The following is a 50716-nucleotide window of genomic DNA, read 5'->3' on the forward strand; positions in this document are numbered from 1 at the left end:
TAAAATATACAGGTCCGTGTGCTTGTTTTGGAAATATATGCCAATGATTAAAGACATCTGCACATTTCGTGTTGATTTTTTAAACAACAACATGCACATGTCCTCTTTATTTTGGTGATATACAAAGTTTCATCTAATTTAGATGGAAACTGTAGGAGGAATTGAGTACACAATTTTCTCAATGTTCTGATGAAGTTGTAACTTTTTCTGTCCTTAAAAGGTTTTCTACTCCAAATGAAAGTCCTGATAATATGTTTGTGACCACTTTATGCTGACAATGTATACAAAGTTTTATTTAAACTGAATACTAACTTCTACACAAGAAACTGTGCTAGATGGACTGACTGGAGGATGAACTGGCTGACATTTTAAAATTATTATGACTCACCTGGCATAAAACAGTTTTATAAAATATTCTAGTTTTTAAAAAATTGAAAATGACTTTAACTGAATTTTATTTATGGAAAAAGGTGTATTGGATCTGACTTATTATTTTATAAACCCCTCCCCCTCCCCCAAAAAAAAAAATCATTATTTTACATTTTTTTCAGACAAACTTCATAAACATGTTCACCATTATGAGGTTATGGGGACCATCAAGTTTCAGACAGATGGCCCAAGTAACACCAGAGTTATGCCCTTAGAAGTTTCTAGTGTTAACTATATAGGGTACTATAGATATGGCAATTTCTGCATTATAACTTTTGACATATTTGACCTTGAACTATGAAACTTTAACAGAATTTAGAGCACTATAATGTGGTTGTGCGCACACAATTTTATATGGATTTCTTTTGTAACTTCAGAGTTATTGCCCTTTAATTGTCTAAAAATCCACATATTTATACGTAACAAACTTACCATTTGGCAGAATTTCATTAAATTTCTTTCATTCTTTTCTGTGAACATTTATTATAAACATGTGAAGTTACGCACCCACACCTGGTCACCCACTTGCCTTGGTCACACTCCCTCCCCCCCCCCCCCCCCCCACCCCCCCCCCCCCCCCCAAAAAAAAAAGATTTTTTTTTTTCATTTCTTATTTTAGATTTTTTTTCAAACCTTCCATGATTATTTATGCAAGTTGTACCATTCCCCCACCTCACTCCTCCATACAGACATGCCCACCACTGATCATGCATCCTCTGCCCCCCACCCCCCAAAAAAACAAAAATCCACATATTTGTACATAACGAACTTACCATTCGGCAGAATTTCATTAAATTTCTTTCATTCTTTTCTGTGAACATTTATTATACACATGTAAAGTTGCGCACCCACACCTGGTCACCCACTTGCCTTGGTCACACCCCCTCCCCCTCCCAACCCCTCTTCCCCCCCAAAAAAAACTAATTATTTTTTTTTTCATTTCTTATTATTATTTAGATTTTTTTCAAACCTTCCATGATTATTTATCAACATGCAAGTTCCCCCACCTCACTCCTCCTTACAGTCATGCCCACCACTGATCATGCATCCTCTGCCCACCCCCACCCCAACTTCACCCTTTTACCCTTCTTTTTTTTCACTTTTTATTTTCCATCAATATTTATAATTAACATGTGAAATTTTGTTTCCTCTCCTGTTCCCCCGCACCCCCACCCCCTAAAAAAATAAATATATACATATATGTATTTCCATTCCTTTTTTTTTTTTTTTTTTTTTTTTTTTTTTTTTTCAAAGTTTCAAGTTCAAATCTTCAACATGTTAAGTTGTGACTGCACAGACCTTGCCCTCAGCCATGTTCAAGATATCTTACCTGTGTTCTCTTAAGGACATCAGATCTGTTCTTTTAAGTTCAAATGTACATGTTAATCAGCAACACCTGGTGCCAAACCACTCAAAGACAATATTTCGTTCCATTTAAACTTCAAGCTCACATTTCAATTAACTGCATTTAATTTTAAAAGCTAAGCTTATTACAATAAGCATATCCCATTCAAAATAAATTCTTTAGTCAGGATCAAAATATCATACATTTATTATGTACTCTTTAATTAAACATTTGTTTTCTGTTAAATTGATTTTGACTACTGAAATTATTTGCTTCTTGTTAACATCCTCAACTTTTTGACGGATATATTTTTTTGCCATTCCTCACCACAAACCCTTTCGGCGGGGGATACCAATTCATCGAATTTGCTTGTTTAATCAAGATTTTATCTCTTTTAAAAAAAAAATGCTTAAACATTTTGGTTAAAGTTTAGCATAGTATAAGCTCACCAGGTTTCTGAGAAAGTACTGTGCGGAATGCTTACAAACTTCAGGTCTTTTGTATCATTAGATGACTCAGTACGGCAAGTGGAACAACTCTAGCTCTTTTTATGCCCCCAGCATTTACTGATGAGGGAGGCATATAGTGACTGTCCTGTCCGTCAGTTCGTTCGTTCGTTTGTCCGTCCGTACGAGGTTAACCAAATGGGACCGTTTCGTCTAGCATCAATACCCCTTACTAGAATGAATTGATACTAATGCAGATGTAACCTGTAACCATTCCTCATCTTCAGACATCACCTGACCTCAGTTTGACCTTGACCTCAATTTGGACTTAGGTTGCTTCATATGGGCCATCTCTTGGTTAACCAAATGGGACCGTTTCATCTAACATCAATACCCCTTAGAAGAATGAATTGATACTAATACAGATGTAAACTGTGACCATTCCTCATCTTCAAACATCACCTGACCTTAGTTTGACCTTGACCTCGTTTTGGACTTAGGTGCAAAATCTATCGACAAGGCTGCTACTGGGGGCATCAAGCGTTTATTGAACGCAGCTTCTTGTTTTCATACTGGAACAGAAAATGTTTGTCTGAATAATGACCGAGTATGAATTCTGTGTTCTAAAACTTGTCTGAGTACGTTCCGATTAATCCTGAACTATATCTGAACAGGTCTGTATTCTGAAGTGTCAAAATACATTCTGACTATTTCAGAATCAGAATAAAATTTGAATATTTCATTGTTTTGAAAAAGTGTTTGAAAATGTTCTGATTACTTCTAAATGATATCACAACATTTTAGATACTAGTTCAGAATAATTCAGACACTGAAATCTTCTGAATTATTACTGAAACAATGTTTATAATCAGTGCTAGCCCTGGCCATTATAAATTAATAGCCACTTTTTTATCAGGGAAAAAATTAATAGACAAACTTGGCACGTGCGTTATTCACGCAAGCTTTTGCATTTCAATAAAAATCATAAAACAGGGTATTTATAACTATTTAATCTTTAATTTTTTTTTATGAAACACTTTAAAAAAACACACTTTATTTTTCCATTATCATTATTCATGTTTATCATAGGCTTTGAATAATCAAACATTTATGCATATCTTCAGTTCAGTCATAAAACAAACGGTATGTATTTATTAAACAAACAGGAATAATGTTTTGTTGTTGTTGTTTTTTCATTCGAATTCATTGCAAATTTCTTATAGTGCAAATCTGAATACATTTTCAATAAATGTAATTATACATTCATCATATTACTGAACATACTGTTGATACTCGTGTAAAATGCGCAGATTTTTGACCCTTGGGACCAACCCTGAGTCATGAGTGCGTAGTATTCACGGGTAAAGACGATTTTCCAACTTCGAAATAAGTTCATTTGCGATTTTCACCATTTCGGTAAAGGGAAACTACTCTCAGCGCTTACTGTCTACACTAAAATCTAAGATTGCCGTTACATACCGTAAAAGATCGAGTGTTTTTTTTTTGTTTTTGTTTTTTTTTTTTCCTTAATTTTAATTTCATATAAATTTAATATTATTTTGATGAAAGAAATATAAAAAATATAGATATTATGATACTAATTGAAGATTGAGTATTATCTCCAACCGAGATCAAACTGTCAACAACAAAACAGACACGAGGTGTCACGCTAATTGCCGATAATTACTGGCCATTTAATAAACAGTAGACTGTGTTCAATTAAGCGTGTCAAAGTCACCGTTTAGAGGGGGTAGTTATGCCTCTGGGCAAATACACTTCCTGCTACCGACTTCGCACGTTTTTGTTGATAAAACTACATTTGTTCCAGCAGTTTAAGGACAATTGTTTTGCAATATTTTTGTAGCATTTTTATTAATTAATCGCCATTTTCTATCGCCAAAATTGCGTTTTAACCGCCATTTGAATAAAATAATCGCCGTTTGGCGATAATGTCGATTGGCAGCGCGAGCACTGTTATAATTTAAAGGCACTACTGTCTGAAAATGTCTGAAAACAGATGGCTACTTTGACAATGCAATCTTTAGTACCAGTTTACCCATCTCAAAACAGCTCCCAGTACTTAACATATGCCTCTCCAGGAAATCAAGGTTATGACCCTGTGATCCATAAATTTGCACAGGAAAAAAGAATATGTCATAGGTGTAGAATAAATTTCCTAAAAAATGAATTTCAATTTTCACTAATTTATCCAAAGTACTATGACCTAGGATGAAAACGTTTTAAACCACATTATCGTAGATGGCCAACTATAAGAAAATTTGATACATTAATGTCAAGCTGAAAATCATAGGATTTGTGCAAATTCTTTTTTGCATTTAAATTTAGAGAAAGCACTTGATTTTTCATTTTTCTATTTTTCTTTCCAAGAGGTTCAATCATTTAGCTACTTTCTCCTATAAACATTTGTATTTAAAACTTATTTTGTAAATTTGATTTTTTTTAATGTATTTACGTAAAGAAAGAATCCTGTATTTGCACAGTCTCACACCTTGATATTAATTATCATATCAGTTAGCCTCAATTAATTACCCTGTTAGCACCAAATATCAATTAGCCACAATTAATTATTCAATAATTGCTAAAGCCAATAAATCATCTGATAAGTAAATGTGAACAGTAAGTATATAAGTATATACAATTTACATCCCTATTACTGTATTAATTGTATATGTATACATATATATTTATATTAATTGTATTAAAGTCTTATTCTTGCATATACATTAATTTTAAACAACAACCGTAACTGCAAGACCATTGTAAGACAGATTTATAAGATACTCTCAATTGCAAAGTCCATCTATTTTAAAGCTGAATTATAATGAAATCAATAATCATATTTCGAAGTCTGACTTAATGAGTTAAAATTAAAGATTTTTATGACGCTGGTGCTGAAAGACAGAATGCTTATATTGTCTGAATATAAGTGATGCCACTTCCTAGCCTGACTATCTGAAGAATAATCGGAGATATTCTACTTAACTAGGCATGGGCAGCAGAATCTGCATTACACCTTGTTTTAAAGTTTTGCATGCGAGCTCATATTTCAGTAACAATTGCTTTTATTGGATTGAGAATTTACACACCAAACCCCAGGCACTCTTGGATTATGGCCCTTGAACAACTCGAAAAAATGCGAATTTAGCCTTGTCTGCTCTCTTAAGTCGAACCAAAGAGCTATAAAAATAAATGTATTTTATACTTCTTTGGTTGAACAGTTTCATCTGATCTTCACCAAACTTGCCGACAATGTTTGTGCGCATAATATTTCGGCCAAGTTCAATAACCACCCAAATCGCCCCAGGCAATGTTGAATTATGGCCCTTGAATTAGGTCAAGTTCGATGACGGGCATATTTTGTGACAGTCTGACACTTTTGTTATTATTTCCTATTATATCATATTAATTGGATTTTTTTTAATTTAACTGAAACTGTTTAATTGACTTTAAATATATCTGCCCGGGATAAAAAGACAGTAACAATTTTTTTTTGCTAGGTTATGTCTAGAGCAAATAATTTGATTGATATGAAATAGATCCATCCAATCTATTTTAATGACATATGAAAGTTAATGGCAATCTATAAAAACTTATTTTGTTTAATATTGCTATTTATTTTTAATTTTCATTTTCTTTAACTCTAGAAAACTTGGATTATGATGCGTATATAATTATACATGTATATATGAAACTGATTAAAAAAATCATGTTTTACTCAGCATTATTTAGTCAGGAAGAACACACTAGGTGGTAAATAAGATAATGAGCCTCTGAAAAATGCCCAACAGGGGGTATCTCTTATATAATTACACTAGTCTGCAATGAGAGTCTGCAGAAATAGTCTGCAGTTTAGGAAATTAACATTATTTGCCCTATATAATCTTATCTGCATGCAGACTGCAGTCTGCAAAAAAGTCTGCAGTTTAGGGAAAAAATTGCAGACTGCAATCTGCTAAAATGTCTGCAAAATAGGGAGACCCCATCAATAGCGAAGGGAAAATTTTTAACATTTGAAAGATGTTGTAGTGATAGTAGGTTTACAGGCCATTTCTAACAGCCCTGCTGTTGGGTTAACCAAAGTTTAGCGATGTGGTTAGAGTGTCCACCTACAGATCACGAGGTCCGGGGTTTGAGCCCCAGTAGGGACCTTGGTATTTTCTCTCCTAGGGTTTACTTAAATGGTGTCGGAAGTGTTTGACAGACTCATGCGGTGGGCAATAATTGGAGTATCATTTTGGAGAGCTGGCATGCTCTGAAAAGTAATGGTGGAGACATGTAGTGATAGTAAGGTTATAGGCCACTTTTAACAGCCTTGCTGTTGGGTTTACCCTTTAGCGTGTCTGCCTATGGATTACAAGGTCCATGCAGGCGACAGATTACAGTAGGTATCTTGGTATTTTTCTCTCCTAGGGTTTACTTAAATGTTTTATAACCGGGACCAGCTCTCAGTATATATTAAAAGCCTGAAATATATTGACTGACGTTTAATCGGCTGCGCATGTACAGTCTACTCGCGAGTATACTCTTCTACTAGTTCTAGAAACTAGAGTGAGGCAATTACTGAAGAGGTGATGATGATCGAGCATCACTGAAATATTCATACGAATAAGATATGAATCTGATAATTTTCTCTTACATTATATGTGATTCAGCGAACTAGAGAAATAAAATAAAAAATATCTATCTACAGAATATACTGACACTGTCATTATTTCATGATTTACTTGTACTCACCAATACAGTCAGTTTCTGAAAACTTGACATCCGCTTATCACGTGATGTAAACTATCTTTTAACAGGAAGTGACAGGTGCCCGCTGTTGGTTCCTAGCTCAGAAGTTGTATTTTCAGTTTCGCGCTTTCGGTTTCAGTCGGTTGTTGCTACTAAAAAGGTTTTGTATGACACGCACTTCTAGGCAATCATTTCTAGTAATTTTAGGCTATCAAAATCTCTTTGTAATTGTAGATTTATCACAAATACAAAACATGTGCAGAAATTAAATACATGTAGCCAAAGTTTTAAAATGGGGGGAAAGATAATAAATAAAACAAAATGAATAAAAGTCTTCTGAGAAATTATATGATTATACTTCCTTGTGATTTTTAAATTCCAAGAAAGAATACTTTACTTAGTTCCTACAGATCTTGAATTTGTGTTTTAATACTCGAGTAGCCAGTTTTTGTGAGGGTAAGGAAACAGCGCGCAATTTCATAATAATTTAAAAACTCTAAACTATTTTACATTGAAATACAGTGAACTTGCCTATTCCGAACCAGTCTGTAAATTGACTCATTTCCAAGTTTTTAAGCAGCTGTCGCGCATACGTCAAGAAAAACCGTAAGCTATGTTTTGGTTTTATATCTTATACATTAAACTAATAATTAATTGCTGGTAAATATTCAAGTTATTCTTACATAATACATATTTGCAACATTGTCCAAATGCTATATTTTTTCTTATGTGGAAATTTGACGAATGTAAACAAAAATGTCAGATTCAAAGAGCGCTTGCGTTCTAGTTTTTTAATAAAATGAAACGGAAGGGAGATTAAAAAGAAGGAAATTTTATGCTCTTTCTAGTCATATATCCCACATTTAAAACAATTTGACCATTGAGATGCCTAAAGAGGAAATATAGATGGCATACATTGTGCCTATTCCGAATCACACATCTGTTCTGCTGTACGTTGTTTAAAGATTGCAGAAAAAATATTGATTCAATGTGTCCAAAATATTAATTTATGTTATTGTTTTTACCCATGGCCAGATGTTAAAGAAAAAGGCGGATGTATTATTATACAATGTGACTATTTAAATCACATATTGGACAAGACCGCCCACATGACTGTTTTAAAACAGAATATTTCAATAATGCCAAAGAAGGATGTCATGCCTATCGTTTTAGTCATTTAATTGGCCTTAAATGCGATTATTTCTATTCCTGACATAAAATAATTTCAGTTTTCGATTCAAGATGGTCGTTTTATGTTGTTCTGGATAGTAGTAAGAAAACCATTTCAGGTCATTTGTGGTGATTCGAAATAGGCGAGTATGACCCGGATTACGCACAGTACCAGTCTGATCAATTACAGAAATCTGTTACGAACAATGTTTTGTTTCGAATTTCTTTTCACATTATTTTAATCATGATATATTTGTCCAGCATTTAAGATGAAATTTATATTTAAAATATAAACTTGACGAAGTAAAGCGATAAAAAAATTAAAAACTGGTTCGGAAAGGGCAAGTTCGCTGTATTTTAGTGAAATACTTAATTCAGGCACGTGTCCAGGTGGGGGGCCAGGGGGCCCGGGCCCCCCCAGCTGACTGCCTAGTTACGATTTTTATTACTATGGGCCCCTCAATTAACAAATTTATACACCAGCGCAACTGGCTTGATTTGACAGCAATACACAGGCTAAAGAGCCATAAAACCGTGTCCGGTAGTGGAAATTAGCCCCAGGCATGTCACAGGTAAAAGTTTATCTGTGCATGCTTCATTGATTGCTTGATCGGTACATGTACTTGATTGGGTAGTGGAGAAACTATTATGTTTTTTACTCTTTGGAAGTGTTATAAAATGATCAGAACATTGTTGGTTTTGTTAAGTAAATCTTAAAATGAATCTGAAAATTGAAACATTATGATGGTTGAATTTTGTTTCAACATTAAGGCACATTCCCCAAATTTATTAAATTGATAGATATTTATCCTATCTTTTTATTTTACAACAATTATGAATTTGAAACTACTGTATCAATTTTACTCTTTTGGGTCCAATAACCTAACTTAAAAACTCTCATAGTTTTAAAAGTAGTTTCTCAGTAAATCTCACAAAACGCATCTAAAACTCGTTACTTATGAGGGGTTTTATACATAAAAATATCATTTAATATGTGCTGTGATGTGTTTGTACAATCAAAGAAGTATAAAATACACATCTATTTATTTTTATAGATCTTTGGTACAGTTAAGAGTTCATTGTCATTTGAAATCTATGATGTAAATAGTAATTGTCATTATACTTCGTTTGTTTGTTGGAAATCTAAAAACATTTGGCCATTTTGCAAATAGGATACCCTTAATAATTTTGTTTGTTTGTTTTGGGTTTAACGCCGTTTTTCAACAGTATTTCAGTCATGTAACGGCGGGCAGTTAACCTAACCAGTATTCCTGGATTCTGTACCAGTACAAACCTGTTCTCCGCAAGTAACTGCCAACTTCCCCACATGAATCAGAGGTGGAGGACTAATGCCTTAATAATTAGACTAGCCACTAGTTTCTATGATTGTTTTTTCTTTTTTATGTTCATAGAGACAAAAGCCAGTCTATTCTAGAGATTTTCTAAGAGGACTGATGTTAAAATTGTAATATTGGACATAGTATGTAGACTTTTCCTTAAATATATGATACATTCATGCATCCTTAAAGGTGTTTCAGGTAGCAGGAAAATGCATCTATTCATGTGCCATATTAAAAAATTTTCGCAATCGGGAGGGGATACCCCTCCCGAACCCACCCCAGGTTGGGCCCCCCCAGCAAACAAATCCTGCACACGGGCCTGTAATTACCTTGTTTTATCCCAACAATGTCAAAAAGTATTTCATGTTGCTAACTGATTTTAAACATCAAATGGAAATAAAAGGACATAGTCCTGGCATCTTCTGCTGAGCTTAATCATCAAGGAATGAAAATACTGTAGGCCTACCAGTATGCAGAATGATCGATATATGATAATTTTCACCCAATTTGAAAATTTTAATAAAATATGTAAGAAAATCCCATAAGTTACACAAATTCATTCCATATAGGGAGTGTTGCCATGATTAATATGCTGTTTATCTTAATTTATAAATCAAACGAAAAGGATATAATATAATATTAAGATCTCACACTGGCCATAGCTTTATCAGATCAAGTGGTTCCAACGTTGTTTGAGCGGTGAATTTTACGCTGATCAGATGGAGAAATATGGCCGATACTACAAATTTCCGGTATTGTAAGTATGATTTTAAGGATTTTCTACCTGTTTAATAACTAATCAAATGAAAACGATGGGTGCATCTGGAGCGCAAATGTGTCTATGTTTTAGCACATATGTCCACTTAGCTGAGATGTGTGCCGTTTATTCAAACACTTCTGTACAGTCCGGCGGGGGAAGGAGATTTTTGACAGTTTTTGACAATATCGTATCAAATACAGTGTTAATCGGGAATAAGTAACTGATAAAACACTTTTTATGTAAAGGGCTACCTCTTAAAACAGAGTATATGTATTTTCATAGACTTATTCAGCGTTATTTCTGAAAAATTGGCTGAAAACTTAATGCAACGCCGTTTCAAGTGGGTTGCTATGCAATGCAATCAAGTGGATACCATTCTGTGTCTTACTTGCGAAGTATTATCCGTCTTAAAAACAGTCATTCAAGCCTAACAATGAATAAATTTAGTGAGTTTTATAGCATTTTAATATCCTGCCATTTCTGATATATTGTACATCGAACAATATCGTTAAGTAAATAATAGTAATAGTTCGTAAAAACAAGAACCAGTTCACGGATATCTATCTTCTCCGCGAATGGTACTGAACTGCATACCAAAATCGGGTTGACTCTTTAAATCAGTATAGTTAAAGTTGGTTACTTTTTAGTCCCTTAAAACCAATACATTGAGATTTCGTTACTAATTTGTTGTGCATTTAAGCTGTTCATTCAAAATAAATAAACTTTGGTCCTTGATATAAGTATTGATTAGTTGTTTGTACATATTTCATTCATATTGCTGTGGTAGCGTTCATTTATTTTCAGAGAAATAAATCACAGAGAACGTTAAAATTGGCCTGGGAAAAGACAAGATTTTATTAATTTTGTCCTCTATAAAACAGAAACGACGTAATAAATATCTATGGTCGCCCTTCAAAAATGAAAATACAAATGAAATACAGACACCAATGAAAGAAAATAATAGAGATGTACCACAGTTGTACTATTTAACTTTCTCTAACCAAAGAAAAAAAGCCAATGGGTACTAAGTCGATTTGATAAGAGTTAGAAATATTGCAAAATAATGTGTCTTTTGCTTCAGAAAGTTTTCTCAGGACAGCCTTGTCGCTTGCAATGTCTTAAAAATCTGTCTCTTCCTCTGTTAATTCTTCAAACATTTCATCACAGAAAACTCGTTCTTTTAATACCTTATTGTGAACAGGTTTTTTCTTGATATTTTGGAGTTAGCAGTCATTTTGTGTGTGTGTGTGTGTGTGTGTGTGTGTGTTGTTTTCTTTATTCACTTTGACTGAAGACATGGAGAAAATGCTCTTAATCGTTTGCTTGATGACACGTCTCTATCAGTATTGTTGGTCCGTTTATTTTCTTTCATAGGCAGGCCCGGATCCAGGGCCCGGCTGAGGGGCCCGTGCCTCCCTCCCACCCCCCAGTTGGCTGAGAAGTGACTTATACTCATCAAAGATGCACCTCAAAATTTAGACCCAGAAATGCACCAGAGGCCACCATTTCATACCTGTATTTCAAAATTTTCCAGGGAGAGAACCCCCTGACCCCCCCCCCCCCCCCCCCCCCGATCAAGAGGGGAATATTGTCCCCTCCAATATCTCCAAATTTAGACCTAAAATGCACCAGAGGCCGCCATTTTATGCCTATATTTAAAAAATTTCCAGGGGAGTTAACCGTATCCGCCCCTGACCCCCTTAATCCCTACCTAACATGGGCAAAGGCGCCCCCTCTAAAACAATGCGCCTTGGCGTTGATGTCTTTGTTCAAGACTGGTGAACAAAGACTGGTGCCCCACCCCAGTCAAAAATTTCTGGATCCGGCCCTGCATTGGTGTCTGTATTTCATTTGTATTTTCATTTTTGAATGACGACCATAGAGGTTTATTACGTCGTTTCTGTTTTATGGAGGACAAATAAAATCATGTCTTTTCCCTGGCCAGTTTTAATGTTCTCTGTGATTTATCTCTCTGAAAATAAATGAACGCTACACCAACAATATGAATGAAAATATATACAAACAACTGAATAATACTTTTATCATGGATCAACATTTTTAGCTCATCTGATTTTTTGAAAAAAAATGATGAGTTATTGTCATCACTTGAGCGGTTGTCGGCGTCGGCGTCGGCGTCGGCGTTGCCTGGTTAAGTTTTATGTTTAGGTCAGCTTTTCTCCTAAACTATCAAAGCTATTGCTTTGAAACTTGGAATACTTGTTCACCATCATAAGCTGACCCTGTATAGCAAGAAACATAACTCCATCTTGCTTTTTGCAAGATTTATGGCCCCTTTTGTACCTAGAAAATATCAGATTTCTTGGTTAAGTTTTATGTTTAGGTCAACTTTTCTCCTAAACTATCAAAGCTATTGCTTTGAAACTTGGAATACTTGTTTACCATCATAAGCAGACCCTGTACATCAAGAAACATAACTCCATCTTGCTTTTTGCAAGAATTATTGCCCCTTTTGGACTTAGAAAATCAGTTTTCTTGGTTAAGTTTTATGTTTAGGTCAGCTTTTATCCTAAACTATCAAAGCTTTTGCTTTAAAACTTGCAACACTTGTTCACCATCATAAGCTGACCCTGTACATCAAGAAACATAACTCCATCCTGCTTTTTGCACGATTTATGGCCCCTTTTGGACTTAGAAAATATCAGATTTCTTGGTTAAGTTTTATGTTTAGGTGAACTTTTTCTTTTAAACTATCAAAGCTATTGCTTTGAAACTTGCAACACTTGTTCACCATCATAAGCTGACCCTGTACAGCAAGCAACATAACTCCATCCTGCTTTTTGCAATAATTATTGCCCCTTTTGGACTTAGAAAATCATTTTCTTGGTTGAGTATTATGTTTAAGTATACTTTTCTCATAAACTATCAAAGCTATTGCTTTAAAACTTGCAACAGTTTTTCACCATCATAAGTGGACACTGTACATCAAGAAACATAACTCTATCCTGCTTTTTGCAAGAATGATGGCCCTTTTTAGACTTAGAAAATCATGGGTAGGACAATATTTCTATTATACAAAAAAAATCAGATGAGCGTCAGCACCCGCAAGGCGGTGCTCTTGTTTTATTTTGTATGACCAGCTTAAATGCACAGTAAATCAGTAATGAAATCGCAATGTATTGGTTTTAAGGGACTAAAAAGTTACCAACTATCTATACTGATTTAAAGAGTCAACCCGCTTTTGGTATGCAGTTCAGTACCATTCGTGGAGGAGAAAAATATTCGTGAAATGGTTCTTGTTTTTACGAACTATTACTATTGTTTACTTAATGATATTGTTCGATGTTCGTCCTTGCATTATGTTTTTGTGTTGATGTGTTTTGACAATGTCCACAAAAATATGTTAAATGTTAAGCTAACATAAAAATGTAAAAGTACAATATATTAGAAATGGCGGGATATTATAATGCTATAAAACTCACTAAATTTATTCATTGTTGGGCTTGAATGACTGTTTTTGAGATGGATAATACTTCGCAAGTAAGACACAGAACGGTAACCACTTGATCGCGTTGCATAGCGACCCACTCGAAACGGCGTTGCATTAGGTTTTCGGCCAATTTTTCAGAAGTAACCCTAAATAATTCTGTGAAAATACACATAATCTGTTTTAAGAGGTAGCCCTTTACATAAAATGTGTTTTATCAGTTACTTGTTCCCGATTAACACTATACTTGATGCGATATTGTCAAAAACTGTCAAAAATCTCCTACCCCCGCCGAACTGTACAGAAGTGTTTGAATAAACGGCACATATCTCAGCTAAACGGACACATGTGCTAAAACAAAGACACATTTGCGCTCTAGATGCACCCATCGTTTTCATTTGATTAGTTATTAAACAGGTAGAAATTCCTTTAAATCACGCTTACAATATTGGAAACTTGTAGTATCAGCCATATTTCTCCATCTGATCAGCGTAAAATTCACCGCTCAAACAACGTTGGAACCACTTGATCTGATAAAGCTATGGCCAGTGTGGATCTACATAATAAAAATATACATCTAAAGACAATTATATTTCAGATACCTCAGAATGGCAGACCCCACTGGCCTCAGTGATACAGATCCAACATCATTCTCAAATCCAGATAAAGTGGTTGTCACAGACATTGATCTAGATCTTGAGGTGGACTTCAAACGTCATGTTCTAACTGGTGTGGTTAATCTCTCTCTTAAAAAGCTTATTGATGGTGTAGATACAGTGGTGAGTGAGTGCTGTGGCATGCAGAGCTTTCTCTAACTTCCTTTAGTTAAGATTGCAAAGGAATTAAGCAAGCTATTAAACAATGCTGATCAGTGATAAGATGTACACTAAGTAAAATGTGACATTATTCTCTAAAATACAAATTAGAAAAAAGAGAGACAAAAATTAACTCTCAAACCATTTATGAGATGTATTAGTGAGAAAGGAAACAGTTTTTGACATGAAAAGCTGTATCAGTTGTTCATCTTATTTAAAGTAGTGATTTTATGAGCAAATATTTTATGTAGAGCAATTTAGATTAATATAGTGTAGCAGTATCAGTTTTGGGCTGCAATGATTTTCATTTTTGATTTTATTATTCTGTCTTTATATATATTGCAAAATTAGTATTAGGCCTACTAGGTCTATCTTGCTACTTATAGTAGATGCATTATATATAAACGTTAGAAAAAAGTTCATTTCAGTGTCAGTATACATATTAGATTTTAGATACGCGTGATGTGACAGTTCACAGTGTGATAGATAAACAGACAGGTCAACAGCTTGAATTTGTTTTGGGAGAGAAATTGCCAGCTTTTGGATCAAAACTGGAAGTAAGACTACCGACAACAGCTCAAAAAAGGTGGTATGATTTAGATAATTATTTAAACAGAACTATATGTACATATTAAAAAAGTCACTAATTGTACTGGCCAGCTTTGTTCTTTATACTGAAAGAAAGGCTTTGCAATACATAGTGTATAACAGTAATGAATTATAATGTAGGTGATTGTGTGGTTTTCAGTCAGGTCTGTGTGGCTGAGAGATTAAAATCACTTGAACATTTTATAATTTGAGTCTACTAAGGATAGAATATCTTGTATGGAAGCCATCCAGTAAGGTCTTTTTCCATGTGTAATTCTTTAGATTGTATATTTCAATTTTAAAATGAATTGAAAAGATTTGTTTGTTTCCAGTTGTGATATTACCATAAAGTATGAGACTTCACCAGAATGTAGTGCCCTGCAGTGGTTACGTCCAGAACAAACTGCTGGAAAAAGACAGCCATACCTGTTCAGTCAGTGTCAGGTAATGTGTGTCATGAACTATCTGGGGATTCTTTTAACTTCTATAAAATGAATTTGTTTTCTCAGATCTTTACAGGACTTTGCAAAGGTAAATTTGCCACTGTTTTTTTTTCTATTATTTCTTTTTATCAGTTTAGTTCTAACACTGACCTCAGCAGAAAGTATAATGTAATCTTTCTAGACAGGGACACCAGATCTGAAAAGAAGAAAACATAAACATAGTTGTTGTTCCTCTGCAAACATTACTTGTTCCCTGCATTTTTTTTTAAGTTAGACATAGAAATGGACCATGCCCATCTGTGTGGCTCTCACACTTAGTGTCCAGCCCATGTCTCTGCCACCCATCAATGAATCTTAAAATTAATTGGCAAAAATGTTTAAAACCCTGACCTGTAGTTTCTTGTCTCAGGTCAGTAACTTTGCTATGCATTGACGGGTGTTCAACTAGCATGGAACAGTGCCAAAACAAAACAGTTTCACTATGTCTTTGTTATTTCTTACTGAATTTGATTCAAACTTAAAGTAGTTCTTCCACATCCTCATCCTCATCATGTGACTCACAGTCCATAGAATGTTTCTCATTGCAGAGTTGGTGCAGCCGTTCGGCGCATGCGCGGAATTATTATCAAATGGAACGCACGGCAAAAATACTCATTTTTTTGCATGTCTGCATGCATTTAGTGTATAATGTGCATAATATATTGACTAAAGGTTAGGGTCAGAATCACCATGGTTACAAAATATATACATTTAAGGTATTTTTGTTCAAATTTAGTTAATCCGGTATATACCGGAGTCTGTAATATATCACGGGCGCACCAACTCTGTATTTAGTCACAGCCCAGTCCATAACTCTGGTGCAAATATTTCATGAATAATAATGCAAGGTCCATAACTCTTGCCCCAGTATGACTTGTTATGAGTTACGCTGCCTTTTTAATTCTAATTTCAGGTTCAAGTTGTGATGCGCTTTTGTTCTGTCTTAATTGTTACTAAATATATTTTATTCAAACTTTAAACAGTTCGTTCCACATTATTAGCAAATAACTTTGTATTGCCTGGTATTATCTGGCAGTACATTTTGCAATAAATGCCGCTTGGCTGAGGATGTCAGTAACCCAGTTTCTTAGAGGGAGAAAAATCAGCCTTTAGAAAGAGGCACTGTTTACATCTTTAAGAACTCAGATGTCTTCTATTTTTTAAAGGTAAATACAGGGAATGCAGTAACAGCTTCATAATGTTTAATGTGAATGTAATATTTACAGTACTGGTTTAACAAGAGATTTCATTTCAGGCTATACACTGCAGAAGTATGATTCCTTGTCAAGATACACCATATGTTAAATGTCCATACACAGCAAAGGTTTGTTAAAGCTGGAATAGTAATGTATTTCATTAGTATTTTGTTATAGAAAATAATGAGAGGAAGTCAAACTTCTGACAATGACATCATTTGAATAAATGTATATAAAATGTTGTTTGTCTCTATGTTCTTTTAATAGAATACGTAATTTGAAAAATCTTTTAGAATAATAAAAACAAGTGTGCCTTTGAGATTTGAGCAAATTATGTAAAGCAGTATTAGGTAAACTTACTTTGAACTTGATCTTATTTTGTCTTTGATTTTTTTAAACAGATTACAGCTCCCATTGAAATCAAGATTTTAATGAGCGCATTGCTGGAGAAGTCCGAGCCAAGTCCAGATACTGGGAAGACGGTGTACAGTTTCAGACAGAAAACACCAATGCCAAGCTATCTCATTGCCATTGTTGGTGGAGATATTGTCTCCAGGTAATTGCATTGCCACTGTTGCTTGAGATAGTAATCTCATTGCCATTGTTGGTGGAGATATTGTCTCCAGGTAATTGCATTGCCACTGTTGCTTGAGATAGTAATCTCATTGCCATTGTTGGTGGAGATATTGTCTCCAGGTAATTGCATTGCCACTGTTGCTTGAGATAGTAATCTCATTGCCATTGTTGGTGGAGATATTGTCTCCAGGTAATTGCATTGCCACTGTTGCTTGAGATAGTAATCTCATTGCCATTGTTGGTGGAGATATTGTCTCCAGGTAATTGCATTGCCACTGTTGCTTGAGATAGTAATCTCTTTGCCATTGTTGGTGGAGATATTGTCTCCAGGTAATTGCATTGCCACTGTTGCTTGAGATAGTAATCTCATTGCCATTGTTGGTGGAGATATTGTCTCCAGGTAATTGCATTGCCACTGTTGCTTGAGATAGTAATCTCTTTGCTATTGTTGGTGGAGATATTGTCTCCAGGTAATTGCATTGCCACTGTTGCTTGAGATAGTAATCTCATTGCCATTGTTGGTGGAGATACTGTCTCCAGGTAATTGCATTGCCACTGTTGCTTGAGATAGTAATCTCATTGCCATTGTTGGTGGAGATACTGTCTCCAGGTAATTGCATTGCCACTGTTGCTTGAGATAGTAATCTCATTGCCATTGTTGGTGGAGATATTGTCTCCAGGTAATTGCATTGCCACTGTTGCTTGAGATAGTAATCTCTTTGCTATTGTTGGTGGAGATATTGTCTCCAGGTAATTGCATTGCCACTGTTGCTTGAGATAGTAATCTCATTGCCATTGTTGGTGGAGATATTGTCTCCAGGTAATTGCATTGCCACTGTTGCTTGAGATAGTAATCTCTTTGCCATTGTTGGTGGAGATACTGTCTCCAGGTAATTGCATTGCCACTGTTGCTTGAGATAGTAATCTCTTTGCTATTGTTGGTGGAGATACTGTCTCCAGGTAATTGCATTGCCACTGTTGCTTGAGATAGTAACCCTTTGCTATTGTTGGTGGAGATACTGTCTCCAGGTAATTGCATTGCCACTGTTGCTTGAGATAGTAATCTCATTGCCATTGTTGGTGGAGATATTGTCTCCAGGTAATTGCATTGCCACTGTTGCTTGAGATAGTAATCTCTTTGCTATTGTTGGTGGAGATATTGTCTCCAGGTAATTGCATTGCCACTGTTGCTTGAGATAGTAATCTCTTTGCTATTGTTGGTGGAGATATTGTCTCCAGGTAATTGCATTGCCACTGTTGCTTGAGATAGTAATCCTTTGCTATTGTTGGTGGAGATACTGTCTCCAGGTAATTGCATTGCCACTGTTGCTTGAGATAGTAATCTCTTTCCTATTGTTGGTGGAGATATTGTCTCCAGGTAATTGCATTGCCACTGTTGCTTGAGATAGTAATCTCTTTGCTATTGTTGGTGGAGATACTGTCTCCAGGTAATTGCATTGCCACTGTTGCTTGAGATAGTAATCTCTTTGCTATTGTTAATCCCCCGCCGTGGCGAAGGGATTATAGGAATGGTCTGCGTCCGTCCGTCCTTCCGTCTTTCCGTCCTTCCGTCCTTCCGTCCGTCCGTCCTTCCGTCCGTAACAAAATCGTGTCCGGTCCATATCTCCTAAACCCCTTGAAGGATTTTCATGAAACTTGGGTCAAATGATCACCTCATCAAGACGATGTGCAGAACCCATGAGTCAGCCTTGTCAGTTCAAGGTCAAGGTCACAACTCAAGGTCAAAGGTTTGAGCCTGCCATTTTGTGTCCGCTCTATATCTCATAAACCCCTTGAAGGAATTTTATAAAACTTGGGTCAAATGATCACCTCATCAAGACGATGTGCAGAACCCATGAGTCAGCCATGCCGGCTCAAGGTTAAGGTCACAACTTAGGGTCAAAGGTTTTGAGCCTTCCATTTTGTGTCCGCTCTATATCTTCTAAACTCCTTGAAGGATTTTCATGAAACTTGGGTCAAATGATCACCTCATCAAGACGATGTGCAGAACCCATGGGTCAGCCTTGTCTGCTCAAGGTCAAGGTCACAACTCAAGGTCAAAGGTTTGAGCCTTCCATTTTCTGTCCGCTCTATATCTCCTAAACCCCTTGAAGGAATTTTATCAAACTTGGGTCAAATGATCACCTCATCTAGACGATATGCAGAACCCATGAGTCAGTCATGCCGGCTCAAGGTCAAGGTCACAGCTTAGGGTCAAAGGTTTGAGCCCTCCATTTCGTTTCCGCTCTATATCTCCTAAACCCCTTGAAGGAATTTTATAAAACTTGGGTAAAATGATTACCTCATCAGAACGATGTGCAGAAATTATGAGTCAACCATGCCAGCTCAAGGTCAAGGTCACAACTAAGGGTCGAAGGTTTGAGCCTTCCATTTTGTGTCCACTCTGTATCTCCTAAACCCCTTGAAGGATTTTCATCAAACTTAGGTCAAATGATCACCTCATCAAGAACTCATGAGTCAGCCATGTCAACTCAAGGTCAAGGTCACAACTGAAGGTCAAAGGTTTCAGCTCTGTATATCCTAAACCCCTTGAAGGATTTTCATGAAACTTGGGTCAAATGATCACCTCATCAAGACGTTGTGCAGAATTCATGAGTCAGCCATGTCAGTTCAAGGTCAAGGTCACAGCTAAAATCAAAGGTTTACCCTTTCACTATCCATAGCAGTGGCGGGGGATATAGCTGTCTTTCAGACTGCCTTGTTGATGGAGATATTGTCTCTAGGTAACCTCATTGCCACAGTTTATCAAGATATTGCCTCAGGTAATCTCATTGCCATTGTTGTTGTAGATATTGTCTCCAGGAAACCTCATTACCATTTTTGGTTAAGATATTGTCTCCAGGTAACTTCATTACCATTTTTGGTGAAGATATTGTCTCCAGGTAACCCCATTGCGGTTGTTGGTTAAATAAAATGTATAGGTCATTGTCTTATTAGCTCATCTGATTTTTTTGAAAAAAAAAAAGATGACTTATTGTCATCACTTGATCGGCGTCGGCCTTGGTGTTGCCTGGTGAGGTTTTTTATGTTTAGGTCAGCTTTTCTCCTAAACTGTCAAAGCTATTGCTTTGAAACTTGCAACATTTGTACACCATCAATAGCTGACTCTGTACAGCAAGAAACATAACTCCATCGTGCTTTTTTCAAGAATTATGGCCCTTTTTGGACTTAGAATATTAGATTCTTGTTTTGTGTTTAGGTCAGCTTTTCTCTTAAACTATCAAAGCTATTACTTTAAAACTTGCAATACTTGTTCAGCATCAAAAGTTGACTCTGTACAGCAAGAAATGTAACTTCATCCTGCTTTTTGCAAGAATTATTGCCCCTTTTGGACTTAGGTAATATCAGATTTCTAGGTTAATTTTTGCGTTTAGGTCAACTTTCCTCCTTAACGGTGAAAGCTATTGCTTTAAAACTTGGAGCAGTTATTTGCCATTAAAAGCCGCCTCTGCACCTTAAGACCATAACTCTACATTGCTTATTGCAAGAATTATGGCCCCTTTTGGACTTAGAAAATCATGGGTAGGACAATATTTCTATTATACAGAGACAAAAAAATCAGATGAGCGTCTGCACCCGCAAGCAGTGCTCTTGTTTTGTTATGGTTTGGTAGAGAATGGCCATTATACTGTTAACAGGAATTCATGGTGTACGGAGGAAGGAATAATTTTCACACAAGCTTTGTTTAGTGGTTTCATGGTTAGCAACTTTATTTGTGATGTTAAGACTTCACAGAACATGAGTGGTCATGTTTTCGGACATGCTACAGACTGATATTCAGGGATGTCTTGAATTAGCAAGCCAGTTAACAGTATTCAGTCTTTCGGTGCTTGTGGTGAATCCTTAGTAATATACTATGTTAAACTTCATCATCAGCTTTCAAAATTTATATTTTAAGTAAACAGATTGAATTGAAGAGTTTTTGGAAGTTTTTGCATGAAATGGAAAACACCAAAGTTTGTGCTTTTTGCAGGAAACTGGGACCAAGAAGTCACGTATGGTCAGAGCCAGAATTAGTGGAAAGATCAGCATTTGAGTTTGATGAGGTATGGGTTTTTTTAAAGTTGAGCTGTTGATATAATTATGCTGTTTTTGAATGGTTTTAAATGTTACACTGGTGTGTTGATTTTTTCCCCAAAAAGTTAAGTACATCAATTATGTACTGAGGGAGTTGAATGGAAAATTGTGTTGACTCCTATGAATTTTAAGAACAACTGTCAACATACTGTGAAATTGTTTAACTTAGTGATCATTATAAAATCATGTGAAACCAAAATGACAATTTGGGGGAGGGGTGGGGAAAATACTAATTAGTGACTTTCCAATACTAAAGATAAAATGAATGGGAATTATGTCTCCCACCACACAGTGGTGTGGGAGACATATTGATTTACTCCAGTCTGTGTGTCTGTCTGTCACAAAGCTTGTCCGCACTCTAAATCGAACATTTTTCATCCGATCTTTACCAAACTTCAATAAAATGTGTCTGCCAATAAGTGCTCGGCCAAGTTCGATAACTAGCCAAATCGGCCTAGGCACTTCGGAATTATGGCCCTTGATTTACCAGAAACACTCAGATTTCTTGCGCAGTTTTACCCTTAAACCGGCGCCTATACTACTAGTAGTATAGGGGTTCTTTTGGTGTCAAGAAAGCGCGTGCACATGTGGATTAAGCAAACAGTATCTAAAGACTGACTTACTATTTAGATGATTAGACAGTTGTGGGAGACATGCGCTTTTCTCAAAAGCATCTCTAGTTTATTGTGTTTTTGAGGATTTAATTCATGGATTCAAACAAACATGAAAAATAATAATTAGTCTCACACTAATGCAGGGTTTCAGAAATCTCATGTCCGGAGCCTTGGGGCTGCCAGAAAATTTTGTCCGGCTACTAATTTTTTTCAGAGCGTGCAAGCCGGGCTACCTTAAAACTCTATATCGAGTACCCCAGATATCAATTCTCTAGTCATCCTGAAGGCGACATGAAACATAATTTTGACAGTTGTCCATAATCCCCTTGTTTATTGAGTGATACACTCGGGAGACATTAATTATCTTACAACTACCGTTACAATTGGCAAACGATTAGCCTTTTACAAGAACGTGTGCAAGCGAGAGTTTAGACTGATCAATAGCATCAAAGTCATTGATCCGTAGTGGTCAAAACAATATGCAAACCAGCCTTAAAATTGCATCATTTTACCAACACCTGCCAAAGTGTACTTTCGTTTTCGCTGACCTCAATATTTATCAAGTTTTGAGATGATACACATTGGATCAGAGACATTTGATTATGAGGCAGTTTAGTGCTTACACAGACTATATGCTTTTTCTATTTAAATATTTGCACAGCATGCAAAAATCATGTCAGAAACTATAGAGAATTTCAGACAAACAAATTTGGATAAGTAAGAAAGTGAGAGACGTTATTTACTGGGTTTTAGTCCTTTTATTAAACTATTTATTAAAAGATGTTAAGAATCAGGCAGAATTATTTGCCAACTTAAAATGATTTTATAAGATGAATTGCAATTGATACTGCCATAAGGAATTTGCAAGTTTACAAAAATCTATTGACATTCTTTATATGATATTGTCTTGATGCAATAATTAAAGGGAGAAAAATTCCCAGTTTAAATAGTTTTATCTTCTAAAACGAATAAAAGGATAAAAAGTTGGTAATGATTATTGATATTTTAGGTGGAGGAGGTTATCGGGTGAGCCGAAGGCGAACCTGATAACGTCCGGAGCCGAGCCAGATAAACTTTCTCCATCTTAGGCACTAACCTATTATTCTATTCATCTTGTCATTACTTCATTTTCCGATATTTGGCAATTTATCTTACAAAATTAAGTGTGCGACAACCATTTTAATGACGTCATATTCGTAATGACGTCACTTATATAATGACGTAATCACCGACACAGTAATGTGGTTACAATTAAAAATCGCAATAACTTCTTCGTTTTTGAATAAAAACTCATCATTTGACCACTCATTTTCTTAGTTCGGACATTTCCAAAACAATGGTGATGGGTTCAATGCAAAATTTCTTATGACAACAATATCGATCATAAGGTCACATGATCAACTGACCGTATATCACTGGTCACGTGTCAACTGACGGTATATCAAGAAAGATATACGGCACCCTGATATCGGGTCGAAAATACTGCAAGTGACAGGATAAATATTTATTAAGCATTACATCCAACTGTAGTACACAAGCACTTAGCAAATAAACCAAAATGGTCATTGCCAAATAAACTAAAATGTGCTAGCTACCAGAAAAAAGTATTGGTAGCCCAATGGGCTACCAATAAATTTGCAGATTTCTGAAACCCTGCACTAATGATAAGGATTTCAAAGGAATTTTTCATGAAAAATGAAACACACACACAAAGAAAATAACTCTGTTTAAACAAGTAGACTTTGACAATGAGATTTTACTCAAACTTTTCAAATCTGTAAAACAAGAACATACTTTATGAAATATGATATTTTCAGACTGAGAAAATGTTACAAACAGCTGAGGATCTGCTTGGCCCCTATGTTTGGGGTCACTATGATCTTTTGGTACTACCCCCATCTTTCCCATATGGTGGAATGGAAAATCCTTGTCTCACCTTTGTGACTCCAACATTACTGGTAAGTTTTGAGAATAGAAACACTGGAGAAGTGAAGATATGCTCTGATCATGCATTCAGTATAGAGAATTACTCGAACAAATAAATCTGTAAATAGTTTAACCGCACCACAGTCAAAAGTACCTAACTAAATACCAAAGAACAGTTCCTATTTTTGAAATTTAGATGTTCCATTAAAGAAATGGAGCAAAGCCTTTAAGTCTAGAAGAAAGAAATAGGGTTTCCAACCTGTGTACTAAACAACACTTTGAGAGATTAAAAGCAGTTTAGGGTAGGAGCCTAGCTTAAGCCCTGTAGGAGCAATGTTGACGGGTCAGTCACAGCCCTGCAAACATCATTTTTCAAGGATGGCCTCAGGCTATTGACTTTTTGCCGAGGATTATCAGCACAACACAGGCAATAGAGAGTCCGGTGTTCAATACACAACAGCTTCAAGTTCCTGTATAACAACTTGGTAGAGCATGAAGCACCTTAGTCATAGGTCCACCACTGATCCATGTGTTGAAGTTGTCAGTTACTTGCAGAAAGCCAGTTTGTACTGATACTGAATGCCTAAACACTGTTGTTTAGTTTGTACTGATACTGAATGCCTAAACCCTGTCGAATAGTGATACTGAATGCCTAAACACTGTCGAGTAGTTTGTACTGATACTGAATGCCTAAACACTGTCGAGGAGTGATACTGAATGCCTAAACACTGTCGAGTAGTTTGTACTGATACTGAACGCCTAAACACTGTCGAGTAGTGATACTGAATGCCTAAACACTGTCGAGTAGTTTGTACTGATACTGAATGCCTAAACACTGTCGAGTAGTGATACTGAATGCCTAAACACTGTCAAAGTAGTTTGTACTGATACTGAATGCCTAAACACTGTCGAGTAGTGATACTGAATGCCTAAACACTGACGAGTAGTTTGTACTGATACTGAATGCCTAAACACTGTCGAGTAGTTTGTACTGATACTGAATGCCTGAACACTGTCGAGTAGTGATACTGAATGCCTAAACACTGTCGAGTAGTTTGTACTGATACTGAATGCCGAAACACTGTCGAGTAGTTTGTACTGATACTGAATGCCTAAACACTGTCGAGTAGTGATACTGAATGCCTAAACACTGTCGAGTAGTTTGAACTGATACTGAATGCCTAAACACTGTCGAGTAGTTTGTACTGATACTGAATGCCTAAACATTGTCGAGTAGTTTTGTACTGATACTGAATGCCTAAACACTGTCAAGTAGTTTGTACTGATATTGAATGCCTAAACACTGTCGAGTAGTTTTTACTGATACTGAATGCCGAAACACTGTCAAAGTAGTTTGTACTGATATTGAATGCCTAAACACTGTCGAGTAGTTTTTACTGATACTGAATGCCTAAACACTGTCAAGTAGTTTGTACTGATACTGAATGCCTAAACACTGTCGAGTAGTTTTTACTGATACTGAATGCCTGAACACTGTTGAGTAGTTTGTACTGATACTGAATGCCTAAACACAGTCGAGTAGTTTGTACTGATACTGAATGCCTAAACACTGTCAAAATAGTTTGTACCGATACTGAATGCCTAAACATTGTGGAGTAGTATTTACTGATACTGAATGCCTAAACACTGTCAAAGTAGTTTGTACTGATACTGAATGCCTAAATACTGTCGGGTAGTTTGTACTGATACTGAATGCCTAAACACTGTCAAAGTAGTTTGTACTGATACTGAATGCCTAAACACTGTCAAAGTAGTTTGTACTGATACTGAATGCTTAAATACTGTCAAAGTACATATATGTAAAAATGGTGTACTGTTAAGTACAGTGTTAAACCCATATCTTGCTGCAGGCAGGAGATCGTTCTCTGGCAGATGTTGTAGCACACGAGATTTCCCATAGTTGGACTGGCAATCTGGTAACAAATAAAACATGGGACGATTTCTGGTAAGTTTGAAAATTTTAAATGTTAGGTGTATTATGCAGTTTATATAAGTAAACAATAATATGAAAGCCGTAATCAATTTTATATTTTAAACTAATTGAAACATACATTTTAAACTGAAGTCAGAGGTTACTGTGTGGCCCAGTGGTTGAAGTTGTTTGCTTAGAGCCTTTTGCCTCTCACTACAAATGGTTCAAGACTTGCCAGGCATTTTAATTGCTTTATCTTAGGAAGTCATCAAGCTGGTTTTTGGAAGGTTAAAGGTTTAACTTGGTGGTGGGCGGGGCGGGTACTGTTCTTGCCTGAATATACTGTAAAATCATTTAATTTTGTGGGCATAAAATTTCAAATTTCTATCCAAAAATGCAGTTTTGTGGGAACTTAATTTCATGGTGAAACAGATGATGTCATATAGATGATGTCATATAGTGACTTGGTGACCTGAAGACCCCAGATGCCCGTCAAGGTATTATTTCAGGCAGGCACAATGGAGAGATTCAGTATCATTTAGTAAGCCTACTTGCATGGAACCAGCAAGGCTGGACCCTACAGGGATAAATGGCAAGTAATTTGAAGTTAGGGACCTGAACCACTGGGCCACAATCCAGACATGTCTTACATTGCAACATCTATCATGCATTAATGCCATTATGCTGTTGGGCAGTATAAGATTTTGAGGAATAAATTTGATTTGGTGCAATGTTCAGGTTGAATGAAGGCAATACGATGTTTGTTGAGAGAAAAATAGCGGCAAGACTGACTGGTGGTGAACCGTTCCGTCAGTTCAAAGCTCTATGTGGCTGGAATACACTTATTGAAACTGTAAGTTTTTTTGTATACCATGAAAAATATTGTAAACCAAATTGTCTCAGCTGCATTGTGAAGAGTGTCATTTCATATGGAATATATCGGCCTAAACATTTGTACCCTTAATAAAATATTTCATTACATGATTCCTTATATAGATTAGCAGGCCATAGTTTGTGCTGTATGACTGGTATACATTTGGCACAAGCTTGCTGGGGTAAAAATGAAACTTGAAAAAGAAATCGTGAAAATTCATTTTTGATGTCATTTAAAAGCACTTTAATTCTGAAGATGACTTGCCAGTCAGTACTTGGTAACTGTTTGCCCAATGGTCCTCTGGTTAATAGTTTTCACCACTGACTGTCAATCCATTCATAAGTATTTATTTAAATTGCCAGTCCATATCTTTTGCCGTTGACTGGTCTACAGTTCAACACAGTTTTGCTAGGCTCAGAAATCAGAACTTGAAAAAAAAATCTTCAGAATTTATTTCTGATATCATGTAATGTAACAAGATCTCTACACAGTTAAGTTTTTTTTAGTTTGAAAGTACCAGTAGAGATAGAAGGAAAAATTAAATGTAAAATGAATGATGAAATTACAGACATAATTATATTTTCAACTTTCATATCAAAACAAATTTTTATTTGAAAAGAGACACTCATTTTGCATGCTGAAACATGATTTGGGTTACATCATTGCTTTACACAATATTTGGAGAGAAATTCTCAGACTCAGTTATCTGTTGTTTAAATCAGGCTGAATGAAGGAAATACAAAGTTTGTGGAGAGAAAGATTGTAGGAAATCTTAAAGGAGGTGAAAAATTACGACAGTTTCTTGCACACAAAGGCTGGACTATATTGACTGAAACAGTAAGTGTGCTAGTTGAGGCAAAGATTTTGGTGCCTTTCAGCTACAGGGTAGTTGTGTTAAATTATGAAATGAGCTGCACCATGAAAAAACCAACAAAGTACATTTGCGACCAGCATGGATCCTGACAAGCCTGTGCATCTGCTCAGTCTGGTCAGGATCCATGCTGTTCGCTTTCAAAGCCTATTGCAATTAGAGAAATCCTAGTGAATAGCATGGATCCTGACCTGATTGCGCGGATGTCCAGGCTGGTCTGGATCCATGCTGGTTGCAAATGCCCTATGTTGGTTTTCTCATGGTGCAGCTCAAAAAGATATATTGTAGGATACCTCAACAGGCTTTTTGAGCCTCCAACATCAAAAATGTGGGAGTGGGCATGTAGTATTACTCTGTGTGTCAGTCTGCCCTTGCACAAAATCTTGCCCGGCCTATCACATCATTTTGCTATGTTGGATTTTGAAATAACTTACCACAAATGACTATAATAAAACGAAATGACACACTTTTCCCAGTACGTATATAGTAGAAACTTTAAAAACTCTATATTAAAGTCCCAGTAATATGCACATTTCCACTTTATGTTGATGATATATACCAAGTTTCAATTAAATATGATGGAAACTGTATTAGAACTGAGTTATGTACAATATGTAAAGGTACAGTACATGTAATATTTCAAAGTCCAGAAAGGGCCATATCTCCGGACAAAATATCAGCCATAAAAGTCCTGACAGTATGTGTACTATCTGAATTGGATTGACACTGTAGGAGTTGAGTACACAAGAAAGTGTGGGAGATAGAGTGAAAGACTGATGGACAGACATGGGCAGCACAAAAATCTGCAAATACATTATTGAATCATAAACATCTTAATAAAAACTGTCTAAAAACTGTTTTCTAAATTCAAAGCTAGAGGTAAAATTAACTGATCCAAACTCAAAATAGGGTCCTATGTAAACCAGTTAGTTTTCCTGTGGCATTCCTGAGATCCTTAAGTTGACAAATGGTGATTTGAAAGAAGGGACTGGAAAGTTTACATAGAATAGGCTAAATCAACACAAATATTGTTTTAGCGTCTTGGCCAAAAAATATGAAGAAAAAAATTGTTTAACCTTTGGCCTGCTGGCAGCAACAGAATCTGCCTTTGCCATCAGTGCAGACCATGATCAGCCTGCACCTCCATGCAAACTGATCATGGTCTGCACTGTACGTTATTCAGTCAGTAAATTTGCAGTGAACACCCCTTCAAATAAAAAATGGTACTGCCCAAATTGAATGATGGACCAGTCTATTTTAGAAATTTAGCAGGGTAAAGGTTCCATGAAATCCACAAAAAGTAGTCTTCCATGAACATTAACGATTTCACAGTGTTTCACTGATATTGTTTGTTGACAGGTAGATGTACTGGGTGATTTCACTGATATTATTTATTGACAGGTAGATGTACTGGGTGATTTCACAGTGTTTCACTGATATTGTTTGTTGACAGGTAGATGTACTGGGTGATTTCACAGACTGTGACAGTGTTTCACTGATATTGTTTGTTGACAGGTAGATGTACTGGGTGATTTCACAGACTGTGACAGTGTTTCACTGATATTGTTTGTTTACAGGTAGATGTACTGGGTGATTTCACAGTGTTTCACTGATATTGTTTGTTGACAGGTTGATGTACTGGGTAAGGAGCATGCCTATACAAAGTTGGTACAGGACACAAGAGGTGTAGACCCCGATGATTCGTTCTCTTCCATACCTTACGAGAAAGGACACGCCTTTCTGTTTTACCTTGAACAGCTCCTTGGAGGACCAGGTATGTAATCATCCATCAGGATTTCATATGTCTTCAGGCTTAAGGTTGTTAATCACCTACCAATGTTTCACTTGACAGGACTTACGGTTTGTCCCTTGTCTGTCAGTACATCACATAAAATGGAATGGGATCTAGTGATAACATTATAAGTACATACGTCAAGATATTTTTACATGAAACTTGGTACATGGATAAATGGCAATGTGTAGAATATGCACATCCTTTTAATTTTTTTTCCTTTGGCCAAAAATGTGGTTGCTATGGCAACAAATAAAACTATACTGACAAAAAAGTGCAGAGCAGGTTCCTGTGATAACCAAAAAGGTACAAGATACTGTTTCATGAAACTTGATACTGGAAAGATGACAGTATTGAGATTATGCACAGCGGGGTGGATGGTCCGGCATCCACATTTTTACTTAAACATCTTCTCCTATGCAACTACTGGTCAGAATAAGACCAAATTTGGTCTGTAGCATCCTGGTGAGGTCCACTATCAAATTTGTTCAAATGGGGGCACTTGGCTATTTTTAAGGGCTGCTAGAGCTAAAAATAGAAATACGTTTAAACGACTTCTTATCATGAACTGCTTGATGGATCTTCATCAAACTTGGTTGTAGCATCATTATATGGTCCTCTCCCAAGTTTGTTCAAATGGTTGACACTTGGCCCCTTTTAGGGGCACTAGAGCTAAAAATAGAAATACCTTTAAACGACTTTTTCTCATGAACTGCTTGATGGATGTTTATCAAACTTGATCTGGAGCATCATTATATGGTCCTCTCCCGAATTTGTTTAGATTGGCCCACTAAGCCCTTTTTAAGGGCAGCTAGAGCTAAAAATAGAAATACCTTTAAACAACTTCTTCTCATGGACCGTTAGATGGATCTTCATCAAACCTGGTCTGTAGCATAATTATATGGTCCTCTCCCAAGTTGTTCAAATGGGGGCATTTGGCCCCTTTTAGGGGCTACTAGAGCTAAAAATAGCAATACTGTTAAAGGTATTTTTAAATTTAATACTTTGTCACAAGCAATATCTAATTAGGTCAAGGTCTGCCTCAGGTGAGTGACTTAGGCCCATTTGGGTCTATTGTTATTTTGTTGCTATAGAAACAAATGTGGTTTTAGAATATACTGGTAATTTTATTTTGTCACTTTATCCTTCTGTTTGTCTATCTGTCTGTTCATCTGTCAGCCACAAAAGCTAGATTGCTTGTTAACTTTGAAAGTACAAGCAATTTTTTTCATGAAACCTGACTGACAGATGGTATCTTTCTTGAGAATATGCAGGTACTTTATTCAAGTTTTAGTCTAAAAATGTGGTTCATATGGCAGCAGATATGACAAATTCACCTTCCCTGGTAGGGGACTTTTATCAGTATTGCCTGGCAATAGTCTTGTTATTCATGGTACTCACTGATCACAAATCCATATGCCATCCGGGTTAAGGTTGTTATTCATGTTACTCACCAATTAGTAATCCATGTCTTCTCAGTTAAGGTTGTTATTCATGTTACCCACCAATCAGAAACCCATGTATTTGGGTAAAGGTTGTTATTCATTTTTGGTTAACTTGAAGTCATGGCATATTGCCATTTATTTGGATAAAACCTGGATCCAATGGCATAAAGAAGTATAATTCATATCACTAATTGCAACTTGTATCTTTATTGATAAAATGGGCAAAGTAACTATCTTTCTAAAGTAAGTAAAATAACAATAAACATTTCCATGAAATAATTCAAAATTTTCAGATTACGTCAAAATATCTACATCAAACGTGTGGAGTTCTTTATTGATTGATAAGTTTCTCAAATTTTTTCATTTTACAGAAATGAACATTTCTCTTATTTCACCATTAATCTATGTACATAAATGCATTTCAGATGTATTTGAGCCATTTATGAAAGTATATATAGAGAACTTCAAATACAAGTCAATAACAACAGCAGACTGGAAAGATTTTCTTCTCTCGTACTTCTATGAACAGGTACTGGTATCAAGTCTGTGTCATTATCAGTGTACTTCATATAAAATTATGTGACCATCCACATAAACAAGTTTCTTATTTAAAAACAACACAGTTCTTAATTCTTCCCAAGCAGTTTAAACTATCTAAACCCATTAAATGACTTTCTTTATACAACCAGCGGACCCAGCTGTTAAAGTATGGTTCAGATGACTGGGTGCTAAACTTACAGTAGGGCATTTTTGCACTTGCCTTATTAGAATGTTCGTTTGCACTTGTATACAGTCAGTTTTGAGAGTTCACCATCTTAAAACAAATTTTGATCACAGTTTTTTACTAGCCATCATGGTGTTGACATCAAAACTGGAAGCTTTAAACATAGACAAGAACGAAGGTCTGTTTTAGACCTTTCCAAAACATAAAGAGCGTGTCTTTCTAAATTTACCATTCATGAAGAGACCACTTTTTATGCGATCCTTTGTCTGGTCTCTTTATATTATGCTGTTTGTACTTAACGAGTGAATTGATAGTTCAGCGAGGATGGCTTATAAATAGTAATTGTGGCAACTGGTACCCAACAGCCGATTACATACACTAGGTTGCATAATCATTTATCTACTCTTGGAAATGCATAGACAAGTAAAAAAAAAAACTTAGGGTGGAAATATGTAAAGGTTTCAAACCTTTTATTTCACAATTAAGGAAGAATTTACGTAAAAAAGCCACAAAACAATGGAATATTATTATGAGGTCATTGGTTTGAGTTTCAGCCTAGCTGCATGTTTATCTTAAATGTTTTCAGACCAAATTTTAGATATCCACAGTCCAAAATAAACAATAGATTTAAATTTTGTGTTTCAACTTAACATTGACTATTTGGATAAGCTGTTAAGGTCACAGTCATTTAATCTCTTGCCCCTTTAAACTCTGCAGGTTTGAAGAAGCCATCTACCTAGTTAGTAGAAAGTCTGTGGCTCTACCAAGGTGCATGCCCATGCTTTAACCCTTACCATGCTAAATTTCTATAATGAACTTGTCCATCTTCCAATTTAGACAGTACCATTAATTGTTAAAAGGGGTGCTTACCAAAAAGGTACTGGCTGAATAGGGAACAGCGCAGATCATGATCAGACTGCACAGATGTGCAGGCTGATCATGATCTACATTGGTCGCAAAGGCAGAACTAATCGTGTCCAGCATGGTTAGGGTTAAGTAATGTCCAAAGGGGCTCCTGGGGTCTTCCTCTTTTGTTAAAGTTGGAAAGTTGCCATAGGAGTTAAATTGTATCAGTGTGACTTTAAACCCAACAAGTTTTTAAAACACATGATTTACAGGAAGCACAAATTCAACTTGAAAATGTTTAAGTCAGTTTCAAATATATAGAATCAGTAAGTCAAGTTATAACACAAGTAGTTCATCTTATATCTATTACTTATTGCATATTGTGTGATTGCCAGACTGCAGCAGGAGTATTTGACAATGTGGACTGGGACGGTTGGTTGTACGGGGTAGGGATGCCGCCAGTCAGACCTAGGTAAGGAAATTTAGATTTTAAAGCATGACTGGTATGCCCAACCACTTAGGTCACTAGCATTAGTGCAGTTCTACAGATCATAGGGTCTTGAGTTCAGTCCCGGAGTGAGGTGTGTGTTCTCTTTAACGATTGTTAAAAGAAAATTTATCTGAAATCATTTATCCTCTACATCTGATTCATGTGAAGAAGATGGCAGTTACTAACCGAGAACAGGTTAGTACGAGTGCAGAATCCAGGAACAGTGGTAAGGTTTCTTCCCTGCCATTCTGTCAGAATGGTACTAAGATCAGTCAAGAAACCAGCAATAGTGAATATTTTATAGACTCTTGCAATGGAAAGGTGACGAACATAACCAGTCAGTTTGGGTTGAACCTGTCGGCAGTTTTTCTCATATGCAAAAATGGTACTTATGGAAAATGGCACATGGAATTTTTGACTGTTAATCAGCTTCTAAACATGTTCTTGAAGTAAGTCCTGCTGTATATGGGGATATTATGACATTGTTTATCTGTCTATCGTCTGTCTGCCTGTTTATCTGTTCAAAAGTTTGTACGGATTACTCTGAAATTACAGGTGGGATTTCAAAAAATTTCTGTAGAAAGGTTCACTACCAAGGCCAGTAATGAGTTCAGAGTCATGTGCCCTTGATTTATTAAAAATGGCATATTTTTTATTCTTGAGCACCTTCATTTCTTAATGAAGCAATCCAAATTAAAATTACATAGAATATGTGTACTAAATACATTTCTTTCATATTTTGTTTTGGACCAGATCAGATTGGTACATTAAGAGTTATGTTCCCTTGAATTATCAACTATGCTATATTTTACTTTAATTTACTCTCCAGCACCTTCAGTTTTAAACAGGATATGTATACTTGTCATGTCAGTGTTATGTTAGAGAAATGGCAAGGTTATGCTATTGATTGTTTGAATCTTGTGATTCAGTAATAAATTTCCATTTGACGCTTATATGAAGTAGAATTGCAGCATTGATATACCAAATAGCTGAGTAATAATGCAATGTGCTTTTGTTGTAAGACTGGGTTATAATTTTATTTTTCTTACTTTAGATACGACATGACTATGGCTGAGAGTTGCGAGACACTTGCTAGGAGATGGTTAGATAGTAGTGAGGAACAGCTTACAGATTTCACCTACAGTGACATAGAAAAATTCTTACCTGTACAAACTGAACAGTTCCTTGCAACATTCCTAAACCACGTAGGTCTATTATTTATATAGATTATCTATATTATGTCATCATATAATCCCAATCTAGAGTTATCTCCTAAAATTTTCAGATTTTGAATTATAAGAAAAAGATATAAATATTTATGCAAAATTTAAATTTTTTGATTTACCCTGCTAAATTTCTATAATGGACATGTCCATTTACCAATTTGGACAGTACCATTAACTGTTTAAAGGGATGCTTACTAAAAGATACTGACAGAATGGCGAACAGTGCAGATCATGATCAGACTGCACAGATGTGCAGGCTGATCATGACCTACACTGGTTGCAAAGGCAGAACTAATCGTGTCCAGCATGGTAAGGGTTAATAAAAATGAAATTAGTACCCCATAAATATGACATGATTACATTACAGGAATATAAAAATATATATTTAAGGTGTTTGATTATCTCCCCAAAGGTTAATTTTATATTAAAAAGACCATTGTTTCATCTCCAGTTGTTGGTTTGACTGTATAATATACTGGAGAAAAAAGATTATATTTTTTTTGTTCTATATTTTTCAAGTAAAATTTCCACATCGTTTGTTTCAGTTACTTCATCATAAATTTATTTCAAAGAGTAACGAGCCATTAGTATGGATCATGAAGTCTGAAAAGAAGGCTTTAACATTTACCCTGCTAAATTTCTAAAATGGACTGGTCCATAATCCAGTTTGGGCTGCACCACTTAATATTTCACTGAAAATTTACTGAATAGCGAACAGTGCAGACCATGATCAGCCTTGTTGTACGTGCAGGCTGATCTTGGTCTGCACTGGTCGCAAAGGCAAATCCACTTTCCACCAGCAGACTAAAAGTTAAGAAAACTGTTCATTATTTATTTGTAATAAAATAACAACTGTTTGCTTCAAATTTTTGGCCACCTGCCCTTTGGCAAGGAGGAAATTCTTTTCACAACTATGTTGTATCCATTTTCATGTAAATTGTGACAATATATAAACATTTCCTGTTTTGGTGTAATGTCATTTCCAGTACAACCTTTTTACTTTCACCAGACAATGTCACATTTGTTCATGTATTGTTAGTTTACTTGAAAATAGATGTAAAATAGCTGTGAAAGGTATTCCATTCTTGATATAGGCAAAAAGGCCAAAATTTGAAGAAAAGAGCTATTTTATTATGACTTACAGAACTACCCTGTTTTTGGGGACGTTTAGAAGAATATATTCATTGTCTATTTCAGACACCACTGTCACATGCCAAAATTGTCAAAATGAGGGACACATACAAATTCAGTGAAGTTCAAAACTCAGAAATTAAATTCCGGTAAGAACACTGACTTGAGGCAGTCAGTGAATCATCATATGTTATTAATTTATAGTGATATGTTTAATTGTACTGGGCTAGGGATCAAATGTATCTCAATAATATAATATAAATAATAGAAGATGCAGATGTAATAAGAAGATGTTATCATTGATTTGAGGAATATGAAATATTTCTCTCATGAAGTTGTGCAGTATTTCTACAGCAGAACTCATGCATATTTCTCGATACAAAATGAACAACCTTTAACCTTACTGATCATTGAAATATTTTGGCTATATCATTGATCTGATAGGATATTGATGCTAAATAATGTGGATATGTGTCTGTAAATCATGATTTATATGTATTTGTATTAACACAGGTGGTTACGTGTGTGTATTCGAGCGCAATATGAACCTGCAATACAGCCAGCATTACAGTTTGTTACAGAGCAAGGCAGAATGAAATTTGTGAAGCCAATTTACAGGTCACTTTTTAGACATGTCAGTCATTTAATGAAAAGTAAACTTATGCCGTATTCACATACTTTCAGGAAAAATTTAATAACCTGTTACTCAAAACTAATTGAAATATTTTTTTTTTGGAAATACGACAAAACAGGTTTAGAGCATCAGGAATGACTGGAGCAATGCATGTGATCCCTGACCATTTATGTTATATATTCTGTGATTGGATAGGTCAGAACCCTGGATGTTTAGATCATTTTGTTTATCCTTTTGTCACTTTGAGTAGTCAAGTGTTTCACTGTATACATGTTAGCTGATGTCCTTCCTAAAACAGATTGCAGGGCATTAAATTACTAATGATATTGCCTGAAGATCGAAAATTTTACCAGATTTATGAACGAGTAGCTTAAAATAAAATAAATGTGTAATTATGTTTTTACAAGTGGTTTCTTGTTATACCCCCACAAACGAAGTTTAGGGGATATATAGGAGTGGGCTTGTCGCTCAGTCTGTCAATCCTTTGGTTTTTATTGTTTCCAGACAATAACTCATGAACGGCTTGACAGATATAAATGGTACACAGGTGTAACATCATAAAATACAGGTCAAGTTCAACTTTGCCTACAAACCACCATTTTTTGATGTAGTTATGGCCCCTTTCCATCTTAAAAACTCTGTATGATAGAGGTTTCATTTATGATTTGATTTTAATCAAACTAATTATGCACACAACTTGTATCACCATAAGGTCTTGGTTCCATTCTTGAACCAGCCATATCCCACTATGGGTTCCAAAGTTATGGCCCCTGAAAGGGCAAAATTGGCTATTTTGGTCTTGTCTGCACGATAGTGGTTTCATTTGTGATTTGATATTAAACAAATTTGCACACAACTTGTATCACCATAAGATCTCGGTTCCTTTTAAGAACCAGTCATATTTTGTCATGGGTCCAGAGTTACTGCCCCTGTGTGTCCACAAACTTTGTCTGGAGCATTTCTTCTTCATGCATGGAGGGTGTTTTGATGTAACTTGGCACAAATGTCCATCAGGAGATGGAGTGCTGTGTGCAAGAACCAGGTCCCTAGAGCTAAGGTCAAGGTCAAACTTAGAGGTCAAAGGTCAAATTCAAGAATGACTGTCTGGAGCATTTTCCTTCATGCATGGTGGGATTTTGATATAGAACTTGGCACAAATGTTCACCACCATGAGATGGAGTGTCTTGCGCAAGAACCAAGTCCCTATGTCTAAGGTCAAGGTCACACTTGGAGGTCTAAGGTCAGATACAAGAATGATTTTGTCTGGAGCATTTCTTCTTCATGAATGGAGCGATTTTGATGTAACTTGGCACAAATGTTCACCACCATGAGACGGAGTGTCGTGCTCAAGAACCAGGTCCCTAAATCTAAGGTCACAGTCACACTTAGAGGTCAAAGGTCAAATTCAAGAATGACTTTGTCCGGAGCATTTCTTCTTCAGGCATGGAGGGATTTTGATGTTACTTGGCACAAATGTTCACTGACATGAGGCAGATGTGCAAGAACCAGGTCCCTAAGTCTAAGGTCAAGGTCACACTTAAGAGGTCAAAAGTCAAATTCAAGAATGACTTTGTCCGAAGCATTTCTCCTTCATGCATGGAGGGATTTTGAAGTAACTTGGCACAAATGTTCACCACCATGAGGCATCCATGTTTTTAGAATTACTTCCCTTTGTTGTTACTATAAATAGCTTATATTGTAACTTTTTTATTACTGACCATAGGAAAAAATTGAGACCACTTTTCTGTGGTACAACATGCATGTTACATCCAATGTTTAGGTGTATTTTGACCTATCTCTACCTGGTAAGGAGTTTTGTGTGGACTTATATAGTTTTTTAGGATTAACTTCCCTTTGTTGTTACTATAGATAACTTACAACTTTTTGATAATTGGCCAAAAAGACATCCATATGCATATACAGGTGCTGGCTAGTGTAAAGAAATTTGCTATGACAGGCATATTATAATTGTGACATTGTGGCACTTTTGTTCCTCTATATTTATATATCGGAAACTTTAAAAATGTTCTTGTCAGAAACAGCAAGCCAGATTTTAACAATTTTACACAAATGTTTCTTGGCTATTTACGGGTGATATTGGGGTTTGACTGTCTATGGTAATTGTTCAAATTATTGCCCTAGGTTCAAATATAGCCCTGCCCATGTATGTGACATATATATAATATATGCTTATATAAAAGAAACTTTGAGTATCTTCTTCTCTGAATCCACAATAGCTAGAGGCTTGATATTTATATAAATCTAACTCTGTACTTGTACCATAATGTTAATATACAAACACATTTGAAACCTTTTACACAGGTTGGCGCTTTAGGGTCAATGACCCTCTTGTTGCTTAAATCAGTATTTCTTGTTAAGAATGAAGTACATCTTGAACAAAACAAGAGGACCATGATGGTCCTGAATCGCTCACCTCTTCCCACATGACCCAGTTTTGAGTATGACGTCGTTTTTTCTATTATTTGACATAGTGACCTAGTTTTTGAGCTCATGTGACCCAGTTTTGAACTTAACCTAGATATTATCAAGATAAAAATTCTGACCAATTTTCATGAAGATCCATTGAAAAATATGGTCTCTAGAGAGGTCACAAGGTTTTTGTATTATTTGACCTATTGACCTAATTTTCGAAGGTACGTGACCCTCTTTTGAACTTTACCTAGATATCATCAAGGTGAACATTCTCACTAATTTTCATGAAGATCTCATGAAAAATATGGCCTCTAGAGAGGTCACAAGGTTTTTATACGCCCGTTTGAAAAACGGGACGTATTATGGGAACGCCCCTGGCGGGCGGATGGGCGGGCGGGCGGCGTCCACAGACCTTGTCCGGAGCATATCTTCTAACCACATGTAGGGATTTTAGATGAAACTTGGGCAACAGTTGTTTCACCATCATGAGACGAGTGTCCATGCGCAAGAAACAGGTCCCCTAGGTCCCCTAAGGTCAAGGCACACAAGAGTGTCAAAGGTCAAATTCAAGAATGAACTTGTTGGTCCGGAGCATATCTTCTTCGTGCATGGAGGATTTTGATGAAAGTTGCACAAGTGTTCATCATAGAGACGAGTGACCATGCTCAAAAACCAGTGTCCCTAGGTCAAGGTCAAGGCACACTTAGAGGTCAAAGATACAAGAATGAAAAATTACAATAATGACTTTGTCCGAGCATATCTTCTCAATGCACGGAATGATTTTTGATGTATCTTGGCACATTTTTTCATCATAAAGAGAGGTAGTGTCCAAGGGCGCAAGACCAGGTTCCCTAGTCTAAGGTCAAGGTCACATCTTAGAGTCAAAGAAACAAGGACTGAAAACTTTGTCGTAGTCATATCTTTCTTCATGCATGAAAGTACTTTGATTTAGCTTGGCAAAATTGTTCACCACATGAGCACGGATTTCGTGCGAGAACCAGGTCCCCTAGGGGTCAGGTCAAGGTCACACTAGAGGTCAAGGATACAAGAATGAAAACTTTGTCCGAGCATTCTTCTTCAAAGCATTGGAGTATTTTTGATACAACTTGGCACAAATGTTCACAGCATGAGACGGAGTGGCGTGCGCAAGAACCAGGTCCCCTCGTCTAAGGTCAAGTCACCCTTAAAGGTCAAAAGATCAGAACAAAATGACTTTATCCGGAGCATCTTCTCATGCATTGGAGGGATTTTGATGTAACTTGGCTCATATTTACACCATCATGAACGGGAGTGTCATGCCACTGTCCCTTCTTTTTGAATTACTTTCCCTTTGCTGTTACTATAAATAGCTTAAATTTGTAACTATTCATTACAAGTCCGTAGGGAAAATCGAGACCACTTTTTCCATTCCAGTAGTACAACATGCATGTTACATCAATTCTGAGGTTATTTTGAGCTATTCTCTACCTGTAAGGGATTTTTTGTGGAGATTGTAATTTTTTTTTTCGATTTTTTTTATTTTTTTTTTTTTTTTTTTTTTTTCTTTAAAGATTAACTTCCCTTAGTTTGTTACTATAAATAACTTACATTGTAACTTTTTTTATAATTGATCGTAGGGAAAAACCAAGACCACTTTTCTGTGGTACTACATTGATGTTACTTTCAAATTTTGGTGTATTTTAAGGTATCTAGTACTACTGGACGGAATTTTTTATTGTGGACTTAGAAAAATAAAAGAATTACAATAATTTTCTAAAAAAACAACATTGTAAACAACTAGAAAATTAAATTTCATTTGCAAATACATGTGCTAGTGTAAGCCAAAAATTTAGCTGTGACAGGGCGTATATTGGTGACATTCTGCACCCATTTTCTATTTTTTATACCTACTGGCCTAGTTTTGACCCGCACTTGAATCCAGTTTGCGAAACGACCTAGATATCATCGAAGGTGAACATTCAGAAGCAATTCATAAGACCATGAAAAATATGGCCCGCTAGAATCCAAAGATTTTAATAATTTTTAGACCTACTGACCTATTTTTGACCGCAGTTGACCAGTTTTCAAATATTAACCTAGATATCATCAAGATGAACATTCAGACCAACTTTCATACAGATCCCATGAAAAGTATGGCCACAGATAGGTCACAAGTTTTTTTATATTTGACCTACAGACTTAGTTTTTGAAGGCACAAACCCATTTTCAAACTTGACCTAGATATCACCAAGGTGAACATTCTGACCAATTTTTATGAAGATCCAAACAAAAGTATGGCACTACGAGAGGTCACAAATTTTTTCTGTTTAGACCTACTGACCTAGTTTTTGATTGCACATGATCCTGTTTCGATTTGACTAGATTATCATCAAGATGAACATTCAGACCACTTTTCATACAGATCCCATCAAAAAAATGTGGTCTTAGAGAGGTCACAAGGTTTTTCTATTATATGACCTACTGACCTAGTTTCTGAAGGCACGTGACCCACTTTTGAAACTTGCCTAGATATCACATCAAGAAGAAGAAAAAGGGGTGGGGACATTCAGCATACCAACTTCCAACAGATCCCATAAAAATATATGCCTCTAGAGAGTCACAAAAGGTTTTTCTAGTATATGACCTACTGAAACCTAGTTTTTTTAGCAACATGAACCAACTTTTGAAGTTGACCCAGATCATCAAGATGAACATTCTACCAATTTTCAGGAAAATCACATAAGTATATGGCCTCTAAAGGTGATGTCACAGGGTTTTATTCTATTTTTAAGCTCACCTACTGTCACAAAGTGACAATGAAGGCTTTTGGTGATCGCGTGGCGTCCGTCTCCGTCCGTGCGTGCGTCCGTGCGTCCGTAAATAAACTTCTTGTGACCCACTCTAGAGGTCACATTTTTCATGGGATCTTTATGAAAATTGGTCAGAATGTTCATCTTTGATTAATATCTTGGTCAAGTTCGAAACTGGGTCATGTGCGGTTAAAAACTAGGTCATAGGTCTTAAAAAATATAAAAAACCTTGTGACCTCCTTAGAGGCCCATATTTTTTCATGGGATCTTCATGAAAATTGGTCAGAATGCAAAACTTGATGATATCTAGGTCAAGTCGAAACTGGTCAAGTGGGGTCAAAAAACAAGGTCAGTAGGATCTAAAAAAAGAAAAACCTGTGACCTCTCTAGAGTCATATTTTTCTCAATGGATCTGTCATGAAAATGGTCAGGAATGTTCACCTTGATGATAATCTAGGTAAAGATTCGAATACTGGGATCACGTGGGTTTCAAAAAACTAGGTCAGTAGTTCTGAAAATAGAAAACTTGTGACTCTCATCGAGGCCATATTATTCATGAGATCTTCATGTAAATTGGTCAGAATTTTCACGCTTGATGATATCTAGGTCAGGTTCGAAACTGGTCAAGTGGGGACCAAAACAGGTCAGTAGGTCTAAAAATAGAAAACCCGTGTGACCTCTCTAGAGCAATATTACTCAATAGGATCTTCAATGAAAAATTGGTCAGAATGGTTCATCTTTGATGATATCAGTCAAGTTCGAAACTGGTCACGTGGTTACAAATAACAGTACAGTAAGGTCTAAAAATAGAAAAAACCATGTGACACCCTAGAGCCATATTTCTCAATGGAACTTCATGAAAATTGTCCAGAATTTCATCTTGATGATATCTAGGTCGGGTTTCGAAACTGGGTCACGTCCTTCAAAACTAGTCATAGGTTAAAAATAAAAAAACCTTGTGACCTCTCTAAGCCAAATTCCTCAATTGATCATTCCATGAAAAAGTTGGTCAGAATGTTCAACTTGATGTTATCTAGGTCGAATGAAACTGGTCACGTGCTGTCAAAAAACATGGTCAGTAGGTCTGAAAATAGTAAAACTTTGTGACACTCTATACAGGCCAATATTTTTCATGGGATCGTTATGAAAATTATCCATAATGTTTCCCTCATGATGATATCTAGGTCAATGTTCGAAACTGGGTCACATGCGATCAATAAACAGGTCAGTAGATCTAAAAATAGAAAAACCATGTGACCTCTCCTAAGGCCATAATTTTTTCAAAAGATCTTCATGAAAATTGATCAGAAAATGTTCATCTTGATGATATCTAGTCCCAAGTTTCGAAACCGGTCACTGTTACAAAAATGTAGATCAGTAGGTCTGACAAAAAGAAAAAACCCCTTGTGACGTCTCCTAGAGGCCATATTTCTCAATGGATCTTCATGAAAATTGTCAGAATGTTCACCTTGAAGATAACTAGGTCAAGTTTGTAACTGGGTCATTGCGGTCAAAAACTAGGTTCAGTAGGTCGAAAAACAGAAAAACCCTTGTGACATCTCTAGAGGCCAGATTTTTCATGAGATCTTTCATGACAATTGGTGAAATGTTCACCTTGAGATATCTAAGTCAATTCAAAAGTGGGTCGGGTGCCTTCAAAAACGAGGTCAATAGGTCAAATAATTAGAAAAACCTTGGTGACTCTCTAGATGTCATATTATTCAATGGATCTTCATGAAATTGGTCAGAATTTTTTATCTGATTATATCTAGGTCACATGGTGCTCAAAAACTAGTTCAGCAGTGTCAAATAATAGAAATTACCGATCGTCATACTCACTCAACACTGGTCATGTGGGGATAGGTAGCGCTACCAGGCCATCATGGTCCCTTGTTAGACCCTACTGACCTAGTTTTTGCTGCACGTGACCCAGTTTCGAACTTGACCTAGATATCATCAAGAAGAACATTCAGACCAACTTTCATACAGATCCCATGAAAAATATGGCCTTTAGAGAGGTCACAAGGTTTTTCTATTATTTGACCTACTGACCTAGTATTTTGATAACACGTGACCCAGTTTCGAACATGACCTAATATCATCAAGGTGAACGATCTGACCAATTTCATGAAAGATCTTGTGAAACATATATGGCCTCATATAGATGGACACAAGGTTTTTCTACTTTTAGACTTACTGACCTATTTTTGAAGGCACTGACCCAGTTTCGAACTTGACCTAGATATCATCAAGATGAAAAAACCCATTCTGACCAATTTTCATGAAGATCTTATGAAATATATGGCCTCTAGAGAGGCACAAGGTTTTTTCTATTTTTTTAGACCTACGACGTAGTTTTGATGGCACATGACCCAGTTTCGATCTTGACCTAGAATCAATCAATGTGAACATTCTTACCAATTTTCATGAAGATCTTGTGAAATATAAGGCTTCTAGAGAGGTCACAAGGTTTTTTTCTATTTTTAAGACCTACTGACCTAGTTTTCTTGAAGGCACGTGACCCAGTTTCGAACTTGACCTAGATATCAATCAGGTGAAACAATCGACCAATTTTCATGAAGATCTAGTGAAATATATGTCTTACTAGAGAGGTCACTAGTTTTTCTATTTTTAGACCTACGACCTATTTTTGAAGCACGTGGACCCAGTTTCGAACTTGACCTAGATATCATCAAGATGAACATTCTGACCAACCTTCTAAAGGTCCCATGAAAAATGTTGACCTCTAGAGTGTCACAAGCAAAATTTACGGACGAAACCACGCCGGACGGACGACGACACCGCGCGATCACAACAGCTCACCTTTGTCACTTTTGTGACAGGTGAGCAAAAAAAAAACCCATCTCAATTTAATAACAGACAGATAGAGTTAATTTTCATTTGGCCTAAGACCACAGTTATTTTTACTATATTTTCTATATAGGAGCACTCACTGGACACTATAGCAATTTGGCATGCATTCCAACCCCTAATAAAAATACCTTGAACTCAACAGAACTATCCAAGAGAAAAATTCCATCCATCAGTAAACTTGGGTTGAAACACGTCTCATTTTTCCACCATTTTGAACCAAATCACCTGCGTATGAAGAATCCTCTCTAGATGGCCGCAAAACATCAAAACAGGGCCTATCAAAAAGTCATGTTATGCAATTCTGACAATTTCATTGCGTCACATTGTACATGTCCCTACTAGTTCATATCTCCTCTATTAAATCATAGCCATTTTATTGCATGTCTTTCAGTCAAAAATTCACCAATATTCACCATCAAAACAGAGGAACTATTTTCCGCGTAAACCACTATCCGTATTGTGGTCAAACCAAGGGCAAATAACTTGTGGTCTGTGCCTATTTTTAGACCTATTTTTCTCTCCAAACTAGAAAATATTTTTACCAGTATAATCTCAGTTGTTATACAAATTTAAAACTGTAAGTTACACCTTTTGTTTGAACCATGCACTAAAATTTGACAGCATACCAATGTTACACATTGTATCGGTCAAATGCTGAGCAAAAAAAAGTTCGCGTACTGTTTCAGATGAAAAAAACGCAAAATTCTATAACTTATTTGTTTGATGAGATTTTTCCACCCCAAATAAAACACCGCATGTTATCCTTAATATACTCTATCCAAATTAAGATCCACTTCAAGCCTGAATACAAATATCACTTTTCCAATTTTTAAAGGAAAACTATTCAAATTTACAAAAAGCACTCAAAACGCTGAGTCTAACACTACACAAAAGTAAAATGTGAAATAAGAAAAATCCTGTAGCTGAGCCAAATTGGCCCTTTTTAAGCAGCCCATAAATGTGGCAAATATAAATGAATAGCTTTTGTACATATATGTGCATATACTTTATCGTGATCATTCATTTATGGGCTACCCTAGGTAAATGAGCCAAACAGCTCTGAAAAAATCCAATATATACTACTAAAAAGCTTATGAGTCTTTCTGGAATGAATATATCACTCAAATCTTACAGTTATACAGGCATTCAGTGCACTCTAAAAGAAAACATGCACACCAGAGACCATTTACACTGCACAAAAACTTAAACTGTGTATCACATCTGAGCATTCTGCAAAACAGCCCCTATCTCTATAAAGAATGAATTAAGTACAACACTGCCTTCTGAATGTTTCCAAACTGGCTTAATTTTTTCAGCAAAAACCTTAAAGATATCAACCTGAGTAACTACAACAGGTGCTCCTAATTTTTCCTGTGACTAATACCATATGAAGTGACCCTGCGTGTTACCGAACCCTGGATCTTCTGTGTGACTGGAAGGCCTTCGCCGAACAACATCTGAAATATGAGTCGAGCTAGACCATAATTTTGTTAAGAATTACTTAATCAGTTACATGATTGTATGTATGTGCAAAACCAGTATTTCAAAACAATCTGACTGCAAAGAAAGTGTAAATGCTAAAAAATGCCCACAAAGCAATTTTTTCTATGATTTATATATCACAGTCTCTTATCCCCATACTGAACTGTCATAAAAGTAATATAAAAAACCTCCAATTCTAGTCTTATGTAAGTAAAATGTGTCATAACAAACAGTCCTGAATAACAAAACTATCATCACAAAGCAGTCTGTTCCTCCAGTTTCCTTGCTTTACTGACTGCTAGATCTGAAGCAATGTTTAGCTATTATTTCAGGTGAAATTAGCTACTATCAGAAATAAGTATTCACAAACTGGGAATACAGCTTACTGCATCAACTATCATGAAACAAATTCCTGTCCAATTTCATGTCATGTAACTGATTAAAATTTATCTCACTACCACACAGGATTCAGAATAGTCATTATGGCAAAACTGGCTGAAATAATGTATGCCACTACAAATCTATTTTCTTGGCTTTTTTTCGCTTTTGCCGATGCAATTTAACGAAGTCTATTAAATTTACAAAATCACAAAAGTACCTGATCATGTTTAAAGCATCTAAAATGGAATTGATTTACCCATTCACAACACCGAACAAACTGTCTTCTCTTCTCAAATCTGAGAAGCGTAAACAATATGTACAAAGGCGGTCCAATCCCCGTCTATGCGACAAACTTCACATGTCCGAGCGCTTTTCCCCGCCCTCATTTCATGTTTTAGGTACTATAAGTGTAAGAAATCCCAACAGAATTAGTAAATATACAATTCAGTACCTCCAGATATGATGAATTATGCTCAATTAAATCATTAAGGAATACCAATAAGCAATTCATAGTGAGAAAAATCTGGCTGTTTTTCCTTCAAAATCAATTATAGTATCCAATTTCCCTCAGGCAAATCTGTCCATTTAGTCAAGCCCTTGAAACTGATTTTTCTTGCACAGATTATGATTACACATACTTTCACAATTCGAGACTGTGTGTACCTGGTGTAAATTCAAGTAACCACAAGAGCAATTTTATGTAAACAAGAATAGAAAAAAATACATATCTGACTTTAGGTCAGATTTCCTCAGTCGCAGCACAAATTTCTAAAAAATCCAATAATAACACATGCGGCATTTAATACCCCATTATATTCCCGCATACCGTTTATCAAACAAAGAACACTTTATAAAAATGCATTTCATTTCATTGAAAAACCTGCAACAATAGAAAAAAAGTCCAGAAATATATAAACTGAAAGTAGATTTATCACAAGTTTCAATTGCATGTAAACTTTTTATCCAAACTGAAGCAATTTCAAGCAAATGTAATGATTAATCTAATATTTACCCAGATTTCTATCTACCAGCCCATTCACATCGTCAAAATTCAGCCATGTAGATTGAAAAAATAACAAAATATTGACAATATACCTTTCTGACATTTTCCCACTATATCAGGCCTAAACCACAGTTATTTTTACTATATGTTTCTAATATAGGCAACTGGACACTATAGCAATTTTAGCATGCATTCCAACCCCTATAAAAATACTGAACTCAACAGAACTTATTCCCAAGAGAATAAATTTCCAGCCACAGTAAACATTGGGTGACGCAGCTCTTTTTTCCCCTCCATTTTGAACCAAAAATCACATGCGTATGAGAATACTCCTAGAAGCCGCAAACACAAAACAGGCCCTATCAAAAAGACATTTATGCTATTCCTGCATTTTTTCATTCTGTCAAATTGTACATGTACCTACTATATCATATCTCCCTCTTTTACATCAAGCCATTTTATTGCAGGACTTTCAGTCAAAAATTCACACAATAAATTCACCACAAACAGAGGAACATTTTCCGCGTACCACTTTCCGTATGTGGTCAACCAAGGCAAATAATCTTTGGTCTTGTGCATTTATGGTTTTCATATTCAGGGATTTATACAACGGGAAACAAGCCGGTCTCAAGCCCAAATCCACATTTGAAGCAAACAGGAACCAGATGCATATACTACCGCGAACACAGTTCCAAAAGGTCCCTGTATCCAGAATAATCAAAATTTCATCGACATTTAATCACAGATATACTAGTTATTTAAATCAGTATTGACATTTTAGAGAGAGTTCAGAAGTCGAATTAAACAGATTTTTTGACATTGACCGGTGCAAGTGTATTAAATTAAAAACAACTGTTTCCTGATAAAAACCAAGACACTGCTGTTACCATATCCATTATTTTCCTGAAACAAAATCAGTAATTTTATGCTTCAGTGTTAAAGACCATGGAGCAAAGTTTTCAAATAGTCTTGCCAATCATTCTAACTATCCATCTTAACCTTTACCTCTCTAAATTTCCAAAATTGGGCTGTTGGTCCATATTTCAATTTGAGGCAGTACCATTTATTATTTCAAAGGGGGCGTTGACTGAAAATTTTTACTGGACTGAACAGTGAACAACTGGCCGCAAAGGCATTTATCATTTGCCGCCAGTAGCAAAAGATTTAACAATTCTAGTTTACTACTAGACATGTCAAACAATTTTCAAAAAAAAAGAAAAAATTGTCCCTTAAACCTTCATAAAAAACAGTATTTAAGAAGGGATGTTTTGCACAGTCTGGTCACATGAAATTAAATTGTCCAAGATTTTTTTTTAAAAAAGTGATATTTTCATCACATTGCCATACCTTAACTTGGCTTATCTGTATGCCATGTTGTTGTTCTGTACACAGTTTGACAATGACATTATTTTGGAACATATTTGTATTACCAATACATGTACTTAAAATGTTCATACATTTTTTTGAAAAATACAAACTGGCCACATGTCATTAACAAAATAACCTCGAAATCAAAAAAGTTTAACTAAAGATAAATGAAAATATCAATTTGTAGGCTGAGAACTAAATATACCCCAGTATTCATTAAGCAGAAAGTATTTGGTCAGAAATCTATTGAAATGATTTATTAAAACAGCGTATTTGATTTTAGAAGATTGTCTTTATGATTGTCTTTTATACGACTGTTTCTTGAAAGACATTAAACCCAAACACACACACTGTCCTTCTTATTACAATGTTTTTGTGTTGTTCAAATATATAATTCATATTCATCTGTTTGTTTAGGGAGATGGGATTAAAAGTGTGAAAAAGTGTGAAAAGTGTGAAAAAGTGTGAAAAATGTTGTTACATTTTACTGATTAAAGAAGTACTTAAAGAAGTACATGTATTTTCTTTTTTATGTTTATTTTTCATTGTGCGAGGGGCTGTCACCCGTCTACGTACATCTAGAATGTCATTATTACACTTTTGGAACAGGGATATAGTCTTGTTTTTGCTTCGTATTTTATTTCTGATCTGCTGAATTGTTTGAATACATTCCAAATCAGACTTTCATGAAGATTTTTAATTATTTCCTTGATTTTTGCTTATAAACAAAATGCAAGAAAAAATGCATTTTTTTTCATGTAATGCAAAACATTACCATTGTTTTTTGTTGTTTTTTTTTTTTTTCATTTATATCAGTTAACAGAATTGTGTAAAATGCAAAATGCATATTATGTCATGTACATGTAGGATAGAAAGACAAAATATTTTTGCTAGTGCAGTGATGAAAGGGATTTTAAGTGATTATGATAATGGCCCCATTATGACACTCAGCAATTTCCTTACAATTCCGTTATTCTCATTAGGCAGTTCGGCATTCTTTGGTCCTAGCTCGACACAAACAGGACTTTCTGTGTAATACAGAGAATGCCGAATTTGCATAAGGAGAATACCGAATTTGGCGATTGACATTACTGGTCCGCTACCTTAAATGCTAAAAAAAGAGTGACAAAACATGTACGATTTGTTTTAAGATTTTGTTTTTCCATGTCTGGCCTTCATTTCTACATTCTGAAGTTGTGTTTTTTTATATTATTAAGCTGAATAAAAAAACTTTAAATATTATATATCACAGCTGTTTGTGTTATCTTTATTTTCATATTTACATATTTTGTTTTATGTTAATTACATGGAAACTTTAATTTTAACAGGAGTAGAACGACACTTCAGCTTAATTTTCTCAGAAAGAGGAAAGTGTGGCTATAGCTGAAATCAGTCTCAATTAAATTGGGGAAAAAAAAATGAAAATTCAAAAAGGCCCAAACAAATACAGCTGGGATATGAAACTGCATTATAGAGCGTCAGTAAACAACAAAATTATGTCTCCCCAGGAGACATATTGTTTTTGCCCTGTCCGTCCGTCCGTACGTCACACTTCATTTCCGAGCAATAACTGGAGAACCATTTGACCTAGAACCTTCAAACTTCCTAGGGTTGTAGGGCTGCTGGAGTAGACGATCCCTATTGTTTTTGGGGTCACTCCGTCAAAGGTCAAGGTCACAGGGGCCTGAACATTGAAAACCATTTCCGATCAATAACTAGAGAACCACTTGACCCAGAATGTTGAAACTTCATACGATGATTGGTCATGAAGAGTAGATGACCCCTATTGATTTTGGGGTCACTCCGTCAAAGGTCAAGGTCACAGGGGCCTGAACATTGAAAACCATTTCCAATCTGACTAAAGTACTTGATCTTCTAAACGAAGATCTGAGAACGACCCATTCACATTCGTCTTCTGTATATTTTGGATTTCCATTATTGCTATTTTTATGTTATCCAATCAGGCGACTTGTTCGATTGTCAAAGAGTAAGAAAAATATGCAGTCATTCCAGGAATCAAACCCGGGACCCCTCGCTTACAAAGCAAGTGGCCTACCGACTGAGCTAACCGGCTATCTGATACATTACGACATAAGAATTGTAAATATCAAAAGTCAATGCTAGAGGTAGATTTGCAAGATGTTGTAAGCTAGGCTCTGATTGGCTAGTGAAAGGGCCGTCAGAACGAGGCAATGAATAGGTCGTTTTCAGATCCTATGCGTAGCGTAATAGGAGATGTACTTTAGTCAGATTGAAACCATTTCCAATCAATAACTAGAGAACCACTTGACCAAGAATGTTGAAACTTCATAGGATGATTGGTCATAAAGAGTAGTTGACCCCTATTGATTTTGGGGTCACTCCATCAAAGGTCAAGGTCACAGGGGCCAGAACATGGAAAACCATTTCCGATCAATAACTAGAGAACCACTTGACCC

The 50716-nt window shown here is 35.9% G+C and overlaps 1 protein-coding gene across 1 annotated transcript; it reads left to right on the forward strand.

Annotated features, from left to right (window-relative positions):
- The first annotated feature begins 7027 nt into the window (after nucleotides 1–7027).
- LOC128547695 (leukotriene A-4 hydrolase-like) lies at nucleotides 7028–47683 on the forward strand. The gene is made up of 17 exons (XM_053520781.1): nucleotides 7028–7132; nucleotides 14286–14466; nucleotides 14949–15088; nucleotides 15423–15534; nucleotides 16828–16896; nucleotides 17170–17324; nucleotides 21339–21411; nucleotides 23874–24014; nucleotides 25854–25948; nucleotides 27512–27626; nucleotides 29290–29434; nucleotides 31323–31426; nucleotides 32863–32939; nucleotides 34012–34162; nucleotides 35381–35463; nucleotides 35828–35932; nucleotides 47509–47683. Exons 2-17 carry the CDS (start codon nucleotides 14296–14298, stop codon nucleotides 47681–47683), a joined length of 1911 nt encoding a protein of 636 aa, XP_053376756.1. The 5' UTR covers nucleotides 7028–7132; nucleotides 14286–14295.
- Nucleotides 47684–50716: the final 3033 nt, after the last annotated feature.

This window comes from Mercenaria mercenaria, chromosome 13 (assembly GCF_021730395.1).
Source record: "Mercenaria mercenaria strain notata chromosome 13, MADL_Memer_1, whole genome shotgun sequence".
Taxonomy (NCBI): Eukaryota; Metazoa; Mollusca; class Bivalvia; order Venerida; family Veneridae; genus Mercenaria; species Mercenaria mercenaria.

Excerpts from the sequence above, each read along its gene's own strand:
- LOC128547695 (XM_053520781.1), top strand. The coding sequence starts at position 14,296 with ATGGCAGACCCCACTGGCCTCAGTGATACAGATCCAACATCATTCTCA. Across the intron at positions 16,897-17,169 it reads AATGTCCATACACAGCAAAG|ATTACAGCTCCCATTGAAAT; the intron begins GTTTGTTAAAGC and ends TTTTTTAAACAG. Across the intron at positions 31,427-32,862 it reads TCTCGTACTTCTATGAACAG|ACTGCAGCAGGAGTATTTGA; the intron begins GTACTGGTATCA and ends TGTGATTGCCAG.